Source organism: Vombatus ursinus, unplaced genomic scaffold (genome assembly GCF_900497805.2).
Source record: "Vombatus ursinus unplaced genomic scaffold, bare-nosed wombat genome assembly UNPS02015255.1, whole genome shotgun sequence".
Classification (NCBI taxonomy): domain Eukaryota; kingdom Metazoa; phylum Chordata; class Mammalia; order Diprotodontia; family Vombatidae; genus Vombatus; species Vombatus ursinus.
The window spans coordinates 30,007,171-30,079,259 of record NW_020955033.1 but is presented as its reverse complement, the minus strand read 5'-3'; the positions used below and the strand labels follow the sequence as shown (position 1 = coordinate 30,079,259).

Below are 72,089 nucleotides of genomic sequence, written 5' to 3'. Positions count from 1 at the left end.
AGGAGGAGGTGCGTAGGTGGGTGAGGGTAGTATGGGGTAAACCTCTCTAAGCTTAACAACAGATTAAGGGTAGGGGGGAAACTGTAGGAATTTGCTCCATTTTAAGCCAAGCAGGACTTTGCAAACAGTGAGGAGGTACATTAGGGAGAGGAACAATGGTTCTCCGCTTGTGCAGAGGTGAACCTGAAATGGGGGCAGGGAGAAAGTGAGTCATGGAAGGACTGTCATGCACAGTTGCAGAAGACTAGAGCCAGAGCAGCTGCAATTTATTTCTGGGTTATAGCCCAGTCAGTGCAGGCTGTGAACTAAACCGGAATGCAGGGGTTGCTAGCCTTGACAGCTAATTCTTTCATAGGTCTTTGTCTGGCACCATTTATATTTAAAGTTTGGACTGCAAAAAGCTTAAATCAAAAAATTTGATTTGATTTCTACTCGGCAGGTGAAGTACCAAGGGAGAGTCAGGAGGCAGTATGTGCCAGGCAAGTCAAAACACCAGAACCCCCTTGACCACTATTTCTCCTCAAACCCTGACGGAGACAGCTCAGGACCTTGAGCCCAAGTTGCCTTGAGAACAGTAGCTGTCCTCCAAACCATGAAACCTGCTTCCAGCTGGGCTCTCACTGCCATCACTTTAGGAAGAAACCTTCTTTATCGCCACCAGCAGTCACTATTGATCAACAACTCCCACCAACAGTCAGATAAACAGAAGACTGGGAGTGGCAGTAACCCAGACCAATCATCCTACTTCCAGCCCTGTTCTCACAGCATTCATGGGATGGGGGAGGGCCACTCCTGTGGAAAAGGGGGCAATTATCCCCACCAACCGCCAAAAACCTGGCAGCACAGGCAGTTAAGCCAGTCCAGCTAAAACAGCAAGATGCCCTGAGGGAAAGAAAGGTAACCGGCAGCAGGTAAATTAAACCACCACCAGTCAAATCACCATCACCACCTTGACTATCATCTCCACTGAGACTCTGATGGAGGCAGCCCAGTCCCAAGATCCTGGGAATAACAATGCTTCCAGTCTAGCATTTGCAGCCATCATCCTTGGAAGTAACCCTCGTGAAGATGTAGCCTGGCAACTCCTTCTGAAGGTGCTAACAGCCAAAACTCCTGAAGAATCAGAAAGGAAAGTTCTTGCCACCAAAGTCCTTGGCACCGTCTGTAACTGTCTGTAACACTGTAACTCAGATTCAACATTAGAAATTGATATGATTTTATCAGTGAAAATAACATTAAAGAAACATTAAAGAAAAGGCACTGCCATCTGCATTGCTGCCCTACTCTAAAGATCATGGGGACCTTTCAATTTGACTTGTAGCTAGAACCTGCCATTGGTATTGTCTCCCTCGTGAGAATGTGAGACTGTCTTGCTTTTCTATTTGTATCTCCAGTGATTGCCACAGTGATTTGCACATAGTAAGTGCTCAATAAATGCTTCATTCGTTCATACATTCATAGGTCTAACTGTCTTGGGAGGAGAAAGGTAGGAATGACTAAATAAAAAAGCAAAAACAAAACTTTGCATTTTGGGTAGAAAAAAAAAGGCTACAGAGCTAATTTGGAGGTGGACATTTCCCATTTGGATACTGCTTGTTGGATGGGTAGAGGGCCAGGCAACCAACAGATATTTATTGACTGCGGCAATAAATGCCTTGGCAAACTTAGAAACTTATACATGGAACTTACTTGCTTATCAAAGCAATTCACTCAAATACAAGTAACATTTATTAAGCACTTATTATGTCGAAGCCCCTACTGTGTTAGGCATGGGGATGGGAGGGACCTGTTGCCATAGGGAACTCCCAATGACAGGTAACTCTCTACCAAATCAGATTGAAGATCAATCTTAGAGAGCAGTCCGGGCACTAAGAGGTTAAGTGACTTGCCTGGACTCAAGTAGCTCTTACTTGACAGAGGTGGAATTTTTCTGTCTCCATTATGCATTGGGAACAAAAATACAAAAACAAAAAAGTCCCTGCCCTTGGAAGACTTACAGTCCATAGTGGGGCCAAAACATGCTGTCAGATAAGATGCCAACCTTGGAGGACTTAACTTTTCATGCTCCCAACTCCTTCCCTAAGGCCTATTGTGCCTCAGTTGTCTCCTACATCTTGGTCTAGGCTCCCAGGAGGCTCTACTTCACCCTCTGGACTTCTCACCAGCTGCCATGCAGCCTGATAGTACCCTTCAAATCCTTTCTTCCCCATTCTGTTTCTCCACTAACCTCCCCTGGTCAAAATAACCTGATCCTGGCCATCATTCTCTATGCATTTTGTTTCTCCCTATTAGAACATAAGCTCCTTGAAGGCAGGGAATGATTCCAGCTTTGTTTTTGCATTTCTAGCCTTAGTACATTGCTAAGTATAGAGAGAGTATTTGATGGGTTTTTTTTTCATTGATTCATCATTCATTCACGGTTAGCTTGGAAATGACACTAACCCCCAGATTTCCCCAGGCTCCTTCTTGCTGGGTTGGGGCTAGTTTGATCGCTCCTCTTGCATCTACTTTAGCAAGTCAGGGAAGCCACATGGCTACTATCTAGCTCTCAGTATCCTCAAGGGTAAGCCTTATATGTGAATACAGTATTTCCACAAACACTGTAACTCAGGAGCACCCGCCAGTATATTTTCCATGAATAATTCAGACTCAATTAACTTTAATACTCAATTAACTTTAACAAAAACATTTACTAAAAATGGAAAGCAAACAATATAATATTTAATAATATCCCATCCACAAATCTGTCACACTGACCCACCAATGCAGAGAGTAGGCATGTACCTAAAAGCCTAGGATAGTAAAACACACACGTAGGGAATGCAGGTGTCCGGAGCAGCTCACAATTCTGGAACTGTAGACTTGGCCGGGGGTGGGGGGGGGTGGGGGTGGGGAGCTTTTTCTGACTCAGAACCTGTCCATAAAAAGTCTTTGATGAGCCCAGCTTCTGTGGGGAACAGATGCTTCCACTGCTAGGCTGGGCTGACCTACCTTGTTCTTGACTTAACATCTTACTGGGAACCACATCTCAGTCGAACTAATCAATCTGCTGCACAGCTTCTCTGATTCACTGCTTCTTTCAAGTAGCTCCTCTGTTCAGATGAATTTACTCTTTGGTATCAATAGCGAAACATCACCTCCAGCTTCAAACTTAGCAGATGCCTTCAGCTAGACTAGTGTTATTTTTCTTTTAGGAAAAGGCAACACCTTTATCCTAAAGTTGGCAAAAGCTTCTCTAACTCTGCTCATACTCAGGCTTGTGTTCTTTACCTCTCAAGTGGAGATGCTGAAAATTATCTTCAGTCTTCTTAGCAGCAAATCATATTAGGGATCAGAGTATAAACACACATAATATCTCTCTTCCTTCTTTATATTTTTTGGTCAGGATTAGCATTAGAATACACTTTGAACTGAACCATCCAACAACATTGGAGAACTCAGAAAGAAAAATAGTTTAAATCTCTTTCTAATATTCATCTAAAATTTGTTCTTTCACCTCTATCCTGTTCCTTGTTCTAACTTCTTGGATCAGCAACTGAGTCCTTTTTTTTTTTTTTTTGCTTTTTGGTGAGGCAATCAGGGTTAAGTGACTTACCCAGGGTCACACAGCTAGTAAGTGTCAAGTACCTGAGGCTGGGTCCTTTCCACAAATGACCCCCCCTTAGTTTCTGGTTAGTAATCAAATTCTCACCTTCTGTTTACCAGGCAAATTATATTTGTCTTGTAATTGTAGAAGAGTTCTGGCATCCATATTTCCCCATTTGTTGACCTAAACATTCTCTGATTCTGCATCTACAATTCACTGATGCAGATTGTGTTCTGTTTGCTACAGGATTCTGTTATTGTTCAGTTATTCATTTGTGGCCCAGTAGACTGTAGTACACGAATACTGTCCAGGGGGTTTTCTTGGCAAAACACAGGAGTGGTTTGCCATTTCCTTCTCCAGTTGCATCTACTTTAGCAAGTCAGGAAAGCCACATGGCTACTATCTAGCTCTCAGTATCCTCAGGGGTAAGACTTATATGTGGATACAGTATTTCTACAAACCCTGTAACTCAGGAGCACCTGCCAGTATATTTTCCATTAATAATTCAGCATTCTTTCTAAGATTCCTTATGAATATTTCTCCAGTAGATTAAGGTAAACAGAGGTTAAGTGACCTGCCCAGGGTCACACAATTCACAGTTAGTGAGTGTCTGAGGCCAGATTTGAAACTCAGGTCTGACTTCAGACCCAGCACTGTCTCCCATGAGCTGCCTCCTTATTCTATCCTCCTCCATATGCAAATGAGCAACTGCTATTTCAGAACTGAGTCAGACAATTCAACTTGCTTCTTTTAGAACTCTAAGGCAGATCTATATGCCATACAAGTAAATTGTCAAGGCAGACTTAACTCAAACTCATTAACTCTCTCAGAACCTGAAAAAAGATTTATGCTGGATGAGTGAATTGTTGTGGGTTACTCCCTTACACATGTACACAAATTAGTATGCAAGGATAATTTAGGCTGGTGAGAGTGACAGTAACTGGGGGAGGGAGTAATCAGGGAAAGATAGCTATTCTGTTGGACCTCAAAGGAAGGTTAGGATTCTTAGAATCAGAGATGAGGAGGGAGTGCACATGGGATGGCAAATGCCCAGAGACTGGAGATTGAATGTTTAGTTTGGGAAACAACTAGCACTCCACTTTGGGTGGACACAGATTATTGAAAAAGGGAATTGTATGAAAGAAGGCTGGAAAAGCAGATGGGTGCTAGATTGTAGATGTCCTTAAATGCCAGGCTAAGAAGTTTATAATATATCCTTATAAGTAATAGAGAACCATGGAAAAATTTTGAGCAAGAGAGTAAAGTGGTCAGACCCATACCTTAGGAAGATATCACCAAATTTAGAGTTGGACAGGACCTTTGCAATCATTACCACCCTCTTTTTATATATGAGGCAACTAAGGTCCAGAGAGGTGTCCCAGGGTCGAAGATTCAATCTATAAACAAGCATTAAGCATTTGTGGTGTGACATCATCAAGGCATAAAGATGGGCTAGGCACATCCAACCAAAGAACAACCAAAGACATGGGGACGGCCAGAGTGATCCACTGGTAACTTCAGAACGTTATTAGGAAATCAGGAAGGGCACCACAAAGTTGGCTGGAGTCTCTATGGTGAGCTCTTGGAAGGATATAGACAAATCAGAGAGAATGAGCATTTGTATTATGTGATCTGCCATCTCCTGAAAGGAGGAGACTACAATTCCATTTTGAATATACTGTGTACCACACATCTTGCTAAGTGCTAAAGATAAAAGGCAAAAGCAAGACAATGCTTACCCTCAAGGAGTTTCCATTCTCATAGAGAAGAACAACATGTGTATAAGCGCTCAGAAGATTCAGAATAAACCTAGAGGAGACAGCAAACTAACCGTTGGGACTAGGAAAGATTTTCTGCAGAAAGTGACACTTGACCTGAGTCTTAGTAACAGAGTTAGAATTTGAACTCAGGTCTACTGACTCTAGTACTCTTCCTGCTTTATCACCTTTCCCGCCTATAAAAATACCTAGGGACACAGACACTCCACTGATCATAGAAACACTATTGGCCAGCTTGAATCCCACCTCCCACAGAGGTTCAAGTTCAGGGATGCAGGACCGTAGTTTTAATGAGGACTATGGTCAGCACATTCCATTAACTAGTTCGGGTTTAGGGGCAGATAGGTCAGCAGGTCCTAGGAAACCTGTTCTACATAACCTGTGAACAGACTAACATGGACGCTACAGAGGAAACTGGAGAAGTAATTGCCCTTGGAACTAAACAGTACTAGTGTCTATCTCTTTAAGCTGTGCTTCGCAAAGTGCATATGTTCATAGATGCACATGATAGTTACTGCATATTTGTATACCATTGATACATTTGCCTATTAGCTATGAATAATTCTTCTGTTTTTCTATTTTGGTCCCATGTGGACCTAGTCCAGTATCAGGGGCTTATTACAAAAGGGTCAGATCTCTCTTTTGTCTCATTGCCCCCACCTGGAGTTTATTCCATGAAAATCCCCAAATACAGTTTAGGTATAACTTTTTCCCCGAAAAATATAATTACAGGGTCCCCAGCTTCCATATAAGCTCTCAAGATTACAAAATTCAAATCAGGTAACAGACAGTTTTATTTTATACCATAGAAAATACAGAAGATGAAATGGACTCGCAGGAGCCCATACACAGATGCAGAAAACACACAAAGCAATCAAATAGCCTTTAAACTCCTCCCCAGAAAGTGATCATATTCTGGGACTACTGAACAAATAACATTACTTCCCATCAGACCTGAACTGCCTGAATCACTCACAGTGAGTAACAGGGAGGATGGCCAAATACAGGTCCCTTGCTTCCCCTAGTTACGGGTTCCTTCCTGTTTCCTCCAAGCCTGGGAAGCATGTGGATGATTTTCTTCCTTTTCTGAGAAGTAAGTACCCTGTTCAGTCTCTCTCCTTCCTTTAGAATGCTGGGTCTTCCATCTCTAGAACTTGGCAACTTTGGACCTTGGGAAGATCTTTGAGGCAATCCCTCAGGCTGGTATTTGTCAGTGAAATCCCACTAGGTGTTTGTCAGTGGGAAGGAGAAGTTTGAGAGAGGGGCTTAAAGAGGTGAATGAATCAAGTGAACATTTTTTAAGGATAATGGAAGTTCATGATGGCTAAGGAGGCTTATTTTGGCTCTTTCTCAGAAATGTATCCCAGATCACGGGAAGATGGATTTCACAAAGCTCAGACAGAAGATAGAGATGATTCCCTGGCCTAACTCAAAGGCAAAACAGCCTAAGAAGGAAAGGAAGCTCTAAAAAAATTCTGATAGTACAATAATAAATGATCCAGATGGGGACAAGTCAGAAGTATCTAACTGAGCCGGAGGTGACTCCCTAAGTATTCCAGGAGCCCAGATTTTAAAATGGCATATGTAGAAGATGAGATTAACAGCTTGTAACTAAGTGGAAAATGTAAGGGTGGTATGGATGGTAAATATCATCTCACAGATTGTTGTTGTTGTTCAGTCATGTCTGACTCTACGTGATCCCATGTACATTGTCAATGGGGTTTTCTCGGTAAAGATACTGGAATGGTTTGCCATTTCCTTCTTCATTGTGTCTCCATTTTACAGATGAGAAACTGAGGCAAATTGGGGTTGTGACTTGCCCAGGGTCACACAGCTATTAAGTGTCTGAGGCTGGATTTGAATTCAGATGTTCCATGACTCCAGGCCCAGCCTTCTATCCATCGTACCAGCTAGCTGCTCCCATATCACAGATACTTGCAGACAAAATGATCTGAGTTTTGTGAAAAAATAAAAAAAATTAAAAAAAAATAAAAAACCAAAACTAAATGACAAAAGGTATCTTCATGACAGTATTTGCCTCAGAGCCTTGGTGAAAGGCTCATGTGAAAGCCATGTCTCTTTCTATGTTTTGTATACCACTGGCACTGTTAAGTTTCCTGGTATAAAAATGGGGAAAGGATCCACATGTACAAAAATATTTATAGCAGCTCTTTCTGTGGTGGCAAAGAATTGGAAATTGAGGGAATGCCCATCAATTGGGGAATGACTGAACAAGTTGTGGTATATGAATGTAATGGAATACTATTGTGCTATAAGAAATGATGAGTAAGCAGACTTCAGAAAAACCTGGAAAGACTCATATGGACTGATGCTGAGTGAAGTGAGCAGAACCCAGGAGAAAGTTGTACACAGTAATAGCCACGTTGTGCCATGACTAACGTTGATAGACTTAGCCATTCTCAGCAATGCAAGGATCTAAGACATCTCCAAAAGTCTCATGATGGAAAATGCTATCCACATTCAAAGAAAGAACTATAGAGTTTGAATGCAGATCAAAGCATACTATTTGGTATTTTTTTTTCTTCTGCTTTGTTTTGTTTTCTCTTTCTTGTGGATCCTCCTATTGGTTCTAATTCTTCCTTACAACATCACTAATGTGAAAGTATGTTTAATAGGAATATATATGTATAGCTTATATCAGATAGCTTGCTATCTTGGGGAGAGAGGGGGAGAGGGAGGGGGAAAATTTAAAACTCGAAAACTTATGGAAGTGATAAATTTTGTTGATAAATCAAAATAAATTAATAAAAAAAAAGTTTCCTGGCATAAGTGTATGCAAGAGAGTTAATTCTCAGAAAGGCTCTTTGCTCAGGGGCAGGCCTCTTGCTGAGATAGCCCTGCATCTCCTTACTGGTATTTCCCATGATGGGGATGGCAGAGTTGGGGGGCAAAGGGAAGAGAGGAAGAAAATTGACCACAGAGTTAGGAAGAGCTTCATAGAAAGTAAATTCTCATAGTTCAAAGAGCAATGTGCCATAATTTACTTCAATGCTTAAGACTTTGAATAAGGAGACAAGTTTTGCTGAGAAATCTTGGTGTTTATGGAACACATAAGTTAGTTAATGGATCCTTGGAAAACTACTTCAAACCCAGTTGTGGTAAGGAGACAAGTTTTGCTGAGAAATCTTGGTGTTTATGGGATACATAAGTGAGTTAATGGATCCTTGGAAAGCTACTTCAAACCTAGTTGTGGACAGCCCGGCCAACTTGCCTATTTACAGAATTTCCCCAGAACCTGGAAGGAGCCCTATAAAAACAATTCACCAAATCCACTCCCCAATGAGCAGTAGGAGACTGATGGACTCATCTCAGCAGACTGAGCAACAGAGAATAACTGCCAACTTTTCAAACAGTACCCGGACCAAACAAGGCTTAGCAATAGATATTTCAAGTGAAGAAAGCTCAGTGACCCCACCACCAGTTCAAATAGAGGACCCTGAAGCATCCCCTTTCCCACCTAGAACTTCAAGTGTAGAGACCCCCAGGGGACATAGACACTCCACTGAACATAGAAACACTATTAGCCAGTCTGAACCCTGCCTGCTACACAAGTTCAGGTTCAGGGATGCAGGACCATAGTTCTATTGAGGAGTAGGGGCAGATAGATCAGCAGGTCCCAGGAGACCTAGTCTATACAACCTGTGATCAGACTAACACATGGATGCTACAGGGGAAACTGGAGAAGTAGCTGCCCTTGGAGTTAAACAGCATTAGTGTCTAACTCTATAAGTTGTGCCTTGCAAATTGCATATGTTCATAGATGCACATGATAATTACTGCATATTTGTGTACCATTGATACACTTGCCTATTAGCTATGAATAATTTGTCTATTTGAAAATATGCTTGCAAATATGTTTATGCTATCATTATGCAGACTTACTGATATTATTATCACATTGCTTTTAATGCATATTTGCATATTTGGACATGTACGTGATACATGCATGTAATATGTGTGTAATTTAGACTTGTAGTCTCTAGAGAGCTAGTTATATTTGGGACGATGTTTAACTTGGGGTGGGTGAGAAAGTAAGGGACAGGTACTTGAAATCAAAGGGGAACCCAGCTCTTAACAGGACAGACAGAAAAAGCATGGAGTTGGAAAATGGAAGCTATAAGAAGCTATATGGAAGGGGCAGCTAGGTGGCACAGTGGATAGAGCACTGGCTCTGGGGTCAGGAGGACCTGAGTTCAAATCTGACCTCAGACACATAACACTTACTAGTTGTGTGACTCTGGGCAAGTCAATTGCCTCACTAAAAAAAAAAAGAAAGAAAGAAAGAAAAAAGAAGCTATATGGAACTGAGAAAAAAGAAGCACAGACAGAGACAACCCAATAAAGGAACCAGAACAATGTGAGCAAAGTTGCTTGGGATGATACTGAAGGAGGTATGTTGCCAAACTCAACCCTCTTCCTGCCCTCCAACACACCCCAACGTAGTAATCCTACCTCTCTTTATACCCTCTGAGTTCCTTCCTGGGAGCCTGAAACCACTGGGAGCTTGTTTTGTTTTGTTTCTTTATTTAAAATATTTATTTTGTCATTATAAACAGTGTTAACCACTGGCAACTGCTAGTCAGGGTATAGGTACTGGGAATAGAGCTGGAAGGAAGCAACTGAAGGAAAGCATCCCTGGAGAAGAGAGAGGGACCGCTGGAGATGTTTTTCCTGAAGTACTATCTTTGGCTGGGGGCTCAGAACAAATGAAAAGATAAGAGAATTACAGCTCATTTGATACAACTTTCCAAAGTGGAGAAGGAATATTTATACCAGGAAACCCAACTGGGCAACAAGTCAGCAGTAGGGTGAAGGACAAATAGGAGTGGCAAAACAACCTTGGTCACCATACCATCCCTTTAAACTCTGCTAAGCATGAAAATACAGGATTTCATTCGTGTGGGTACTCCCTCCTTCAGTGAAAACTGCAATCCCTATATCATTTAGCAGAAGGTCAGCATGAGTTGCTGAGACCAAAAAAATGTCATTATCTAGTGGCTAGCCTTCTGGGGAGGAGCTTTTCCAAGCTTAGCTAAATGGGTCCTCCAACAATAGATTTGTTAAATATATTTTGTATTTACTTATCTGTGTGCTTGTCCTTGTGTCCTCTCTGCCCATTGAGAGCTATGTCTGCTCCTTGGTTTCAGGGTCTGTTTTGGTTTTTGCCTTTGTATCTCTAGTGCATTTTTTAAAAAAAATCTGCACTTGTGATTCCAGCCATATAAGGAGCTCCATCTGTGGGATTCTCTTCATCAGTGCAACTTGGCACCTGCTGTGCAATGTAGATAATAGAGAGTTGACTGTGGCACCAAGAAGTGCTCAGAGTCATACAGCCAACATATGTCAGAGGGGAGGCTTGAGCCCAGGTCTTTTGGACTCCACAGTTAAATTTCAAACCATTATTCCCTACTGCCCCACACATATAAAGCTGGTACATAGTAGGCACTTAGTAAATGCTTGTTGCATTTAGTTTAACTGAACTACTTAAAGTTTTTTCTGTTTATTAGAAACTGCCAGATCTTGTGCTCTCTTATTGTAGCTTTGTAGGCTATTTCTTCCCCCCTCCTCTTCTATCCCTAACACACTCTGTTTTCACAACAGAAGATAGAGGGGTTGAAGAGACACTCTTCCACTATGTATATCCTGACCTGGACCCTTCCTGCTGGAGGGGACTCAGAGAGACAACATTGCCTCAGACACTGGTCTCCTGGGCTTGCCCTGGCCACTTCTTGATTGCAGGACACCCCTCCTGCCTGCAGAGGACTCAGGATGAACTTACTGCCAGGTTCTAGTGGACAGAAATAACTCCATGTTTGATCACTCACCCATGTACCTCAGAGTTGCTCTGTACACAATGCTGGTTCAGTCATCTTCGTTTAGGCAAGAAATACAAGGTTTTCCTGATCATTATCATTTTAGGAAACTTTCATAATCCAAGTAAACACTGTTAGCAAACTTTCAAAATCACGATGCTCTTGTGATTGATAAGGGGGGGGGTGTGTGTGTGGAGAATGTCACTGTCCAGGCCACCTGCTAATTGACATTCCCTAAGATCTCTGAGTCACCCCATCCCTGTGAATCTGACCAGTATCAACAGTCAGATATAATGGCAAAGAGCTTTGGGCTCTCAATGAGGGCCACATCTCACCCATGCCTCACATACATACTCACCTATGGGACTGAAGGGCTAGGGAGCCACAAACTTTCATGTCTGTAAGTAATCAACTGCCTAACTTCTGACACTTTGAGTACTCATGTTCCTTCTTGACACCTCACCCACAATCTCAACCCTAACCCAGACCAAGCCCTATTTGGTCACTGTTTGGGCCCTGACTGCCAAATCACAATTGTTTCTGTTTCGGCCAGAAACCCTGAGCATCTTCCCCTCCCAGATCTTTTTTTAAAGAGGCCATTCTTTGCTTCATTTTTTTTTTAATAAGTCTTAATCACTGAATGGGTGCTGCCTCAGTCAAACTAAGACTTGCTCAAGACCTTAGCTTGAAAAGGGCAAGGTCCCCACTGCATCCCGGGCTATCTCCAGTTGTCCTGATCCATATCTGGCCACTGGACCCAGATGGTCTCTGGAGGAGAAAGTGAGGCTGGTGGCTTTGCACAGCCCTTCCTCACTTAAATCCAATTCACTTGCATGTCATGGCAACATCTCCCTGATGTCATGGTCCTCTTTGAGAAGGAAAGACAAACAGCAATAGAAACATATATACATATATATAATATGTGTGTATACATATACATATATAGATATATATGAAGAGGGAAGACAACATGCAAATAACTATGTACAAACAAGCTATATTCAGGAAAAATAGGAAATAATCAACAGAAGGAAAGCACTAGAATTAAGAGACATCAGAAAAGGCTTCCTAGAGAAGATATTATGCTGGGACTCGAAGGAAGTCAGGGGAACCAGGAGGCAGAAATTAAGAAGGAGAGCCAAATGCTCTCAGTAGGGAGATAGAGCACTTGTCTGAGGAGCAGAAAGAAAGTCAATGTCACTGGATCTCACAGCGTGGAAGGAGATGGGAGTGGAGAGATATATGGTATAAGAAGAATGGAAAGGTGTGTATGAGGGTGAGGCGGGGCAGGTTGTAAAGATCTTTGAGTGGCAAACAGAGGATTTCCTATTCAATCCTAGGAGTGAGAGGGAACTGCTAGAGTTTACTGAGTGGGAAGTGATGGAGGATGACCGGATCAGACCTGCAATTCACAAAGGTCGCTCTGATAGTTGAGTGGAAGATTTACTGGAAGGCAGAGACTTGTGGGCAGGCAGCCCAAGGAGTAGTAGGGATGGATTGACCAAGTGAGGGTTTTTTGAGGATGAGGCAGACCATGGGCATTTTTGTAAGTAGTGGGGAGACAGAGACAGATTGAAGATAAGTGAAAGTGGAGATGAATGGCAAGGCTGTAAGAAAGATTTTAGGGGGTTAGGCTTCCACATCAGGGTAAGAAATTCCAACATCTTGTGGATAGTCTCTCAACCAAACAGAAAGTACTCGAAAAAACAGCTAGTTCTTAAGAAAGAGCCCTAGGGGCTAAACCAGTTGCAACCAGCCTGATTCAAGGACAGGGCTTCAACTGGGCAAAGGCTTTTCTCCACTGCGCTTGCTTAATAAGCTTATTGAATATGAACTGACACACCCCAAGGGAGGAGATAGCTGCCATTTTTCAACATGGGACCCATGAAGTGGGCGGAGTTAGCAGAACATGGACAAACATGCAATGGGCTGTCCAGGGAGGGTGTAACTCAGATGAACCAGACCAATCAAGTATGGATCTTACCAATTGCTTAGAAGTTGCTTTTAACACTGAACTAGTGCCCACGTGCTACTAAAGTGTTGTACCCGCCTCTCTCAAGAGAAGCATAATAAATGATTCTTCACTCACTCTGCTCTTAGTTTCGTTTTTAACTAGAAGGCTTTATTTCTCTAAGGCCTTATTTCTAACAAGGCAATGTGCTGGAGAGACGGAATTGAGTGGGATCACTTGTGCATGCAGAGGAGTTTGTCTCCACAGTGATGAGAAAGGCTGTGTCATTATGTGAGGCGGGAGGGAAGCTGGAGATATTGACAGAAGGCATCTGGGTTGATGTGTGTTGAAGAAAGAAGAGGAAGCTCTCTGTAAATGGCCTCAATTTCTTCAGGGAGACATGAGGCAAAGTTCTCAGCTGAGAGGGTAGTGGTAGAAGAGGCTCGAGGAGGGATGAAAAGTTTCAGAAGAGCAGCTGTGGAGAGTGGGAAAGTGAGTCAGTTAGGTGTAAAAGGATTGCCTTGCTGCAGTGAGGACTCAGTTGAGGTTATGTAGCATGGTGCTCATTCTCACTAAGCGTGTGCCTGGGTGGCACAGTGCACAAAATTTATAAATCAATATGGGACACTGAAATTGGGGGCTGAAAGATCTCTGGCAGTACTTCCAAGCCTGCATTAGGCATTAAGTGTTTAGTTGGTAAGGGCACTTCTCTGGGAATCAAAAGAACTGGAAATTAGTCCTGGGTTGGCCACTAGTGCACTGTGACTTTGGATGTCTTATCTGTAAAATAAGGGGCTACACTTTCCTGACATGTAAAATGTGAGGGTTGAACTAGAGGCTCTCTAAATTCCCCTCCAGCTTTAAAATTGAATGTTATTATAAAACTGTGGCTCTCCAAGAACCTCTAGGCTGAGGTCATAGACTGGTGACCTTCACCAATCCCTTTCCTAGGGGTCTGACCTCTCTGTTTGCCCTGGGTTCATTCCTCTCAGGTTCCCCATCTCAGTTCTACTGTTGCCTGAGATTCCTGAGGAAAAGTTCAGTTTTTGGCTCAGTTCTAAGGGATCCCCTCCTGCCAGGGAGGAGAAAGTAACGAAGGCACCCAGGATACAAACATGAATCAGGTATGAAACAGGCAGTTTTATTCTCACATACAGAAAAGAAAAGGCTAAGTGATAAAAAAAAAAATCATAGAATGATTAAAATCCATTGGGGGGCTAATATTGAAGCCCAGTTTGGATATTTGCAAGTACTTCTCTGACAGAGCTGCTTCTTAGCAATTTTTATATTTCCCCTCCACTGAGTCCTGCTAATCAGTACCAAGCAGGCCCTTTGTTCAGCAGTTTCTCCCTCTCTCTGTGGATAATCCTTTCCCTCCTCTTGGCTAGTCTGTTTCTGTCACTATGTCCAATGCAACTGCTCCAGCAGCTGACTTTCCCAGGAAAGGGGAAAATGCCAGCTATCTTCTGAGATTTCACAAGGCCTTGCACCAAAGGAAAGAAAACACAATGAGGAAATCACTCCATCTCAACCCTTGTCTAGCAGGCCAGGAGCTCGAAGCCTGTGTGGGGGAATCAGCCTTATATCCGGGAGGCAGGCAGGAGGAGGAGGCCTGAGGGGTAGTGATTGTTCCTTTAGTATATACTGAAAGTTCTAGTTTTCAATCCAGTCTAATAAACATTAAGTACCTATTGTGTGCCAGGCACTGTGCTAAGCACTGGGGATAAGATCAATAAAAACACAGTCCCACTCACAAGGGTAATCTAGAAGAATAATCTAAAGGGAGACACAACAAATAAAGGGAGAAAAGGGAGGCGGAACTGCGGTTAACTGTTGTGGGGGCATTTTGTTCCATGGAGTTGAACTCAGGCAGAGCAATAGATGCAAAATGGAGAGAGCTGAGAGGATTCAGACTCTGTCTTCTATAAAGGAAGGCATTGGGAGTTTGGTACTCTGCCCTCCAGCCCCCAATCAGAGGGAAGAGGAGGTTGAGGGAGGGGGTATCAATCAAGGCTCGAGTAAGCAGCGTGATGGTGAGATTAGAAGTGATGAGTTTATCCCCGGAAGAGCATGTTGTTCAGTGGAATTGAAACTAGGCTGAGCAGATGCAAAGTAGAGTTTTGGCTTAGTAGCTTTTAAAAAGCTACTAAAAGCTTTGCAAAGTTCTTTACAAATATTATCTAATTTTATCCTCACAATAACCTGAGGTGATGGTGGGGGTGGGGAGAAGTGTAGGAGTTATTATTATCCCCATTTTGCAGATGAGGAAACTGAGGGTAAGTGACTTGTCCAGGGTCATACACCTAGCATCTGAGGCTAGATTTGAACTCACAGTTTCCTGGCTCCAAGTGTTCTTTTTATTGCACCACCAACAGGAAGCAGTTAAAGGATACCTGCACTTGCTCTAAATAGAGGCTACAACATGAATCCCCTAGAGAAGGTTACACTGTTTTATAAAACAAACCCCCAAGCTCTTGAACTTTTTAAAGCCCTTTCTGCTTTAGTTGGTAACTCCAGTTAACAGGTGTTTTATTTCTTGGCATGGTATTATGACACTTCATAGGGTCAGAGATCCAGAACTGGAAAGGACCTCAAGTGCCTGCTAGTTCAACTCCTTCATTTTGCAGAAGTTGAAGCTCAGAGGACAGAGGCCATATGTTCTACTGTAACACGGTGCCTCCTATGAGCAGTGGACAGAATGCCAGGCCTGGGGTCAGGAAGACTCATCTTTCTGAATTCAATTAGCCGTGTGACCCGGGGCAAGTCACTTAACCCTGTTTGCCTCAGTTTTCTCATCTGTAAAATGAGCTATTTAAGGAAATGGTGAACCACTCCAGTATCTTTGCCAAGAAAACCCCAAATGGGGTCACTGAGTCAGACATGACTGAACAACATTATCAGATCACAATATACAGTCAACTTCTGCCATTGATAATTTTTCTTAGAGCTCCAGATTGTGAAAATCATTGAGGCGGCCTGTACCATCCTTTGCTTCATCTAAGGAACAAATTAAACATTTTGAAGGCATAATATTGTCTGGAGTGATATGAGACCTTTCTGCAAAGGAATGGCCTCTAAATAAAGGGGTATGACTGAGATTGTATTAGGAATAATACTGCCACCCAGTGGCCTTCGCTTTGTAAAACTACCCAGTTTTATAGGTACCACCACCCTAGGAAGTGAGGTATAGAGGACATGGCAAGAGGGATATGTGGTTTACACCATTTGTTGCCGAGGACACTGTTGGGCTTCAGAGTAAGTGCTGGCATCTGATTAAATTCCAGACTCCTTCTCAAGGTATTTCCAAGATTAGTGGTGATGGTGTAGTGTAAATGGTTAGCTACTCTGCTTAGGTTCAACACCAACTTGACCTACTGGCTCCAGCATTTATTAGGGGTGTACATTATCCTTGAGCAAGACATTTAACCTCTACAGAACTGAGTTTTCTTTTTTTTAATGGAGATGATACCTGAACATCTCAAAGGGGTTTTGTGAGAATCAAAACAATTGCTGGTATCACTGTAGCTCCTTAAAGTTTACAAAATGCTTTCTCTCACTTGGGCCTCATAACTATCTAGTGCTAATAGAGGGATTATCACCCTGTTTTTACAGATGAGGAAACTGAAGCCAAGACTGTCTACTTACATAGCTACTGTCAAAAAGAAGGATTTGCATCCTGGACAGCTTTATTCCAAGTCTAGTACTCTATGCAATACACTGCCATGCTTCCAAACACAATGTGAAGTTTTGTAACTATAATTCTACACACATATTAGGCATTAAGAATCAATACCCTCATGAAAGTGATCAATGGAAACAAAGGGGGTGATTGCTCTGGGGATTCAACAGTACAAAGAGGCCTGTATGGTTGTCACAAAAGTGTCAGGGATTAAAATGAGAGGGAGAAGCACAGTACTAAAGCACCACTCCTACTCTCATGCCAGTAACATTACACACCTAAAATGCACAAGATTCTGTGGCAGGTAATGAATATACAGTGTTTGATTTTAATCAGCTTCCCCTCCTTCACACCTCCCCCCACACACTACTTATAAGGGCCATGAAGCAAACACAATAACAAAGCATTACAAGACAGATTGCTGTGTTTCTTTTTTAATTTTCAAATTAAATGTAAAATTTCACATTAACAGGTTTTGCTGAGTTTTTACATTTTGAGTTATCTTATATTTGACTCCAAGTTGCAGAGAGGGCAAGAGTGAAGTCACAACTGTGGGAGGAAGGTGACAGGGCAAACTGTTAACAGGAAGGCAAGGTGTTTCCCCTTTAAGTCAAGGGTAGCTAGAGGATTTTTTGTTTCCTTCTTAAACATTAATAGAATTAGAATTAGAATGTTACAGCGTGAGATTTTAAGAATCATCTAGTCAATTCACTTGACAGATGAAGAAACTGAGTCCCAGAGATGTGAAATGACTTCAAGTCACACAGCTAATTAAGTGGCAGTCTGGAACGTAAGCATTTAAGGAATGAAATCGATTATGGAACTAAAAGTGGTTTGCCGTTTAATAACAATAACTTTGTGAAAAGTATTACTCAATAATACTTGTCTATGCTATCCTCAGTTATGAGGATTAGTATATACAACAGTGATTTGTAAACAGTGAAACAATTGTAAGTTGATGTTAACAAAACAAAACTATGGCTGTAATAAAAAGAAGTAATAGCATTCTTAGGAGGAAGTAAAGATTGTAAAAAATGAACACATGGTAACTATCAAAAGTCCCCACTGTCATACGGTCACATCCTGTGACTCCCTTCCTCTGGATGGCTCTAACTTATCAATGCTCTATGTAGTTAAGATTGCCCTGTGCCTTGAGAGGTATTTGATATGTTCTTAGTAGGTTTGTGTCATGGACGTTGTGCATTTTTAACATCTGTACACATTTCTCTACAAATTACAAAAATGAGCATGTCAGATCCTATGACAATACTATTGTCTGGAATCCCATGCCTCTTCTGTTGGGCCGAATCAAAGTCTCTTCCTAAATCTTATGTGAATTGCCAAAGACACTCAGGTCTAAAAGCAGAACAGTGCTACAATATTATTGCCTAAGGCAATGGAAATGAGTGATGCCCCTTCCCTTGAACAAATGCAATTACTTCAATTTATCAGATGCAGTTGTATATAGTCCTAATTAAAACATAAAACAATCCCTTTGAGAAAGCTGAGCAGTACTGATTGAAGGTTCTTAAGGAAATGTTAACAAAATTTAATTCATTATATCACAAGGGTTATTTGGTGTAAAAATGTTAGTAATCAAATTCTTTGGTCTTGATTTTCCAGTTTTCCCCTTAAATAACATTATTTCAACTTACACTTTCAGCATTTTAAAAGCCACGTAAAAAGCAGCATACTTTTCTTGCCATAACCTGGCCAATATCATTTCTAATCATACACGGGATAATCTGCAGCTGCTTCAGCTCCCAGACATCTAGGAATAAATCAGTGGTGCCATACACAATGACCTATACATTCTTCACTTAAATTAGGATTGGCCATACTGGCCCTGAAAGAGCTCTCATTTCAGTGGATATGAATTTTAGTCATCTAGGGCTTGTGGGCAAATGGAGGATATTTTCCTCATGTTCTGGGATTAAACTTAAATGGTAAAATGCTAAGTAAAAAAAATCTTCTGAAAAATTTAACTAATTATGTAATTAATAATTTAAAATTCTGAACTTATTAAAAGCATGACAAAAGTCCAAGTAGATATAACAGTTTTTACTTCACATTAATGTTAAATAAAGTCCAGATATATACTATTGAAATACTCACATTGGCAAAGCAGCTTGACCATGTGATTTGAACCAAGTAAAGTTGAAAATCTCCCAAAAATAGTTCCAAAAATCCCCACACATCTGTTTAACTTGCCATGATATTTTACTTTGAATTGACATAATCTTTATTTCAAAATAGCATTTATATTATAAAAATGTAAAAATCCAGCAAAACCAGAAATATTGAGATTCTTTTTTTCTGGGCTTTCACATTCATTGATTTTTTTTTTTTCAATTCTCAAACTCTTTTCAAAACAATTTACATCATCCCCATTTCCAGTCTGATTACACAAACACATTATGGTAGAAGGGCCTAGAATAAATACATAAGAAAAGCCAAAGCTGTGAAGCTAAGTGTATGCAGCAGGTTCTATCAGGGAAAAAAAAGGAGTCTTAGGAATGGAATGATTCATAAGTGAAACAGGAATAACTGACAGATAGGAGATTCCTTTCAGTCATCTTTGTCTTTTGCTCCATGTTTAAGGATGCGTGTGAACTCAATATAATTGAAATTTCCCTTTTTGTCAATAGGCGCTTCTCTATACAGCTCATCTACTTCTTCATCTGTAAATCGGTCCCCCATTGTTGTCAGTAGTTCTCTCAGGTAATCTTCCTGAATGGTGCCTACAAAGAAGGAAAAATAGTGAGTTTGAGGGAGGAAGTTTTTTCCTCAATGTTCCTGCAACTTCAAGTTCTTTAGGGCATACGTCACAAAATAGTTCAAATACCTATAGGATCACTAAATCTGGAATTTCAGAGATTATCTAGTCCAGGGGTGAGGAACCTTCGGCCTCAAGGCCACAATGTGGCTCTTTATGTCCTCAAGTGCGGCCCTCTGACTGAATCCAAACTTCACAGAACAAATCCCCTTAATAAAAGGATTTGTTCTGTAAAACTTGGACTCAGTTAAAAGGCCGCATCCAAGGACCTAGAAGGCCACAGGTTGCCTCCAGTTCAGATAACTAAAAATAGAAACTGCAGATATAGGTACAAACAAGGCTGTCATCTACAAACAGAAAATGGAAAAACTGAAGCAAAGAATCACAGTTCTCCACTTTATTTTGAGCTTCTGAAGTTAATATCTCTCTACAGAAATAATTTTTCAATGATTTTTATTTTTCAATAATGTTTATCATTAATTTATCTGAAAATATACCATTTGGGTGATGATTAAACGAAATTATGATAAAATTATTTTAGTGTAATCATGGATTGTATTAAGATTAAAATTTCACTACTGATCTATAAGGAATCAATATGAAAATTGAGGGAAAAAATTCAACCACCAATGGACTGAACATTGGTCAAAGAACATGAACAAAGAGTTTTCAAGAGGGTACATTTATTGTAAACAATGCTGAAATATCTTCAACCACCTTACAGAGAAATGCAAACGGAAACAACTACTTTACTCCCATTAAATTGACAAAAAATAACTGATAGCAAAACTCAAAGCGGGTAGAGCTGTAAAGAAACAAGCATATGGAATTGCAAAAGTGGTACCAAATTTTTAGAGGACAATCTGATGGCATACAACAAGAGTCATAAAAATAATTACAGGTTTTAACTTGATACGCCCATCATTAGAATTATACTTTAATAGAGTTATTGTAAATGGGAAAAAAGTTTGCCAATACAAACATATCAGCACTATCTATAAGTACAAAGAACTGAAAATCAAAATATAAAATGATTGGTAAACAACTGGATAAAACTCTGGTATTTAGGGACACTAAAATGCCATTAAAATGATAAATATGCAGAATATAAATATTGCAAAGGTCTATGTGAAGGGATGAGAAGAGAAGAAAACAGAACCTACCAAACACTATGACTGTATAAAAAGAAAAGTATGTATATGGAGAGGTAAATTGGCTTAGTGCACTGGGCAACAGACCTGGGAGTCAAGGAGAATAGGATTCAAATCCCACCTCAATTACTGGCTTTGTGACTCCAAGCAAGCACTTTATGTCTGTATCTCAGTTTCCTCATCAGCAAAATGAGGGGGGTAATTGTTAGACTCAATGGCTTCTAAGGTACCTTTTAACCCCAAATCTATGATTTTCATATAAATATTGAGATGAACAAACAAACTGAAGGGGAGTCACAAATAATAAGCCTTTATGGATATACATGTAGAAATTTCTTTTTCTATATAGTGCCTGGCACATAGTAGGCACTTAAATGTGTGCTGAATTGTATTTTAAAATTGCAAATTGTGGTTCTTTGCTTTTGCTGTTATGTAAAGTTGAGTGCATCTTCCTCGACTGCTGCAGAGCTGGAGGACTATGGGTAATGGAATACTGCTACTCTGTCATACGTAGTAATGGATGAGGAAGAGAAGGAAAAGAGGGATATATTTGGAATTGAATATAATATAGCAGCAATAAAAAAAGCTTAGTAAATAATAAGACATTAAAGGCAATTATATACTATGATAGGAGTTTTCTTGGAAGCATAAAGTACAACAAAAGACCTAAGTATTCCAATAATCTGAAATGAAAGTTCTTAGTTCTTACAGGAAGTTAAGTTCTTAGTTTTTACAGGAACAAAAATACTATTTTCATCAGGCAATACTTCTCTTAATCTTGGACATTAGCTCGTGAATATTATATTTGTTTAAAATGTTATAATGAATTTTTAAAACTATAATATAAATTGTGTAAAAAAATTTTTTTAATTACTACAAATAAGATTTCACTTCTACTGCATTCTAGGCCATTTCAAAAAATATTTCCCTTTTAGGAGCAACTAATTTTATCATGGGCCTTTAAATTTGATTGACTGAAGTAGAAATTGTGTTAAAATCACCAAATAAAATATGGCAATAACTAACTCAAGTGATATACAATCTTCAGTATGAAAGGTCACTAATAGTGAAAGAGAAAAGTACCTGCCATGTAGATACACAGCAAAAATTTGCAGGTAAGTTGCTAAGGTAAGGAATATAGGCTACCATAGATGTAACAATAACAAAAAGAACAAAAGAAAAAAATATATTCAATTTAATGGATCAACATTTTCCTCTTCCATGAGAGATGAACTGTTAAAAAAAACTGTTAAACTGAAAACTATAAAACATTCAAAGAAACAGGAAACTGAAAATCAATCATTTGGGCGAGGAAGAGGGCTGCTTAGGAAGTTAGGGGAAAAACTGAATAATACCCTAAGTCTCTACAAAATGGGAGAGAAGGAAAAAAAAAAAAAGAATATCTGCTTTTAGAAGTAGTTTCCCAATGGAAAGAGCCAAAAGAATTAAGCTCAATGACACAAATCCTAGGGATTTGTTTGGCATTATAAAAGGAGCTGTTGGATTAGGAGATAAAACCATGAACGGAATGTTAATATGTTCAAGAGAACAAGAATTGTCTCAGCAGACTGTATTCAACAAAATCTCTACTCTCAAAACTCCTACCTAGTCAAGGGACTTGTTTATCTCATTTAGCAATAGTTGTATTTCCCTCCTCCCCTTAACTTTGCCAAGAAGTTTAGCAGTGATATATACCCAATGCTTTCACTTCCTCTCATATCTACACCTCTACTTACCTGCTTTTTTTTTTTTTGCTAATTGGCAAATCTAACACGCCCCTTTTCAGTCCTCATACTCCTTTACAGCCTTAACAACTCTTTCTGCAGCCTGTGACACAGTGAGTGCTACCATCTTTTATTTTCTGCTGCATCTTCTTCTCCTTCTTTAACCTTCAAAGACATCACATTCTTCCGGTGCTTTCCTAACTATTCTGCCTACATCCTGCGATGATACTTCTCATTCTCTTCTAAACTCCTTATCCAAGTTTTCCCCAGGAGTGGTCCTTGACCCTATGTGCTTTCCCTCTATGCTATCTCCCTTGCTAAGTCCATTCACTCCCATAGATTCAACTACCACCTTTTAAGCAGACAACTTCTAAACTTTTAAATTTGGTTCTGACCACTTCTCTAATGTACAGATCTCCATCTCCAGCTACCTACAGGCCATCTTCTTATGGATGTTCTACCTATTGTTGAGTCATTTTCCAGTCACTTTTGACTCTCTGTGACTCCATTTGGGGTTTTCTTGGCAAATATACTGGAGTGGTTTGCCAAGGGTCACACAGTTGGTAAGTGTCCAAGGGTGGATTTGAACTCATGAAGAGGAGACTTCTTGACAGATTTCTTCAAACCTGCTCTTTGATTATTATTATTATTATTAACTTCATTATTTTTGTTTATGGCCCCATTAATCCAGTTTCCTATCTTCATAACACTTAAGTTACCTTTGACCCTTCTTCCTCACCTTTTATGGTCAATCAGTTACTATCTCAATCAATCAATCAATAAACATTTATTAAATGTCTACCATGTGTTAGGCCCTTTACAAAGATAAAAATGAAAAATACTCAAGGAACATACATTTTATTGGGACAGACAACATGTGCATATACATATATATATATACATATATATATATAAAAGTATATGCAGAATACATACAAGTTACAGAGAAAGAGCAGTAACAGGGAATCAGGAAAGTCAACTATCTGTAGAAAATGGTGCTTGCACTATATCTTGAAATCTTCTGAGAGTCAGAGATAAGGAGAAAGTGAATTTCACATATAAGGGACAGCCAGGGCAAAGGCAGAAATAGTGTCAGTGGTCCTGGACGAGAGTACTGGAAAGGTACTAACATACAATGAACCTAAAATATAGGCTGTAGGCAAGTTGTGAAAGGTCTTTAAAGCCAAACAGACAAGATTTTATTTTAACCTAGGGACAACAGGGAACCCCTGGAGTGTATTAAGCGGGAGAGCAAAAGGTCGGATACCCTCCTAAGGAAAATCACTTTGGTAGCTTATGTGGAGAATGGACTGGACCAGAGGCCTCCACTAACATATCACAACTATTGTTCTTTCACCTTTCACTGTCACCACCCTGCTGTAAAATGCTAAAATGTAAAATACCAGCAGCCTGGTATCTTCCCACTACTTTTGCTAGGTTGAAGTAACTTTTAACTAAACTAGGTTTAGTAACTTTTGGGGCATAGCTCCAAATTGCTTTCCAGAATGCCTCTGCTCAAAAGTCTCCAGGGGCTCCCCAACAGTTACCAATTAAATGTCAAATTCCTTTCCCTAGAAATCAAAGCGCTCCACAATCTGGGAATGTAAGCTCCTTGAAGGCAAGACATGTTCATTTTCATCTTTATATCCCCAGCACAAAGCACAGTGCACAGAGTAGACAACAAATGTTTTTTGCCTAATTTCTAACCTAACTACATGGACTTTACACTCCATCCTAATAGGGCTCTACTCCAGAATATACTCTACACTTTCCTATCAATTTTTCACATTGCTCCAAATGCCTGGAATGTCGATCTTTATCAAGTAAATTATTACCTATCCTGTGAAGCCTATCTCAAATTTCATTACCTCCAAGAAACGTCAGGCCTCACAGAGCACTCTGGTTTGCAATTCTTTAATGCATTTATGATCTATTATGTCTGTCTATTATACTCTGTTTGTATCCTATTCCCTTACTAGACCATAAGTCCCAAGAAGGCAGGTATTCTGTCTTATCTAAGCTTAGTATTTTCTTCTGCGTCTAGCTCAGTACTCTGCACACAGTATGCCTCTTAGGTATCAGAGCAGATCAAGGCCAGACACATCACATTCCACCCAGCCACTAAAGAAGAGCAGTCCAGGTAACTCTAAAACATACATCCAGGCAGAGGTGGGGGGGGGGGGGGCAATTACAATTCACGTACGACACACAGCTAGTGGAGTTATGAATTGGGCCAGCCTTTTTGGAAAGCAATTTGGAACTACGCTAAACTGTGTACATCCTTTGACCCAGCAACGCCACTGCTGGGCCTATATGTCAAAGAGATAAAGAAGAAAGGACCCATATATACAAAAATATTTATAGCAGCATTTTTGGTAGTAGGTAAGAACTGTAATCCAAAAGAGTGCCCATCAAATGGGAAATGGCCAAACAAATCATAGTATATGAATCATGGAATATTACTGTGTATTTGAAAGAGATATGTGAAGAAAGGATGAGACAGTTTCAGTGAAACTTGGGAAGACTCGTAATGACAGCACCGAAGTGAGCAAAACAAGAACAATTTATATAATAACAACAGCATTGTAAAAAACAAACAACTCTGAAAGCCATAAAAATTCTGATCAACATAAAGACCAACCATGATTGCAGAGAAGCAATGATGAGGCATGTTATTTATCTCTCCTGATAAACAAGGTGATGGATTCAGGATGCAACAGAGACATAGTTTTTATTATACATGGCACAAGAGGGAATTTCTTTTGCTTGACTAAGGACAAAGTCTTTGTTTTTCTTTTAGAGGGAAGTAATGCAGGGGGCAACAAAATAACTTTTTAAATTAAAAAATTGAAATTTAAAATTATATTTCATATCAGTCAATCAATAAATATTTATTAAGCACCCACTATGTGCCAGGCACTGTGCCAAGCACTGGGGATACACAGAAAGGCAAAAGATAGCCCTTGTTCTCAAGAAACTCACAGTCTAACTGGGGAGATAACAGGTAAACAACTATGTATAAACAAGCTATATACAGGATAAATATGAAATAATTAATAGATGGAAGGCAGCAGAATTCAGAGGCATGAGGAAAAAGCTTCCTATAGAAGGTAGAATTTTAGCTGGGAATTGAAGTAATCCAGAGAAGGCAGGAAGGTGGAGATGATGAGGGAGAGAATTCCAAGACAGTCAATGAAAATGCCCCGAGTTGGGAGATAAGTGACTTTTTCACTGGATCAAAGAATGTGTGGAGATGTAAGATATAAGGAGACTGAGAAAGGGGGACAGGTTATGAAGGGCTTGAATGCCAAACGAGCTTTTACATTTGATCCTGGAGGTGACTGGGGGTGAATGGAAGGTTACTGCTGGGGTGGGGAGTGGGGGTGAGGGTGACACGATAAGACACATGCTTTAGAAAGATCCCTTTGACAGCTGAGTGGAGAGTGGAGTGGAGTGAGGAGAGACGTGTGGCAGGGGGATAAATCAGTCAGCTATTGCCATAGTCCAAGCACAATTTGAAGAGGACTTGCACCAGGGTGGTGCGAGTGTAAGAGGAGAGAAGCGGACATATTCAAGAGATACCACAAAGATAAAATCAATAGGATGTGGCAACAGATTGGATATGGGAAGGGGAGGGGGTGAAAGATAGCGAGGAACAAAAGATGACACCTCGGTTTTTGAGCCTGGGTGACTAGTGGTACCCTCAACAGTAATAAGCAAGTTAGGAAGGGGCAGGTTTGGGGAGGAAATATAATGGATTCAGTTTTAGACGTGTTGAGTTTAACATTCCCACGGAGCCTCCAGATCAAGATGTCCAATATGCAGCTGGAGATACGAGACTGGATGTTAGCAGAAAGGTTAGGGCTGGATAGATTTGAGAATCATCAGCACTGAGATGACAACTGATAGGATCACCACATAAAAAAGGACAGAATGGAAGAGGACCCAGGACAGAGACGGTGGGGTGACAGACGGTTAGTGGGTGTGACAGGGAGGAAGATCCAGCAAAGCAGACGGAAGGAGCAATCAGGTAGGAGGAAAACTTCTACCCCACGGCTAGCAAACTTGCACCAGATGTTACTCTTCTTATCCCTACATTACTTAATCACAGCAGCCTAAGAATAAACTACCTCCAAACCCTGTTACTCTTTCTTTTATCCTCACTCTCAATGCCACATTACTCATACCCTACTTTAACTCTACTCACCCTCCACTGTGTCCAATGGAATTCCTGTTCCATAATGAACAAACTTCCCTTCATTCTGGATCCTTCCTCCCTCATATGCCTTCCATTTAACGGGATCTGATACCTGCTTTCTTCCAGATGGTGTGTCCCTGGCCATTCGTCAGTACTGTCATTACCTTCACTCACCACCTTACCAGAGCAAGGTAATTCTTTTATTATTTCCTATTTCCCTCTCTCACTACTCAGAGAAGCTATTCCAAACCTCCTCTTCTCTTTTCAGTGTCCCACATCTCCCCATCCTCCTAACATTTTCAGCAAATGAACTTGTTTTTAACTTAACAAAGGAAACTGGCATTCAACTTGAGTACCTTCTTCTTTATTTTTTACCCCAGACTCTTTCTCTTCCTTTTCTCAAGCCTTTGATAATGAGGTGGCCCTTTTTTTTTGCCACAGTCAACCGTCTACATGGTCCTTTGATCTCAACTCCTTTCATTTTCTCTAGAAGAATGACAATCACCCCCCTTTTTCTCTAATCTGATTCTTTACCTGCTGCCTTTAAACATGCCCAAGTCTTCCCCATCCTTAAAAAAAGAAAACCAAAACTATGATCCTGTATCTTCTCCCCTTCTCTGCCAGACTCCTAGAAAAAACTTGTTTACACTTGCTAACTCACTCCACCACCTCTCCTCTCCCTCTCTTCTAATCTCTCTGGAATCTAGCTTCTAACCTCATGCAACTTAAACTTTTCTCTCTGAAGTTACCAACAATCTCTTACGTCCTAAATCTGATGATCTTTTCTCAGCCATACTTCCTGTCCTGTCTATTTCCCATCTGGTTTTTTATCATCATGTACCTCACCTCCCTGCTCAATAAAATGGCTTCATATTACTTCCGGGGTAAAAGTAAAAATCCTGTTTGGCACTTTAAGCTCTTCATTTGGCCCTTTTCTGCATTTCCAGTCTTGTTACCCCTCACTCTCCTCTATCCTCTCTACAATCCAACCACACGGACCTTCTTGCTGTTCCTCAAAACACAACTTGCATCTCCTCCCTCCATCCATGCCTTTTCACTGGCTGCTCCCCATGCCTGCAATTTCCTCCCTCCTCACAAAGGCCTTCTGGCTTCCTTTAAGACTCAGTTTAAGTCTCATCTTCTGCAGGAAGCCTTTTCCAGTCCTGTCCCTCCACCCCCTACCCACTCCCATAATGCCTTCTGAAACTACCTTCCATTTACTCTATATTTACCTCATATGAACCTAATTATTTATATGTTGTTTTCCCCATTAGAATGCAAGCTCAAGGGCAGGTACTGTTTTACCTTTCATCTTATCCTTAGCACTTAACATAGTGCCCGGCTCACATCAAGTGTACTTAATAAATGCTGTGTGACTGCTGACTGAACACTCTGTCCTGGAGCCTCCTCTTCTCAATCTATACTCTCATTCTTGGTGATCTCATTAGTTATTGTGGGTTTAATGATCATCTCTATACAAATGACTCACAGAACTCTCTCTCTCCATATTCGTTATCTATATCTATCTACCTATACACACACAGACACAGACACAGACACACACAGACACACACACACACACACACACACACACACACACACACACCATACAACCCTGAGCTCCAGTCCTTCATGACCAACTACCTATTGGACAGATAAAGATATTAAAAAAAAAACTCCCCTTCAAACCCACTTCTGAACTTTCCTATTTTGTCAAGGAAACTACCATCCTTCCAGTCACTTAGATGATAACCACTGTGCCAACCTCAACTCCTCACTCTCAATCACCTCATATATCCAATCAGTTGTCAAATCTTGCCAATTTGACTTTCATATCTCTCAAATTCATCCCCCTTTTGCCATTTCACAGGACTACACCTTGGTACAGGCCTTACTCATCTGATACCTAGACTCCTGTAACTCCCTGTAATATAATGTAAGTGTCTCTGCTTCAAGTCTCTCCCCTCTCCAATCCATCTTCCACATAGCTATCAAAGTGATATTCCTAAAACAAAAGTCTAACTACGTCAATTCTCTGCTTGCTAAACTCCAGTTTTTCCCTATTATCTTTCAAAGTCCTTCCCCGCTGGCTCCAACCCATCCTTATAATCTATGTAATACTCCTCTTTAGATACTCTATGGTCCAACCAAACAAGCCTTTCACAACATTTGTTCTCCTACCTCTGTAATTTTATACTAGTTGTCCCTCTGCCTGAACTACATACTCTCCCCGTATCTACTTCTCAGAATCCCTTGCTTCCTTTAAAATTCAGCTTAAACACTACCTTCTTTATGAGGCTTTTTCCTCTGTAAAATTACCTCATATTTATTTTTGCATATACTTATATCTTCCGTGACAATATGTAAGCTCTTTGAGAGACTTTCATTTTTACTTTGTGTATCCCTAGCACTTAGCAAAGTGCACAGGACATAGAAGGGCTTATTAAATGACCTGCCTAAAAATTACATAACAGATCTGGGCCTGAAGAAGATAAAAAATAAAGAGGAGAGTGGTTGAGATATAATGGCATGAGCAAAGGCATACTGGAGACAGCAGAAGTTACATTTAGTTGAGAGGGGAATACAACTAAAAATATGGGCAAGCATGGACCAGACTCATAAAGTTTTCTCAATTCAACAATTCTGTTTTATACTAAATAGGACCTTATGGAACTTTTAATAAGGAATTCATTAAGGTCTCTTCTGATCCCTCCGTGTCTCATCAGTGACTCTGGGTTCTCAAAGGCTATGCCAGAAAAATGATAATTTTTAGCAGTTCCTTCTAAACTTGAAAGGCTTCCAGTATGGGCCAACTGACTATCTGTCTACAGTCCAAAGACCACTCAATCAATTAACAATCAACAAGCATTCATTAAGCACCTACTACGTTCCAGGTACTGTGCTAGGTAGCTAGGGATACAAAAACAAAAATGAAACAGTCCTGGACCTCAAGGCACTTATGTTCTATAGGTTAAGGCAACATATACAAATGAGTATATAGAAACCATGGGGGACAGCCAATTAAAGGCAAGGAAATGTAATGTTGTGTGTAAAGAACATCAAAAAGGCCAGTCTGACTAGATCATAGAGTACATGATAGGAAGGAAAGTATATTAAAGCTGGAAAGGTAGTTTAGGCTTATCTTGTTTAGTTATTAATGCTTAACAGAAGAGTTTTAATTGATCCTAGAAATAATAGAGAGCCACTGGACTTTACTGAGTAGAGGAGTGACATAGTGAGACCTGTGCTTTAGGAATATCACTTTGGTAGCTATGTAGATGATGGAGTGGGAAGAACCAAGAGAAAGAGAGATCTATTAGGAAGCTACTGCAATAGTACAGGTCTGAGGTGAGGAGGGTCTGCACTACGGTGGTGTCCATGTGAGGAGAAGCTGAATACAAAGAGATGTCGCAGAAACAGGAATGACAAGATGTGGTGAGCGACTAGCTACATGGGATAAAAGAGACTGTGGAGTTAGGATGGCTCTAAAGTTGTAAACTTAAATGATTAAAAAGATGGTGGTGTTTACTACTGAAATAAGGAAATTCAGAAAAGGGGGTGAATTTGAGGAGAAAGACAGTTCTTTTTTAGATACATCTGAGATGCCTATGGGATATCTAGTTTGAAATGTCCACTAGGGAGCTGGTGATGAGGGACTGGAGCTCAGGGGAGAAGATAGGGTTGGATATACAGGGTATTCCAAAAGTCTTATTGCAATTTTAAGCTATTAATGCTTGGACCATCCTTTATAGTTCTGTGAGTCATTTGCACAGAGAAAACAATGACACCTATGGGAGCTAATGAGGTCAACAGGAGGTAGAATTAGATAAAGCATCAGGAGAAACTAATGTCATCAATCAGAGGCTCATCACCAGACTAGCATCAGGGTAGTGATTTTTTTCTGGGGCACCATTAACTCTCACAGATTATATACTAAATTATAAGAGGGGTTATACTTTGTATTGGTAGAAGTTGTACATATATCAATAAAATAACAGATGTGGATATGAGCATAAGAATTAAAAATATCCTTTTTGACAAGTTTCACAAAGCCAAATAAAGATTTTAATTCCTGATGTCAGCTATTTGAGAAGGTCACTTCTGCAACCAGAACCTTCAGTTTTACCGTGGTTGAAGGTTTAGGTAAACTTCACATTAACAGTTAGCTAGACACATCTTAATTTTGCAGCTGATTTGAAAACTATGTGATATTATTTCATGATTACCACCCACCTGTTGCTTCTTCATCAAAGCAAGCAAAAGCATTTCGAATCACATCTTCTGGATCTGTTCCATTTAATTTCTCACCAAACATAGTAAGAAACATGGTGAAGTTTATTGGACCTAGAGCCTCACTCATCATAGCATCTAGGTATGCATCAGTTGGATTCTTCCCTAAAAGAATTCACATGAAAAAAATTTAAAGTTGGTAACTATGATGCAGTTATTTCTAGTATGATAATAATCATTACCTTACTATATATTAAATTATTATTCAATATGCAATATTGTAATATTAAAGCTTAGAAAGCAGATTTAACCAAAAGTTACTTTGAGTAAAAAACAACAATGGTAACCACCAACATGAGAGCATGTTTAAATCTAGTATTGCTGTACACTCATTTGCATATGGGAAGTGAAGTAGTAGGAAAAGACTTGGTTTGAGGATCAGAAAATTTGGGTTCCAGTCAGGTCTATCACTGACTGACCATTTGACCTTGGAAAGTCACAAATCTCTCTCTCTAGATAAGTTCCTTCATCTCTAAATTAGGGAGAATATTAGTGGCACAATTTACCTCATAAAGTTTTGTGAAGATCAAGTGAGATGATGTATATTTAAGTGTTTTGTAATCATAAAATATTATATAAATATAAGTTACTATCATTATTTTAAACATTTAGTCTCTACCTTGCAAATGGATTGTTTTCCAAGTCTGCTAATAAATCAATGATTAGAAAACACATTTTCTCAGGCAAAAAGATTAAAAGTATTGTTTAGATTCTTAGTTTTGCCCATAAAAGGGTCTGAATTACACTATCATATTTTAGTTTCTTATTATATCTATGAGAAAATGAATTCTGAGTTCCAACTGGAAACTATCTCTTCAAGCCACATAGTTTTGAGGAAACTTTCCTGCTCTGGCTCTGGAGGTAAAAGGATCTCCTACATTGACTGCCACTTGAGACAGAAAAAGTGATTTGGTTCTCACAATGTTCAAAACCTGAGGACTCATTTTGCAACTGGAGGGTTACTGGTGATCTTAGAGAAAGCAGTTTAGATAGAGTGGAACAGAAAGAAGCCATTATCACAAGGGGTTAAGGATTACATGGGTAGTAAGGAAATGAAGGCTTTGAGTGTAGATTACTTTTTCTAGAAATTTGGCAGTAAAAAAGAGAAATATGAGAGGGTAACAGGTCTGAAGGTTTGAGGAGTTTTTTAAAATGGGGAGACAAGCATTTTTATAGAAGAGAAGTAGGCAATAGAGAGGTAGAAACGAAAGTTTTGAGGCAAAGAAGGGACGACTGATGAACGAATAAAGTGTTAGGTGTTTATTACATGCAAAGTACTGTGCTAAGTGCTAGCGATACCAACAGAAAAGACAGGTTGTAAAGAGCTCACATTCTAATGGAGGAGACAACATATATGGAAAGAAATTAGGCCTCAGAGTGCCGAAACAAAATAGATGGTAATATATCTTTTAAAATATCTTTCTCATTGATAAAAATCATCAGTTTCTGATGTCTAACCATTTGATAGTGCCAAGAATTTTCTTTTCTGGGTCTTCAATAAATGTAGTCATAGTACTACCTGCAGGAGCAGGTAGTTGCAAGGCTACATCTTTTCTGTAAGGGTTGGATTCCAGGATGATGCATTGTGGGTAGTGGGCTAGAAGAAAGCATACATGTGCTTTTCCAAAGGCTCCTGGGTTGAGGGTCCTGGGCTTCCCAGATAAAGGCTGTAAGGGTGGGTGGCTGGGAGCAGAACCAGCGACCTACTGTGTCCTGCTATTTCCAGATCTCTATGCCTATCTGCACATCCACTAATGGCAACTGGCCAGCCGATGCCACTGGACCCTCAATGATGGTTTTGGAACTGAGCTCGAAGCAGGTTAGGTGGTTGGGGCGGGGGACGGACAACATCAATCTCAAGGCTCTTAGGTTCAGGGTTCTGTGCAGTCTCCATCAAGGTTTGGGAGGAGAAAATGATCAATCGTGGTTTGACTTGTGTGGCACATATTGCCTCCTATCTCTCCCTTTGAGCGCCAGCAAAGCTGGCTTAGCTACCCCGTGGGTGGCAGGTAGTTGGCATATGGTGGGGATGGCTGACCATGGGCATTATTTAGACCAGTGATATCCAAGCTTTTTTGATTGCATATCTCTATCGGGAAAAAGTTTTTTTTTCTTCAGCAAATATCTCTAATTATAAATATGTATTACTATGACACTTACTCCTTCCAGTCTAAACAAAAATAAAAAGGAGGCTCTCTCCCATAGGTCACTACTACCTTAGGGTACAGAACCCACCCTCCAAGTCACCCTGTGACTGATCATATATCTCTTGGGTCATGCCACAGTCTCCATTTATGGACATCAAAGTGCTCAGACTAAGTGTGGAAGTAAATGAAACCAGAAAATGATTTAAAAGGTTCACAATGTGCTACAATTGTATGACATAAATCAGGGTCACCTGAAAAGTTTCCTGAGTCTGCCCTAGTCTTAAACTCTTTAAGAAATAAACCAGGCATTTTTTTTTTTAAAGAGGTCAACCTTGGAAATGCAGGCTTACCCCTTAATTCTCCTCAGCACCTCTTCTCTGAATTAAGACATCTAAAACAATTTTCCAGCCATTTAGAATGCAAAAAATTATTACATTGAACTAGGCCTAATCTATGAACATTGACCATTACGTTTGTTTAAAAACAAAAAACAAACAAAAAACCCAGAATGTACTAATGTAAGGCTCTTAAGAGATTAGAGTTAAGTTATTTACATGATCCCCTTGATGTCTGTCTGTATGTTTATTTTCTATTGTAAAATTCATTAGACATACAGAATACAGGATTAGCTATAGAGTCCAGAATAATATATCCTGGTTTCTTGTTTTAGTGCTCTGCCACATTGCTAGCTCCAAGCTATAGAAGTATTCTCTTTGTCCTTCAAAAAATTAGATCTTGTCTTGTTCTCCTGGCACAAACCCAGGATTCTGATCTAAATTGCTCTTCCAGGCAGCCTGACATTCCTAGCTAGCTGTTCTATCTTTCTGTTAGACTCTGCCTTGCTCCCAGAAACTGCACCCTGCCTCCCAGCCTGGCCAGATCTGCCAACCTGATTGGGCTTAAACCTGCCCATATGATGAAACCAGTAACTGAATCATAAAGCCCTAGGATTAGTATCAAACTCCAGTCTTGCTAATAATTCCCTTATACAAATCCTGACCCTTTGTTGCCTAGTCTCTGACTAGGTACTAGAATAACTAGATCCTGCTTGATTTCTTGCTTTTATTAAGGTAGGGTACCAACCTACTACTCTGCCTTAATTTAATCCCTTCAAGGGGCAGCTAGATGGTGCAGTGGATAGAGCACTGGCCCTAAAATCAGGAGGACCCGAGTTCAAATCCGGCCACAGACTAAACACTTGACATTTACTGGCTGTGTGACCTTGGGCAAGTCACTTAACTCCAACTGCCTAAAAAAAAAATTTAGTCCCTTCTATGTAGGTCAGGGACTCAACTTTGGGTCTGTGAATTTTTTTTAATTAAGTACTATAATAACTGTATTTTAATATGTTTCCTTTACAATCCTACATATTTTATTTTATATATTTAAAAACATTATTCTGAGAAGGTGTCCAGAGGCTTCAATCAGATTGTAAAAGGGGTCTATGACACAAAAAAAGCTTGAGAACCTCTGATCCCTAGGTGAACTCCTGTTCTTGGCCTTTTCACATTTGCCCTGCACTCTTGCTGCTCAAGTTTAGGTATGAAGTAATTCTTATTTCCACATCTAGAAATCTTTTTACATTAGTCTTAAGCCAGGTTCAACTTCTCAAATAGCTGTTAGCTCCTAATCAATTAATTCAATCCTTTCCCCTACGAACTTAGAGTTACTTGCTTTGATTGCTTTTCCTTGTTCTGTTTCACTAGAAAGCACTAGACTCTGAATTCTACTCCTGGCTCTGATATTATCCACTCAATCTTAGATCTAAGTCATTTAATTTTTTTCTCGATTCCATTTCATCATCTTTAAAATGAGAAGGTTGGACTTAATGACTTCTGAGGTCCATTCCAACTCAAAGATTCTATATTTCTATGTTCTCTAGTGCCTCTTATTGCTCTATTCTCAGTTAGACTATCACAAATTAGCAATTACATTTAACCTGATTAAGGGGAGTACTCTTGTGATCTCCCTGATTCACAAAATAATTTTTTTCAGGAAAAAAAAATGAGACCCTGAAATTTACCCAAGGAAGCAAGCATATCATGCAAATCTTCTTTGTCGATGAAACCATCTCTGTTCTGATCAATCATGTTAAAAGCCTCCTTGAATTCTTGAATCTGTGACTGGTCAAACATAGCAAATACGTTGGAAGTTGCTCGTTGAGGACGCTTCTTTGTGGTCTTCTTTGCCTTTTTGCTCGACATGTTGGATAGTGGATTCTAGAAGAGAAAGAAAAATTTATTGACTAAAACAAAATTTATGGCATCTAAAATTAGTGAGCAGAAAAACCTCATTGAAGAGTTGCTACTTACATTGGGTAAAGGTAATCGCAAAATAAACCCTACTTGCAAGATGAAAATAAAGTAACTCCAAAGAAACATATATAGTTTAAGATTAAGAAATAGATGTTTTCATTCTTTCTCCTTTTAACTTATGTTGGATAAACTTTTAATAAGTATGAAATCATTTCAAAAAATTCAGTAAAATCCCATTACAATTTTTTATATAGATTTGATTATATCATAGGTCACACTCTAGAGGCAGCATGTTCTAGAAGAAAGTATGTATATCTAACAAGATCTATGACCTTCCGAATTTCCCCATTAGCACCAAGGGCACTACCAACCTCCCAATTACTTATGCTAACAACCTCAGTGTCATGCTCAACTCCTTAACTCTTACTCACCCCACATATACAATCTGTTGCAAATCTTTTCATTTCTACCTTCACAACATCCCTCACATATGTTCGCTTCTTTCCCCTCATATAGCCACAACCTTAGTTCATGCCCTCATCACCACTTATTTATACTGCAAATGCTTTTTAATTGGTCTTCCTGTCTCAACCCTCTCCAATCCAACCCATCCTCCAAACAGCTGCCAAGGTGGTTTTCCTTGTGTTGGTCTGAAGCTCTAGTGAGCTTCAGGGGTTTCCTATTACCAACCAGGCCCTTTCCTATATTTTATTTTATTCTCACTCCTACAAGGCATTCCATGATCCAGCTATACTGCCCTACTTGCAATTCCTTCATTTCTCTTTTCCTTGTCTTTGCACTGGTTGTATTCTATGCTTAAAATGCTCTGTTCCCTCACCTAAACCTTTAAGATTCAATTCAAAACCTACCTTTTGTGGGCCTCTCCTCGTCTCCCCAGATGCTAATGACTCCCATTTCAGATTACTGTTCCATCTACTCTGTATATATCTTGTCTATACCTTGTTACCCACATGTTGTTTCCCCAATTAGAATGTATGCTCCATGAGGGCAGAGACTATTGTTTGCCTTTCTTTCTATCCCCAGAACTTAGTACAGGACTACCACATAGTAAACGCTTACAGCTATCACTGGGCAAACCACTTACCTTCTTTGGGCCTATCTCCTCATCTGTGAAACAGAGGCTTTATTATATATCCAGGAGAGCAGGGACATTGCCTCATTTAAACCCTGCCTCTCCTTGCCCCTGCACAAATGCCTAGCATTCACAGCAGTAATATACTCCCAAGGCCCCAACCAGCTCTAAAAACTTATCACTCCTATGAAAATTTGATATATTGTAACTTAATTAAAAAAACAACCCTGTAAACAAAGGTTTTCCATTCTTTTCAATTAAATGATCTAAAAACTATAGACTATAAACAACTTCTTAATGATAATGTTGTGGAATAATAACAATGTCACAACAGTTTTTTATCACATGTAATCATTACAGCTGAGGTGAGATGAGAGTCACTTGATTTAATTTATGGTATAACAGGGCAGAGAGGTAACCTGGTCCAGTGGATAGAGAGGCTGCCTCAAACCCAGGAAGACTTAGGTTCAAATACTGCCTGTGACACAAACTAGCTGCGTTAGCCCCAGATAACTCACTTCACCTTCCGGCAAGGGGCACCTAGGTGACTTGGTGGATTAAGTAACTGGCCTGGAGTCAGAAACATTCATCTTCATGAGTTCAAATCTGGCCTCAGACACTAGCTGTGGGACCCTAGACAGGCTACTTCACCCTGTTTGTCTCAGTTTCCTCACCTGTAAAATAAGCTACAAAAGAAAACAGTAAACCAGTCCAGGATCTTTGCCAAGAAAACCCCAAATGGGATTATGGAGAGTTGGACAACTGAACAACTCTAGCAAGTCTCTAAGAGTATAAAGTGCTGATTTACATAGCTAGAGGAGTTTCCTCACCTGGGAGTCCTCTACAACAATGAAATGACATGACAAGTCCAGTTCCCATTCCCATAACAGAGCTTCACTTTATCTCCCCAAATCTGAGATGATTAAATGGAGGAAAAGAATGGCTAGTTTTCTTTTAATGAGGGTATATTCCCGCAAATTACAATCATAACTTTTAGAAATATAATCAAATAATTTACATTGAATGTTATTAAATTAGAAGATATAAAAAATATGACAAGAAAAGGAAACGGGCTAGTCAGGTAAAGTAAGAAGGATAACAAATGGATAGCCCAAAAGTTGTACTGGTCAAAAGATCTAGAAGGCGGCTTCTACCACACTGGGTAGAGCTGAGTTCTGCTCCTGACTCTGCCACTATTTAGGTGACCTTGAGCAAGTCATTTAATTTTTTTTCTGGATTCCATTTCATCATTCTTTTAAATGAAGAATTTGGACTTACTGACTTCTAAAGTCCAAGATTCTATTTCTTTTTTTTTTGATGAGTTATTTTTTTAATGAATTATTTTTAGTTTTCAACATTCACTTCCACAAGATTTTGAGTTCCAAATTTTCTCCCCATGTCTCCCCTCCCCCAACCCAAGATGGCACACATTCTAAATACGCCTTCCCCCAATATGCCCTCCCTTCTATCACCCCCCCCATTCCCTTCCCTTTCTATTTTCCTGTAGGGCAGGATAGGTTTCTATACCCCTTTACCTTTATCTCTTATTTCCCAGTTGCATGTAAAAACAATTTTTAACATTCATTCTTAAAACTTTGAGTTCCAAATTCTCTCCTATCCTCCTTCCCCACCCACCCTCATTGGGAAGGTAAGCAATTCAACACAGGCTACACATGTGTAGTCATGCAAAACACCTCCAGTCCTGTTAAGAAAGACTAACTATATTTCCCTCCATCCTATCCCACCCCATTTATTCTATTCTCTCCTTTGACCCTGTCCCTCCTCAAAAGTGTTTGCTTCTGACTACCCCTCCCCCAATCTGCCCTCCTTTCTATCATTCCCCTCCTCTTTTCCCCTTCCCCCCTATTTTCCTGTAGGGTAAGATAGATTTCCATACCCAACTGAGTGTGCATGTTATTCCCTCCTTAAGCCAAATCTGATGACAGCAAGATTCACTCATTCCCTCTCACCTCCCCTTTTCCCCTCCACTGTAAAAGCTTTTTCTTGCCTTTTATGTGAGATAATTTATCCCATTCTACCTCTTCCTTTCTCCTTCTCCTACCACAATCCTCTCTCACCCATTAATTTTATTTTTTAGATATCATCCCTTCATATTCAACTTACCCTGTGCACTCTGTCTATATATATATCTATATATGTATATATATGTATATATATATATCTATCTATATATAGAGACAGAGATATATATATAGATATATAGATATATATATGTATATTCCCTCCAACTACCCTACTACTGACAAAGGTCTCATGAGTTACAAATATCATCTTTCCATGTATGAATATAAAGAGTTCAACTTTAATAAGTCCCTTATGATTTCTCTTTCCTGTTTACCTTTCCATGTTTCTCTTGAGTTTTGTATTTGAAAGTCAAATTTTCTATTCAGCTCTGGTCTTTTCTGGTTTTTGGTTGTTTTTTATTTTTTTTGTGGCAGGGGGGCCGGGCTAGACAATGGGGTTAAGTGACTTGCCCAGGGTCACACAGTTAGTGAGTGTTATGTGTCTGAGGCTGGATTTGAACTCAGGTCCTCCTGACTGCAGGGCCAGTGCTCTATCCACTGTGCCACCCAGCTACCCCCTTTTTTTTTGTTTGTTTTTTTTCAGCTCTGGTCCTTTCATCAAGAATTCTTGAAAGTCCTCTATTTCATTGAATTTCCATTTCCTCCCCTGAAGGATTATACTCAGTTTTGCTGGGTAGGTAATTCTTGGTTTTAATCCTAGCTCCTTTCACCTCTGGAATGTCATATTCCAAACCCTCTGATCCCTTAATGCAGAAGCTGCTAAATCTTGTATTATCCTGATTGTGTTTCCACAATACTTGGATTTTTTCTTTCTGGATGCTTGCAATATTTTCTCCTTGACCTGAGAACTCTGGAATTTGGTTACAATATTCCTAGGAGTTTATCTTTAGGGGTCTCTCTCAGGAGGTGATTGGCGGATTCTTTCCATTTCTATTTTGCCCTCTGGTTCTAGAATATCAGGGCAGTTTTCCTTGATAATTTCTTGAAAGGTGATGTCTAGGCTCTGTTTTTGATCATGGCTTTCAGATAATACAATAATTATTAAGTTATCTCTCTTGGATCTATTTTCCAGGTCTGTTGTTTTTCCAATGAGATATTTAACACTGTCTTCTATTTTTTATTCTTTTGGTTTTGTTTTATAATTTCTTGATTTCTCATAGAGTCATTAGCTTCCATTGCCTCCATTCTAATTTTTAAGGAATTATTTTCTTCAGTGACTTTTTGGATCTCCTTTTCCATTTGGCTAATTCTGCTTTTTAAGGCATTCTTCTTCTCATTGGCTTTTTGGACCTCTTTTGCCATTTGGGTTAGGCTATTTTTTAAGATGTTATTTTCTTCAGTATTTTTGGGGGTCTCCTTTAGCAAGCTGTTGACTCATTTTTCATGATTTTCTTGCATCACTGTCATTCCTCTTCCCAGTTTTTCTTCTTTTCTTTTCTCTTGCTTTTCAAAATCCTTTTTGAGCTTTTCCATGGCCTGAGACCAAGTCATATTTTTCTTGGAGGCTTTGGATGTAGGAGTTTTGTTGTCTTTTGGTTGCACGTTTTGATCTTCTTTGTCACCAAAGTAAGATTGTATAGTCTGAGTCTTTTGCCTCTGTTTGCTCATGTTCCCAGCCAATTACTTAACTTCTTAACTCTTTGCTATGGTAGGGCTCTGCTTCCATGTGTACTGTCCCAACCTTCAGGGGGTTCGTGCAACTGTTTCCAGAGATAATTCTAGGGACTTGTAAATTTTCAGTTCTTTCAAGGTGGTATGATCATAAAGGTTCACTCCTTTCCTGGCCTGTGCTCTGGTGGATGAGTGACCACAAGCACTCTTTTCTGCCTTGGCACTGTGAGGATTCCCTCTCCACTGCCACCAGAAGCATCTCCTTGCCAGTGCTCCTCCTTGCCCCAGGACCACCACCCCAGACTGTGCCCCAGATCCAAGCATAGGCAAAGCAAGAGAATACTGCCTCAGCACTAACAAAGAGATCCCTGCAATCCCCCTCTGATCAGCCACTCGTTCCCCTCACTGTCTGTGGGCCGAGAACTCCAGAAGCAACTGCTGCTGCTGTGGCTGTCGCCCTAGGGCTATGCTAGTGCCAGGGCTGGACTGCGCTCCTCTCTCACCCAGGTCCAACAGACCTTTTCCACTGATATTCTAAGTTGTCTTTGGCATTTGTGGGTTGTGAAGTCTGGAAACCACCACAGTTTCCCGTGTTTCAGTCCCCTAAGGCCTGTTCCAGGTTTCCTCTAGCCCCATCTTTGCCTGTACAATCCATGCTGAACTGCGCTCCTCTCCCAGACCAGTGCAACAGATTTTTCCTATCAACCATCCAGGTTGTCTTGGGCTGGAAATTTGTTTCACTGTCTTTTTGTGTGTTCTGCTGCTCTAGAATTTGTTTGGAGTAATTTTTTAATAGGTATTTGGAGGGGTTTGGGGGAGAGCTCAAGCAAGTCACTTTACTCTGCCATCTTGACTCTGCTCCCAAAGATTCTATTTCTATGTTCTCTAGCACCTCTTATTGTTCTTTCTGTTCTCAGTATGGGTATCACAAATTAACAATTACACTTATCTACATTTAACATGAATCTAGAGGTATTCCTATAACTCCTCCAGATTCACACAATGGATACATAACCTATAATTACAGAAGGATATGAGCAAGAGCTACATAGGATCAGAAGGTATAGACAGCTTTCTATTTGTTACCAGGATTAAAAACATTGATGAGATCAAAGATCCACTGAAACAATGAAGAAGTATGCTTTTAAAGTACATATATAGGAGAACCAAGAAAAGTTCATTAGTCAGTCTTTAGATAAGGTATTGTTTTCCAGGTCAGAAATTGATAATGTGATTAATATCCTTATTTCCTTTGGGGGGAGGGGGGAACTAAGTTCTATCTTTTCAGTTTCGTCTTAGATAAAGAATTTCCCCTAAATGTTTTAAAACATCAAATTAAATAAAATTTGATAAGTTTTACTACAAAATTATCAGGGATATTTATGTTATTACCTGAAAAATGGGAAAGTATTCTGTCAAAGACCAGAAAGAATTTGAGACTAATATTTTCCAATCAAATATATTAAAGATAATAAGAAAAATCAGGTTGAACAGCATTTTAATTAGTCCGAAAGACCCTTTATAATTCAGGGATTTTAACTGGAGTCAAGAAAGACTTATATAAGAAGCAAATCCAACAGCCTCTTAACTTCTTTTATTGTACTCCTGCTTGGTCACCAGTTCTATACCTTTATATAGATGTTTCTCCCAGGCCCTTTGAATTTTAAGAAAAAAAATCCTACCAATAAAATGGTATGCTAATATTGGAATAACTGTATACCACTTAATTCAGGGTGAAGGTAACCAAAGAGATTTCAAATAATGTACAAAGACCAGGTGCAGAAGGAGAATCATATGATATGTTCTTTTGGTAATACTAATCAGGTTGCCACATTTTTTGCTAGTTTTAACCATGAATTCTAGACCTAGTCTAACATTCTTTAAAAAGTATGGCAGTTTGGTATACATTTTTAATCCACTGGAATATCAAACTGCACACTTTAACATTTATTAAGTGGCCTGCTCTGTATTCATGCAGCTCCACTGCAGAGGCAACATATTCTTTTAGAATCAATAATTGTCAAATAGTTGATTGTAAGCCGAATCTAGCTTGTATGACTCTATGGTCCCTGGGAAAGATGAATGAAAAATAAACTATGCCAATGCTTCTTTATCCTAACCTCCCCTTGTTGGGAATGATTCTTAAGTTATTAAGGCCCTACAATCATCTGGCAAGCAATTCTGGTGCTTCCATGCAAAGCATGGAAGTCACTTAGTTAAGACTGTCAGCTAGTTAAACATTCAGTCTACTTTGATTTTTAGGTCAGTGGAATTACAGGGCAGCTACATGGCTCAGAGTCTGATAGAGCACCAGGGCTGGAGTCAGAAAGATTTCTCTTTGTGAGTTCATGTACAGCCTCAGACACCTGCTAGCTGTGTTGACCCTAGGCAAGTCACTTAACCCTGTTTGCCTCAGTTTCCTCATCTGTAAAATGAGGTAGAGAAGGAAACGGAAAACCATGCCAGTATCTCTGCCAATGAAATCCTAAATGAGGTCACAAAGAGTTGGATACAACTGAACAAAGGAACTGCTTGCACTCTATTAACACTAGTGGGTAAAACTAGATACAAGATATTTTGTTTCCTTGCGAAGTAACAACTGGCTTACCGTGGAAAGCAATTCTCCTCTTATAACTCAGATTTCTTGGAGTCATTTTTGATTCCTCCCCTCTTTATCACTTCCTACAAATTTTCAACCCATCCTATAGCTTATTATTTCACAATGTGTCTTAAATTTATTATACCCTTTCCTTCCTTGTACCTGATTGCTGGTGAATGATTCTGCCTTCCTTTGCTGGCTCTCCCCATCTGCAATAAATGGGTTTCTCCCAAAGAAGATGCTTTCCTTTCCGGGTTTTCCTGATACTGCTTTATCCTGGTGTTCCTCCAGACCATTCCTTCTTATCTCTTCTGCTGATTCATCATCAAAGTCTTGCATGCTATAAGTAGGTGTCTCCCAGGGCTATGTCCTAAGGCCCTTTATCTTTCTACACTTCCCCCTTGGTGATCTCATCAGTTCCACAGCCAGGCCTCATTTCTCTCCAGAACTCCAGTCCCAAACATCAACTACCTTGCTGAGATGCTCCATAGGCAGAACTCATTATCTTTCCCCCAATCCAATCCTCTTCCTAATTCCATTTCTGTCCAGTTGCCCAAGTTTGAAACCTCAGATTCATCCTCAATACCTTCCCTTCCCTCAACCTTTACATCCAATCAGCTGTCAAGTGTTGTCAATTCAACTTCTTTAACATTTCTCCTGTCTATTCACTTTCTCCTCCTCAGTTCAAGGCCTTATCACATCTCACCTATACTACAACAGCCTCCTAACTGGTCTAACTCAGAGGTTCCCAAAGTGGGTGATACTGTCCCTGGGGGGCACTGGAACAATGGGGGGGGGCAGAGCAGTGGTAGCAGCTTCAGTTACAATTAAGGGGCACTGAATAAAAATAAGGGGGCAGTGGAAGCATAAGGAAAGAAGATAAGAAAATTTTGAAAAACCATTCGTATGTTTCATCTGTTGTGTAACAGAGTAGAGTCCTAGTGATAACATTATTTTCCAAATAAACACACAAAATGCAAATTATAACCAATGAAGTCCGAAGACAGGTCTTAAGCCAGTTTACAATACGATACTACACACTTACATGATGCAATACTGTGTTCAAATCAAAATTTCAATGGAGGAAAAATTACATTTACAATAAATTATTAAATTTAAGATGTATCATCTTTTTAAAAAATATATATTTTTGAAATGATGCAAATTTAAAAAAAAAACATTAAAGGGTTAAAGATTTCCAGGGAGGTGATGAGTATATTTTTTTTTAAAGGGGGCAGCAGGCCAAATAAGTTTGGGAACCTCTGGTCTACTACTTCCAGTCTTTCCCCTTTGCAATCCATCCTAAACACAGTGTCAAACTGATATTCCTAAAGCACAGGTTTGGCTATATCACTGACTCCGCATTGCCCAAAGGATAAAACACAAACTCTTTTGCCGAGTAATTACATATTCTTCATAATAAGGCTCCAATCTAACTTTCCAAATTGGGTTCATATTACTCTCCCTCTCATAATTCATATCTTGCTGTAGCCTGTACATGATATTCTATCTCTAACTTCTATACTTTTGCACAGGTTGTCCTTCATTAGTAGAATACTCTTCTTCCTTACCTCCACCTTTGGAATATTTGGTCACTTTCAAGGCTCAGCTAAATACTGCTTACTCCTGCTCCACCAATTTACCACTCAGGAATTTACTTTGTTCAAAATTTTCATTTATTTATAGCATACATTTGTATCCCCCCAGTGCAATGTAAGCTCCTTAAAGAAAAGATATGTTTAGTTTGTGTCTTTTAATTCTAAGCACCTACACAGCACATTATTTTTCGCCTCTTCTTCTCTTTTATCTCCAAAAAACAAAAACAAAACTCTGCTTCTCTTTACAACTATTTCATTTATGATCAAGGTAGTACAATTCTTTCAGCACCTAGCACAGTGTCTTGTTTGAGTGTAGATGTTTAATAAATGCTTGTTTAATTAAATTGAAAGCTCTTTTCTTGGTCTTTTGTTCTTGAATGGTCCAATTTAATTCAAATATTACCCATGTTTTATGTGCTTTGCACATGTAAGTAAGATCTGGGGTGGAAATAAACTCCTATGTGCCAGGCACTATGTTAGTTGCTGAAAGAACAGTGATATCCTGAAAGAAATGAGATAGTTGTAAAAAGATGGTTTGCTTTTTTTTTTTTAGCAGAGAGGAGTTGGGAATGAGGTGGGGAGAGAAATGACTTGGAAAATCAATTATTTTAAACATGATAAATCCAAGGCAACAATGGCACATAGGATCATAGAACTAAAATATGAAAAAGACCTTTGAGAACATCCACATCAATTTCTTAATTTTGTAAAGGAAACAAATGAAGCCAGAAAAGTGAAATGCCTGCTCAAAGGCAAACAGCATAGGGAACAGAAAAAAGAATTTAAACCCAGGTTCTCTTAACTCCAAAATCTAGTGCTTTTTCCATGACCTCACACTGTCTCTCATTTAAGTGAAGGTGGTTTGTAAACATGGGATATGAGCTCAGATCAGCATAGACATGACAGCTGACTCCATTTAAGAGAATGAGGTTTTCTAGACAGCAACATAATAGAGTTAAGAGGAATAATGCCCTCACCTAAAACTTTGAATACGGGAGAAATTGAGGAAAAGAATGAATGTCAGTTTTCCTGTCAATTCTTTGAAATGTTTCCCACATATTCCCCATTTCTCTTCATTTCCACTCCTTACTACAGTAGTCAAGACCAATGTTTTCGCTACATTTTAAAAGTTACCAGCAGATGATCACATTGAGTAATAAACTATGAACACTTCACACAAACAGAATTTAGTGTTATAATCAAATAAAACTTATAACAAAGCAAACCTAACACCTTTAATCATATATAATTGTTCTTGGATCTCACAATAATTAGTCATTTATCCTAAATGATCGGCCTTGACCACGTAACTCCCCTATTCAATAAACTCCAGTGGTTCTCTATTGCCTAAAGGATCAAATACAAACTCCTCTGTCTTTTAAAGTTCTTTATAATTTACTGAATAGAAGGTAGTTAGGGAGGAAGGGCATCAGGAGTTGAAAAAATCAAGAAAGGTTTTCCCAGAAGTGATGTCTGAATTGATCTTTAAGGAAATTAAGGATTAGAAGAGACAGAAATGAGAAATGAGTATATTCCAGTCCTGGAGGACAGCCACTGAAAAGGCATAGAGATGGGCATTTTGTGACTCAGTAACAGCTATTTTATTCAGGCAAAATTGTGAAGAGATGGATGACCCAAGGGACAAAAAGCATGATCATTACATTGCATTACAGAGCTAAAGGAGAGACTCCAACTAACGACAGTGGCAAACCTTAAAGCACTATAAAACATCTGTCAGCTATTATTTTACTTTAGATTGGATCCTAGCCTCTAAGAATGGGGGGCGGTTCATTAGGGAAGGGAAGAGGAGGGCAAAGGGAGAAAGGTGGTTCCACATTAAATTGTAACTAAGAGGCACTGCTATTTTCCCCAATAATTCCTACAACTGACACCGTTCCCATCTTGGAAACACATTTACACCAAAGTTTAAACTACTGGGAGAAAGTATAGAAAAAAGAGGCTGAGATGACTAAAATTTTGTTTACTTCGCAATTTTGCCTGGGATTGAAAAGCTGTCCACCTACTTTTCCTCGACAATCAAAAGCTATTCAACTTGCTGAAATATTTGAGGGCCCTAAAATTCTTTACATGACTACAAGCAAGTTGCTTAAGTGTCAGATGCCTCACCAGTAAAACAAGAGGGCTGCACTAGACAAACTACAATACAGCACAGGAACCTAGAGCCACGGCAACTTACTTTGCTATTTGGTAGCTGGGTAATGTTGCAAAAGTCATTTCACTCTATGTCCCAGTTTCCTTATGTATAAAATGGGGGTGGGGTGGACTAGGTTCTTAAATTTTACACTCTAAGTTCTATAATTACAGCAAACTGATCTTTATCTCTCCCCTCCCTCCAATACCTCCTACATAAATGCTGCCAGACTAACCATCTTAAAACAGGCTTTTCTCATGCTTCTCCAATGTTCAACAATTTACAATGGCCCCTTAAAGCTTTCTATATCACATTTAAAACTCCTGTAATCCAGCTTTAAAAAAACTTCCATAAACTAGTCACATCCTACCCAATCTTATTTACTCCTTTTCTTCCAAGTCCAAACCCTCTGTTAGTCAGACTCGTGTCTTCATCTTTTTGACTATTCTTCTATTTTACATCTATCATTTTTATACACAAAAATGTAAATATTTTATATTTATTATTTTTTCTTGCCCTCCCTTGCCTCCGGCCAAGATATTGTTTCTTTGGGATTCCTATCCCTCCATATACCTCTTCTCACGATTCCAAACCCTAGGGTACATACACAGTGATGCTCAATGAATACTTCCTTGGACTCAGTTACGCGCACCTGAAGCTGCAACTCAGCCGCTGGACCTAGCCATCCGTTCTGCACTTACAAGCCGGGGATGGCGGGCTCAGAGGCAGGGTGTCCGGGGCGGCACCCCGGAGGCTCCGAGGCTGGGCATCCCCGGGGCTCCGAGGCTGGGCACCCCGGAGCGCCGAGGCTAGGTATCCCCGGGGGCTCCGAGGCTGGGCATCCCGGGGCGCCGAGGCTGGGTGGGCATCCCCGGGGGCTGCGAGGCTGGGCGGGCATCCCCGGGGGCTGCGAGGCTGGGCATCCTAGTCTCTCTACTTTCTCTCATTCCAATCCCCCGCCCAGCCCCACCCTGCCCCACCCGGCCAAGGTTTCCAGGGTGGGTCCGAGGGCAGCAGCCCTCTCTCCATCCCAGCCAGGACTCGGCTACCCCTCCCATCCCATCCATCTCCCCCACCGCACCCAACCCCCCAGGACCGAGACGGAGTCCCCCAGGGAAGCCCACCAGGAGCAGGGGGACCACAGACAGCAGGCCCCCACTCCCTGCCTCCGCCTCTCCGGGAAAGACCCGCACCGACCCTGACCCTCAACTCTGCCTCAGTCACTCGGGAAAAGACTCCCGGCCCGTCCCCCGCGCCCCCCGCCCGGCCGCCTTCCCTCCCCCACAACGGCCGCCGGCTGCAGCGGGGGGCGGGGTCCGCCCGGAAGCTGCGCCGGGAGCTCGGGAACCGAGAGGCGGCAGATGTCACGCTCCAATGGCGCGGGCGCCACTCACCTGCTGCCACAGAGAACCAAGAGAAATTCAGGGCTTTCCCCTCTGCGTTAGACCAGAGCCGCCCGGCGCCCGAGTGACAGCGACCAGCGCCCCCACTGCACGGGAAAAGCGCTTCGGCGTCCGGACTCCGCCGCTTCCGGAAGTGACCGCGTCCAAGTCGGAGCGAACGCGGGGTTGAGGAAAGTTGTCTCTGCGCCCCCGGGCAAGTGGTTAAACTAGGGAACGCTTCTACACCGAAGAGAGGAGAAGACCTTCTTCTGTGCTGTTTGGCCACTCCCTCGGCGCATTTTCTCACTTTAGATGTGGCAGGTGTCATTCTTACTCTCTGGACAACCACCCCCTCGGTTCCGCAAGGTGGTAGATTCCAGCGGCTGTTCCGCATTCCAAACTGCCAGGGCTTGGCACTGATTCTGATCCGGAAAGAGGGAAGGGGCGATGCGGAGCCGGGTTGGGCCGGGCCGGGCCGGGCCGGCGCGGAATTTGGACCCCGGGCAGGGCGGGGCCCGAGCGGCCGGGAATTCTGTAAACTGGGTCCAGTGGGAATGGAGGGAGAAAACGAAGGCCTGCCCTGGCGTTAGGCGCCGGTAGTGGCGCCTTCCTCCACCTGCTCTGGCCGCAGAAGCCGGCTGGCTGGTATTGCCACAGGGAAGGTAAGAGTCCGAGCTGCCCGCCGAGACAGCTACCGCTTGGGACACTGGCCGTGCGCGGACGCCTTCACCCGCTGGCACCAGCTGCCCTCCTCTGGTTTCCTTTAGTTGTCTTACCTTCGTAAAAATAGCAAATAGTATGCTTCGATCTGCATTCAAATTCCATGGATCTTTCTTTGGATGTGGACAGCATTTTCCATCATGAGGCCTTCGGAGATGTCTTAGATCCCTGTGTTGCTGGGAAGGGTTAAGTCTATCAATATTAGTCATCGCACAACATGGCTGTTACTGTGTACAACATTCTCCTGGTTCTGCTCACTTCACTCAGCATCAGATCATACAAATCTTTCCAGGTTTTTCTGAAGTCAGCCTGTTCATCATTTCTTATAGCACAATAGTATTCCATCACATTCATATACCACAACTTGTTCAGCCATTCCCCAATGGATGGGCATCCTCTCAATTTCCAATTCTTTGCCACCACAAAAAGAGCTGCTATGAATATTTTTGTACATGTGGGTCCTTTTCCCATTTGTATGATCTCTCTGGGATATAGCCCTAGAAGTGCTATTGCTGGGTCAAAGGGTATGCACATTTTTATAGCCCTTTGGGCATAGTTCCAAATTGCTCTCCAAAATGGCTGGATCATTTTACAACTCCACCAACACTTCATTAGTGTTCCAGTTTTCTCACATCTTCTCCAACATTTATCATTTTCCTGTTTTGTCATGTTGGCCAATATGATAGGTGTGATGTGGTACCTCAGGGTTGTTTTGATTTGCATCTCTCTAATCAATAGTGATTTAGAGCATTTTTTCATATGACTGTAGATAGCTTTAATTTCTTCATCTGAGAACTGCCTGTTCATATCCTTTGACCATTTATCAATTGGGGAATGGCTTGTATTCTTATAAATTTGACTTAATTCTCTATATATTTTAGAAATGAAGCCCTTATCAGAGAGACTGGTTATAAAAATTCTTTCCCAATTTTCTACCTTCCTTCTAATCTTAGTTGCATTGGCTTTGTTTGTGCCCTGGCGTGTGGAGGACCCTTCTTCCTGAATTCAAATCTGGCCTCAGACACTAGCTATGTGACTCTGGGTAACCTTGTTTGCCTCAGTTTCCTCATCTGCAAAATGAGCTGGAAAAGGAGATATCAAACCACTCCAGTATCTTTGTCAAGAAAACTCCAAATTGGGTCATGAAGAATTGGACACGGCTGAAAAATGTCTCAACAACAACAAATTTGGAGTTGGGATTGTTTCATTCTTTGTATTTGTATCCCTTGCACCTAGCACAGTGCCTGGCACGTAGTAGGCTTCCCAGAGGAGATGGAACCTGCAGAGAACCTTGAGAGAGGATAAGGGAAAGGGTAATAGAATGGGGACAGATTAATTTTTTTAAAAAGGCTAATGGCACCCAGGAACTATAAGAACACAATTACAAAACACTGTCCACACAAATAAAGTCAGATCTAAATAACTGGAAAAACATCAGTTGCTCATGGGCAGGCTGAGCTCATATAATAAAAATGACAATTCTACCTAAGCTAATTTACTTCTTCCGTGGCATACCAATTAAACTACCAAAAAATTATTTTATAGAATTAGAAAAAAATAATAACAAGATTCATTTGAAAGAACAAAAGGTCCAGAATATCAAGGGAACTAATGAAAAGAAATGCAGGGGAAGGTGGCCTAGCCATTCCAGATCTTAAATTGTATTATAAAGCAGCAATCATCAAAACTGCTTGGTACTGACTAAGAAATAGAGTGGTGGATCACTGGAATAGGTTAGGTATGAAAAACACAGTAGTCAATGACTATAGTAATCTATTATTTGATAAACCCAAAGACCCCAGCTTCTGGGATAAGAACCCACTCTTTGAAAAAAACTGCTGGGAAAACTGGAAAAGAGTATGGCAGAAACTAGGCATTGATCAAAATCTCACACCATATACCAAAATAAAGTCAAAATGGGTTCATGATTTAGATATAAAGGCTGATACTATAAGCAGACTGGGAGAGCAAAGAATAGTTTACCTATCAGATTTATGGAGAACAGAAGAATTCATGACCAAACAGGAGATAGAGAACATTATAAAAAGCAAAATGGATAATTTTGATTACATTAAATTGAGTAATTGATAAGTGGCAGAGCAGGAATTTCAAACTGGCTTGAAGTACTCCAAGTTTAGCTCTCTTTCCACTGTGCTACATATATGCAGAGAGAAGTAAACAAAGTAGTATCTGGGATGCTGACAACCTGGGACATCAGGAAAGGACTTGATTAGGAGGTGGCACATCAGCTAGGCTATGAATGGAAATAGGGACTGCAAGAAGCAGAGGTAAGGGAGAACATTCCAGCAAGCTACCATATATAGTTACCAGTATACAAATGCATTTGGTCAACAAACATTAATGCTTACTGTGTGCCAGGCACTTAGCTGAGAGCTGAGGATACGAGATCATAGACTGAAACAACCCCTACTGGAAATGAGCTTACATTCTAATGGGGTCATGGAAAGGGTCAGCCTATGCAAGGATAAGAAAGTGGGAATGGCTGCCAGTTTGGTTGGAGTGTAGAATGCAAGAGGAAGTAATGTAAAATCATCCTGGAAAGATCAGTTGGAATCAGGTTATGAAAGGCTTTAAACGTCAAATAAAGAAGTTGGTATTTTATCCTAGAGATTATTGGGTGCCATTACAGATTCTTGAACAGAATAGGCAAAGAGGTGGTGAGGGCCTGACCTAGGGTGATGGTGGAAAGGGATGGATGGGAGAGATGTGGAGGTAGACTTGGCTGATGATTTGATAATGGAGTTGAGAGAGAATCAAGAGTTAAGGAGTTTCCAGACCTGTGATTAGAAGGCTACTAGTGCCCTCAACATAGAGAAGTTTGGAAAAGGAGTGAGCTTAGGATGAAAAATTAGTACTGTTTTGGATATGAATTGGAGATGCCTAGGGGACATCTGGGTAGAGACATCCAGCAAGTGCTTGGTGATTCTGATTTGGGATGGAAGTTCAAGAAAGAGGTGAGATTGGATATGAAATTTTGAGTCATCTGTATGGAGGTGATAGTTGAACTCATAGGAGCTGATGAACTCACTGAAAGAGGGTAAGAAGAAAAGAGGTGAGAGCCCAGGACAAAGAGTTGGAATACACCCACACAGAAGGGTTGGGTCATGGCTCATATTATAATAAAGGAGACCGAAAAATAATCACATGGGTAGGAGAAACAGGAAACTGCAGTCATGAAAATCCCTGGAGGAGAGAGTGGTCTCTTCAGGAGAAAATGAATGGTCAATTATGTCAAATACTGTGGAGAGGGCAAGAAGAATAAAGACTGAGGAAGTGTTGGATCTAGTAGCTAAGAATTGAAGAGAACAGCTTTAGTCACATGGTAGGGACCTGAGAATCCGCCTTCTCAATTTGATGTTGATTGGCCCCTTGAAGTGATTCACATTATTCCAATACTGGGGGTGTGTGTGTGTGTGTGACACTTTGAGTTCAGGTAGTGTGAACTCAAGGACTGCCACAATATGTGAATTTGAGCTGTCATAATTTGTGTCCCCAGGACCAATAGTCACACTCATTTGTGGCTCCAACTCTGGAACTGTGTCACTAAAAGCCATTTTTCGAACTGGTTCCAGTAGAAACCTGGACAGAATCCATAGAACCTGATATGCAACAATAATTGGGGCACTTAATTCTCAGGCTACCTCCTGGGGAGAAAGCTGCTCTTAGCATCACTGGGATTCTGCCTTAAGGGGGTGGCTTGGTATTACTCCAATTGCCTCTAGGTGTTACCTATAGTAGTCGTGGACATTATGTGGCTTGGTATAGCACCACTTGGTTCAGGGACAGATTCAGTTGCAGAACTGGGACATTAACTTGCTTCTGTCCGGACTGGGCTTCATTGAGGCTGAGAAAATATGATTCTTTCTGAGGCTATGCAGAAAGCTGAATTCTTTGCTACTGCAGTACCCTAGGTCAGCAGCTCCTTTGGATTTGGAAATGGCAAAATTAATAAGCAGAAGACCAGAAATCAGTCTTGTCATAGCAGAGAATCTACAGGTTATGGTAGGGAGGGAGAGAGGTTGCTGCACAGAAGAATTTTGGTTACTTTTTTTGTGGGGGAAAAAAAAACATTAACTGAAAGCATGTGAGGCTTGCAAGTAACCTTTATTGAATCTGAGAAAAAGCTCTCAGTAAGTGTAGAGGGACAGGCTACCTTCTTGGGAATGTGCCAGATGTTCATCTCTGCTATTTTAATATCTAGAACTTAGAGTAAATGGGGTAGGAAGAAGTGCCTGGCAAGATATATTAGTCAGGAGTTCAAAGCACCTGAAGATCAGAGGAGAGCCTGGATATTAGCTTGAAAGCTGACACAGAGAAAGAGGAACTAGTTAAGGGAGAAGGGCACCTCTTCCATTATCACTATCGAAGGTAAATGAACAATTTAAGGAAATTTTTAAATTTTAATTTTAAATAAATTAAAAATAATTTTTGTTATTCTGTACATTTTTTTTTCTGCATACAAAGAATAGAACAAAGGGGATTGCATATTAAACTGAATCTCTACCAAAACAACTTTTTTTCAAAGAATATAATGGATTTAACAAGTTAGTTTCAAAATTGTCCTGCCTATTTGTCTCCTTAGGAACCTGCTTTTGTTATTTTTAAAAAAATGTTTCATCATTATTTGCTTGTCTCTTCACCTCTAGCCCCCTCTTACAATTAAAAAAACAAAAAGCAACAAAAACAAAAAAACCTCCCTTTTGTCAAATAACCTTAGGAAGCAAAACTATTCCACACATCCAGAAGTGCTCCTCATTCTGGATCAGTAGAATGCTTCATTGTTGTTCCTTTGAAAAAATTGGCCATCGAGTTCTTTTATCTTACAAAATTGTTTTTATTTACAATGATGTCATGGCATGTGGGTTGTTCTTTGCTAGCAGAGCTCTCTGCTCATTTTCATTCTGCATCAGTTCATACAATTCCTGTTTCTCTGAATCCATCCCTTTTATTGTTTTTTTTTGCAGCATAATATTCTATTAACATTAATCTATCCCAATTTATTTGGCCATTCTGACTTTGCAGTTTATTTTTAGTGAGGAGGCAGTTAGGTGGCTCAGTGGATAGAGTACTGAGCCTGAAGTCAAGAAGACCTGAGTTCAAATGTAGCCTCAGACATTCACTAAGCTGTGTGACCCTGGGCAAATCACTGAACCTCTGTTTGCCTTAATCCACTGGAGAAGTAAATGGCAAACCACTCCAGTATCTTTGCCAAGAAAACCTCCTGGACAATATGATGCACAGGGTCATGAAGAGTCTGACTCAACTAAACAACTATTCTTAGTGATTTGGAGTGCTGTTTTTTTTTCATGTGGTTATTGATAGCTTGGGTTCCTACCCCAGAGAACTGCCTGTTCATATCTACTGACCATTTAGGGAAGTGAACTAGGATGAATTTATGAGTCCATAAATGAGTATGTAAGGGTTAATGAAGATGTGTGAGGAATATGTCAAAAATGAGTCTTATGATTTGTGTTAAAGCTTTTCCACTTCTCATCTTCCATAACATATTTAACATCATTGCTCATTTGACACTCTTCCCAGATTTCTTTTCAAGATGACAAAAGCCCTACCACAGCTGACTCCGTTTTTCATTTTATCTTCCTCTCCTTCCCTCTTCCCACCCACATCCCGTTTGTCGTCTTTCCAAATTTGTCAGATTCCATAGCTTTTTTCCTTTTCTGTGTAGAGAACTCATTGGATTTTACTTCCTCCTAGGCCCCCACTCAAAACTTCATCTCTTTTGTGGTGGTTGTTCAGTTGTGTCCTGACCCTTTGTGACCTCGTTTGCCATTTTCTTGGCTTAGATAATGAAGCAGTTCATAATTTCCTTCTTCAATTTATTTGAATTCAAGTCTTCCTGACCCCTGAGGCCGTGGGTCAGCTAGGTGCCACAATTTTGGAGGACCTGAATTCAAATTTGGCCTCAGACAGTTCTAGCTGGGCAAATCACTTAACCTTGTTTGCCTCAGTTCCTCATCTGTAAAATGAGCTGGAGAAGGAAATGGCAAACCACTCTACAGTATCTTTGCCAAGAAAACCCCAAATGGGGTCACAGAGTCAGAAATGACTGAAACAACTCAACTTCCTGATTTGGCCAGTACTCAATCCACTGAACCACTTGGCTGGCTTTCATCTCCTTAATCCCACATAATTTCTGGTGTCAAGGACTCATCAGGCTACTTATTAGGCAAAAGTTGATCCCTATACAGAATCTAAGCTGTTTTACTTGTAGCCAGGCACGTGAGGCTGATACCCTAAAGGTTCATTATGTTGGGTGCTTCATTAGACTAAGAAAGCTTGTCTCTTCCAATGGAATTTTTTTTAAGCTGATGCTGATTTTCCACTGGAGATTGTTACTAAAGAAGGTTTGGAATCTACCATGGAAGCTGTTGGTTGTCAGTCAAATTGATTTCTCTGTAGTGATTGTAGTTGCTAAATTTGGAGCTGCTGTTTCATTCAGTGAGCACTGTTGCTAAACCTAAGGTTTAGTTCTTTAATGGAGAATGCTTTCTGAAATGGAGACCACTGATGGAGGCAAAGGAGCTTTTGCTATAGACAGTCGTAGATAAAGCTGGCATACATCCCAACCCTCCCACCCCTCCTTATAGAGACTAATACTGATGTTAAGTCTTTCAGATTTACCGAAACAGGTAAGCCACTGGTTTGGTAAGGGGGGACATTTTTTTTTTCATATGATTATCATTCTTAACATCCTCCACTTAAACACACTTTATTGGCTGTGGATTTTATGAGCAGAGAATTCAAGGAATGTTTAAGCATCAAACTTCTACTAAGCAGAATACTGAGTATACAGATAATGACAGCAGAATCTTGCAAATTAGTCCCTCTTGCCAGTCCTTCAGCTCCCTGCTTTGCACAACCCTGAGTGATCACTAAGGGATGGTGATATGACTCAAAACTATGCATCTGTAATCTAAAGAAATTATGAATGAGTTTGTCCCAATATGATTAAGTCTCATCTAGAATTCCATGGTTTTAATCCAACTTCTGCTTGATATAATTTGGTTATTAAAAAGGATTCCACTTATATTCAAATTAAGTGCAAAACAAGGATACTGAGGCAAGTAAAGGACCCTACTTCCATCAAAGACTAGAATAGATAGAAAAAAAAGCCTTTTCACACATGATCTTGAGCCTGTGAGGTTGGAATGGTATTTTTCTTGTTTTGGGGAGGGAAGACTGGAACTCCCTATTTTTATTTTAATGGGCTAGAAGTGTAGCAGCTACTCACGGGAATTAATCATTGGCATGAAAGTGTTAACCAGCTGTTTTTTATGACCTGGGCTAGTTCACTCCTCCTTAGGCATCCTGACATGCTGCCAGAGGGCTCACCACATTGGCAATGAACATAATGGGACCACCTAATCCACTGCCACCCTAGCGTAGCTCAGAACTTCCAGCTCAAAGGATCCACCTATCTTAGCACTCCTTCAGGAGTAAGGATTACAGGAGTGCACCACAACACCCAGGCCCATTTCTTCTAATTGATAAATTTATTTCATGATTTCAAAAGTTTAAAACAAAACTTAGGAGCAGACACAGACTTGTTTGCTTCAAACTCACTGGCTTTAAAGAATCCTCATTTTATCAAAGTACAAATATTTGTGCTTAAATAGAACACACCTGTGTTATATATGTAACATGCCAAATTCAATTATGAAGCAATATCTCTAAGAACAAATTATGGTTTACGCAACACTTATACAGGACTATGCTATAACTTGAAATACGGTAGAGCTAAAAAACTTTTATATACCTTTTTCCTAAGGGATATGTATTTTGCTCAGTGCTGTAGAGATGAAGAAGAGACCATGTAAGGCCTAGGATTCATTATATAATTCAGTGCAAAGTGTTGTGCAATATTAGATAAAATGTAATACACCTTTAAAGGCTTTCCATTCAAATGGCAGATACTTCAATAAAGATATATATGGAAATTCCTCTTAAGAAATCTAACAGCCACAAACCATAATTAAAAAAAAAGACAAAATTCCAATTTTAAGGCACTTAGATTCATCCTCTATTGAGATAATTTTATGAATTTAGGCAACTATTCTGACAAAAATTTACAAATTTGGAATTAAACATGGAATAATCTTGTTTTATGAACTTAAGCAGGGCTCAAATGTTCAAAATACATAATGGAAGGCATAGCTCGGTTAGGATTAAAGCTACCCAAGCACTACAAATTAACAATGCAAATGTAAATCAGAAATTAGAAGAGAGCAAAGGAAACCTCATACAAATAAGGTTATGGCACTTATGGCACTCATTTAACTTTTGGTTCAACAGTTAGTTATTCAGTGTCTGGGACGCTAAGAGGCACTGGGAATACAAAGATGGTGGCGGTAGACAGAAAGTTAGAGATGGAGGCAAAACAAGTAGGTAACTCTCATTTTTTCTACAGTTTACTTTATCTGCATATTTTGTGGAAGCAGTGAATAGTACTAAATAAATGCCCAAGCTGCCATCAGCTGATTAGTTTTTGTTGAGCTAAAGGTTTTGAACAAGAACTACATCTCAGAAATATTTTTAATCTGGCACAAGAATAAAGAATAGAGGAGTTAACACCTCTTCCAGAGGAAGAAATTTCTGATTCATGCATAAGCTATAACTAAGTATTTGGCCGCTGAGATTTTAACACACTAGATTTTTTTATTTTCAGAAATTACTTAAATACACCTAATATCTGTATTTAGTGGAAATACTTTGTTTACAACCTTTATTTTAAAAGTATTTATTACAAAAAGTGTAAAAAAAATCCAGCTAAACCAGAAATTTGAGATTTTTTTTCCCCTTAGGCTTTCACAAGTCAATGATAATTTCTCCAATTCTATTTTACTTCAGTTTTAAAAAGTGATAACCGCCACCCCCTTTTCCAGTCTGATTACAGAGGTGCAAGTATACCCCAAATGGTTTGGAATAAATACATGAGAGGCAAAAGCTATAAAGCTGAGTACATGCAAACAGTATCAGAAAGTCTCAGAAATAAACAAAGTGAAAATAACAACTGTTGGCATGAATTTGACATTTCCTTTCAGTCATCTTTGTCTTTTGCTCCATGTTTAAGGATGCGTGTGAACTCAATATAATTGAAATTTCCCTTTTTGTCAATAGGTGCTTCTCTATACAGCTCATCTACTTCTTCATCTGTGAACCTGTCTCCCATTGTTGTCAGCAATTCTCTTAAGTAATCTTCCTGAATGGTGCCTATGAAATACAAGACAAAAAGATTAGGGGGGGTGGAGGATGGGAAAAAGCTATTCTGAGAATCTTTTAACACGCAAAATGTCTATGAGTAATGAGCATGTCTTACTAAACACAAAAAGATACATACTTCTGGAATTGTATTTCTAGAAATTTAAGACACCTTCACCATCCATCAAAAACGGTCAAATTGTGTGAGGTTTGTGGTACTTAGAAGACTTAAGAGCTGCCTGACATTTCTGTTTCCAGTGTCCTCCAATTTTACTAACCTATTTCTGTAGGCATGCTCTAAACTTCTCATTCTTTGGCTAAATGGGGAAGGTGAAAATTAACACGAGTCAATGAACAGTGAGGATAATCCAAAAAATAATTTTTAAAAATGGCTTTGAAATGATAAAATTTGAAGGCAGGTTATTTTGCTTAAGTGACCCTAAAAGTCAGAAGCCACATGGGCTGAGTGTGGGTAAGGAGGCCAAGAAATATGTTAGGAAAAATGGTTAAAAAATTTCCACTGAAAATTGAGTTCCCTATAATTACACATAAAGAATTCAAGATAGTAAAAATTGAAGGGTTTTCATATCATCAAAATGAAAACCAGAGTTCATATAGTGATAACTATTTTTGCTATTAATAATAAAAGCCACCACCAGTTTAAATTGCTCTCCTAAGAACACACTTTTTGTCTGGTGGTCAATAGTTAGCAAGCACACTTTTGTCCTCTTAATGCCACTACAATATGGTGTGTTCCTCTTCTTTTGCTTCTTATACATGGGGATGCCAATAACTGCTTTATAATTTTTAAAATAAGAGGGCTAGATTTACTGTAGAAACAGAGGATGTGTCAGAATTTAGAGCACTTTATATTGTCTTGCCATAATTACTGGGAAATAGATAGTCATTCAAGAAATACCCACTGAAAAGTTAATTCTACAAAAGGATTACAATGTAGACTTCCGTACAGCTATCTTAAAAGGCGTCTCTTACCTGTAGCTTCTTCATCAAAGCAAGCAAAAGCATTTCTGATGACATCTTCTGGATCTGTTCCATTTAGCTTTTCCCCAAACATTGTGAGGAACATAGTAAAATTTATAGGACCTGGAGCTTCATTCATCATGGCATCTAGGTATTCATCAGTTGGATTCTTCCCTATAATGATGTCCACATTTAAAAAGAATTAACTCACATTTATGAAGCCCTTTCAAATAAAATATAAATCTTACTTTTTAAAAACAATACTGGTTATTTCCCCCCATCTTTGGCTTTAAAATGCCAAAAATTTTTAATAGTTGGTATTCTCAGTGTACTGAACATTTGATTATAAGTCTAGACATGAGTTGAATCTCAGCTTTTTATTAAATACCTCAAATCTCTTACCTTGAGTTTATTCAGTCTTCCTAGCCATCCTCAAGTTGAATCTCTGCATTTATTACATTTTAATTTATAGTTTATGTATATCTTATCCTCCTACTAATATGTAAATTCCTTGACAGTAAGACTGTGTCATTTTTTATCTTTGTACTCCTAGCATCTAGTATGGAACATTTATTGAACACTAAAACTAGGTAGGTGCTTAATAATTATAAACCGTATATCTCAAATAAGGTAATAAGCTAGTGGCGAGGTCCATCTTAAAATTTTGCTAATAATCTTACCTCCATCATGAGGTTCTAGAGAACAGTTCCAAAAGCTGCTTTTGGTTGTTCCAAGCTTCTAAGACCTGGTTTGACCCTCAGTGGCTACTACTGTACTGCAATCGTTTTAGTATTTTAAAACTTATTATACAAAACATTCTAAGATACTCTATAATGTGTGTATGTAAAACAGTTAAAAAAAAATAATCCATGGTTACCTAAGGAAGCGAGCATATCATGTAAATCTTCTTTGTCAATAAAACCATCCCGGTTCTGATCAATCATATTGAAGGCCTCTTTGAATTCCTGTATCTGTGATTGATCAAACATAGCAAATACATTTGAAGTTGCACGCTGAGGGCGCTTCTTGGTGGTCTTTGTCTTTGCCCTTTTGCTTGACATGTTGACTGTTACGTCCTAGCGAGGAAAAAGAAATTAAAAACACAAGAACACAACCTAAATTAAAAGAATTTAAAAGTTGAGCCACTTTACTGGTAAATTGATCAAGACTCAAATGAATCTGTGATCTCATTGATTTTGATTTCTTCCAGTGATAAAGATCGCAACCCATCTATACCTATCCATTCTGTGACTCTTGTCCATGTTCTCTCATAAATTGGGAAGGTCGGGAAAGGATAAGGAGGAAGACCTTCTTAACAGAGGAGTACATGAATAGCTTATCTGTAATCCTTCACCACATAACCTGTCCATCTTTTTAAAATTTATATGTATTATCATACATTCTCTTACATAAGTGAATAAGTACCTGTTGGCTGCAGAACTAAATAGGAGGGTTAGCAGGCTGGATTATTTTCAGGTTATTGCAAAGCCCCTTTAATCACTTGGAACTGGGGGGTGGGGGAAGGAGGAGGGAGTTGGACTAGATGGCCTTTGGTCCCTTCCAGTTCTAAATTTATGTTCCTATGACCTTTTTTTTATCATTACTATTCTACAAATCATGGAAAGGGAAATGAAGAAGCACCTGGTGGGTTGGTGTGAACAGGTTACAACATATGACAAATGAAGAACTTCCAAAAAGTAAAGGATATGAAGAATATACCGTTATATTCATGCCTCGATTAGCAAGATATCTTTATCTGAAGTCACTATCACTAGGGCCCTTTTCTTCTACAACCCATACACTTATTATTTAGTTATGCATTTGTGCTGAGGGAGAAACCAGAATTCATACTGTTGAGACCAGTCACCCTTAATATTTAAGAAAGTTTTTTTGATGACTAATAAGGAAATGTTTTACATAATTATATATCTATACCTTATATCTGATTGCTTACTGTCTCAGGAAGGAGAGAGGGAACGGAGGGACAGAATTTGGAACCGAAAACTTTAAATAAAAATGGTAAAGAATTGAAAAAAAAAATTGGGGTGTTTTGTTTTGTTTTTTGACTGGGCTTCTAGGTAGGTTCCAAAAGACCTGGGCTTTATAATTCACAAACACCAAAGTGATAAATTCAAAGCTGACATCAAACTGATGAGACATGCACAGCACTACTGTGGACTTTTAACAGAAATGACATTCCAATTTCCTTAATTAAAAAACAAAAAAAACCCCCACCAAACATTTAACAAGCCACCAGAGTGAAAAACTCAACAAATAAACTGTACAATGGCTGTAAAGAAATGTACCTAACTACTAGGGCATCAATGCCAGTTTTACACTTTAAAAGTTAAACTTTCATGGGACACAGGGTAGTAGTAATGTTAATTATTATAAGGTGTTCTTCCCATCTCTTCAGAGACTTTTCTTCTCTTTCTTTAATATAGCTGCTGCTTTATAGGGCAGGAAGAAAGATAAGGGTATAGAGTAGCTGTGAAATACAATTATAGGAATAGATTTTTCACCCAGTACTTCCTACTGCCAAATACCCTTAAGCCTGAATTGCCAATGGACTTTAACTTGTAGTACAGGAAATCACTCATAATAGCTAGGTAGTTGATTTTTTAAAAAATAAAACAAATACACACATGGTAAAATAAATTTTATACAAATTATCAATAAAGATAGATATGAAAATAATTACCAATCTTAACTGAAACACACTGAAATATTACAACTAAAATTTAAGTGTCCAGGAATAAAACAAACAGTTTGATCTTTGGCAACAAAAGCAATAATTCCTTTAAAATATTCTGCCTCTCAAAGAACCTAAAACTGGCTTATATAGTTATTACAAGCCCCACAACCATTTAACAATAAAATATTTTACTGTACCATGGCTGAGCTGAGATCCGGCTAGTAATCTGCAAAAGCTGTGGCTAAAAAGAATGGGACTCTGTAATGAGTTATATTCTTCTAGCTACATCTACAAATAGCCACTACTGATTTCATCCACTGACCAGTATAACAATTTTAAAACTTACGTTCCATATACAACATTCATCTATGACACTGAAAAACACTATCCTCTGTACTAAAAATAAATCCCTGGACTCCAAAGAATGAACTATCACCTAGATCTCTGTGCCATAAATTTCTTTCTATAAATGAAGTGTTTAGCATAGCAATGAAAAATTTTTATTTATTATATTAGCTTTGAACAGATGGCTCCCATGACTGACTCATCAATTCTTTCTCTTTTTGGTTACTTACATTCCCTATTACAGTTTCATCACTAAATTCATAAAAGTATAACCCTCACTGTTTTCTTAGATTCTCATTTCAGAGTCTTAACATAAAAATGTCATAAAACAAAATACCACACATACCAGGGGTCAATGTTGTGGTAAAGTATGGTATTTGCCATGACAGACTGAAAAGCTAAGTGCAAATTTATCCATTACTCATCATCCCCAGACCTCTAGTTGTCCTAATCTGTTCAAATTTATCTATAATTGAAGTTGTAGCTTCAGCCAGTACTTGTTCTTACTTTTTACACCCCTCTGTACTGAAGCAATATTATCTATCTTAATTTTGCTTATTTGAAACCTTAAGGGGTACCTCCAATTTCAAATATTCCAAGATTTGTCTGTATATTTAATCCACAACCATCATGCTTTTTAGGGTATGCACAGCATTCTTTCTAGACCAAGGATGGGGAACCTGCGGCCTTGAGGCCACACGTGGCCTTCCAGGTCTTCGGTGTGCAGCCTTTTGACTAAGTCCAAGTTTTACAGAACAAATCCTTTTATTAAGGGATGTAGCTATGAGGCTTAAGGTTTCCCCACTCCAGTTCTAGACCAAAAAGTGTTGCGATACCGGTTTTTTCAAGTTCCTGAATTTAGTTCTCCTGCCGCTATATATAATCTAATACCAGCCCACAGAGGTGAGCAGCACATTTCATTAGGGTATGCATCCAAGAGATTTCATTTGTATTTTCTAAGAGAAATGTCTATGAAATATTCAATCACAAAGGATACTAGTTTTATTCAAACAAAATCCTAAAACTTAACTAAGCTTAATTTTAAAAAACCTTTAAAATTTTTAAAAATGTTATCAATTTTTTGGAGACATTAAATTAACTAGAGTGTTTTTAGACATACATTGCTCCTCTTCTGGCATAAGGGTTACCTCCACATAATGAGATACTGAAGTGGAGCTTAAAAGTGAGGGAATGTACCACAGGTAATGTCAGACTTTTTCTATATTTGGTTAGTTTTCCTGAACTGTTCAATTTCCTTCCCTCTTTTTCTTTCTTGTTAAAAGAGATTGCTATCTGAGGTTTGAAGGAGAGAAGTATTGGGAAATTTGGTGTTGTAAAAACACAAAGTATCAATATAATAGCTAATATTTACATAGCACTTACTATGTTACCAGACACTGTGATAAACACTTTACAATTATTATTTCATTTGATCCTCACAACAATCCTGGAAGGTAGGTGCTATTATTACCCATTTTACAGATGAGGAAACAGGTTAAATGACTTGCCCAGGCACTTTATTCATTGTGCCACCTACCTATCTGTTTTAAAACTAAAAATTATTTTAAAATAACTATGAAAATGATGAAAAACTAAAAGACTCTTCTCAAAATTGAGTGATCTGTGTGTAAGTTTAGATGTGAACAAATTTGGTGGAATACAACTTGCTACCTGTTGATAATGAAATAGTAATTTTTTACTTTATTCCTCTATTTTAGTCTGCTACTCCAAGGACAAGTGATAAAGAAACTTAAGTAGTTTGAAAACTATCAAAAACTGAGCAAGTTTCACATGAAAAGGCTTTTTTTGACCTCCCATAGAATCCTCATTCACATACTATATATAATTAACAAATGTAAGGCATGGTCTTAGAATCAAGAAATTTATTGAACGGCTATTGAAACAAAGGTGTAAATTTGGATGTAATTATAAAAGAATACTATTTTTTGCATTACTTTATAATCATGCCAATTATGTGAAAAATTTAAAGGTGACAAAAACACAAGAGATATCACAGGGGAGTACATGCTTTATGGTCAAATGAATGGTACTTAGTTTAGGAGAGAGAGAGAAGTCACCTTGAACCAGAAAAGCTTTATGGTTATAGAGGCTTCAATTGGTTCTTAATTGGGAAAAAAATATTTCAGAGTTGGAAGAGACAGTACTTTCTGTCTATTGTAGTATAGTGAAAAGTTCTTGGTCCTAGTTCCAGCTCTACTACAAACTAGCTATTTAGACTTTCATGAAGTCACTTAACCTCTTTGAATACAATCTCTTCTATGGGGGTAGATTGCTAAAGTCTCTTTCCTGCTCTAAAATACTTTTAGCTAATGCTTGACTATATCCAATAACTAATAATTTCACACAGCAGAATGCTTACTATGTTGTCCAAGTATAGCCAGGAACTTCTTTCCTGTGTAGACCTGAAAGGTTAGCAAGGATTTCTACTGGTGTAGTACAAGAGAATAAATTCTCTCCTTGTCATATTAGGACAGAATTGTATGGCTAAGCCAAAATTTTAAAAATTCAGAAAAAGCTATCTGTACCTGAATTGGAATGTATTTTTTATGCTCACATGCAAATAAGTACACTTGATACTGAAATTCAAAACACAGCTTCAGAACTTTTTGGAGCGCCAAGCAAAAATTAAAGAAAAAACTCTGCCATCATATTTATCAAAAAACATTTTTCTCTAAAGATACTCGAGGGGTGTTCACATATGAAGGTGGAAAAAAAAAGGAGATGGCTGGCAAGGACTGTTTTCCTTCACTGCCTTTAATTTGTTGTGCCTTGCCATGTTTAGTCTCCCCATGCCAATCAGAGCCCCATATTTACCTTCAACAAAGTAAAAGGCTCCTAAATGCCTCTTACATCAAGTTGAAAAGCTGAGATCAGTTGCCTTTCCCCCCATCCCTCTGGATTTCATTTTTAAATCCAGTCTATATTCTCTGGGATCTTCCTGCCGTTCGGTCATAGGCATAACTCTCTGCAAGTTAAGCTAATTAAACTTTTCAACAAGCAAGTATAAATTTGGCTACAGAAAGTTATTAATAATAGTAACATTTATATAGCACTACGAGCTAGACAGTGTGCTAATCATTATCTCATCTGATATTCGTCAGACTCCTTTTTAGGTAAGTCCTATTACCATTCTCATTTTACAGATGAGGAACCCGAAACAAACAGGTGAAGTGACTTGCCCAGGGTCACACAGCCATTAAGTGTCTGAGAATGTTATCCACTATGCCACCTAGCCTCCCCATCATTTGTAAACATAGCTTTAAAGGCCTCACATAATCTGCAAGCATTCCTTTTCTGGTGGGATAGGATAGGGGGAAGTTCAACAAACCACAGCTATAATACAAAGGACTGCTTGCGTATTAGCCATACTTTGGCTTAAAAGTTATGAATAATGAAAGGCTAATAAAAATAAACAGAAAATTGAATAATAACAGCTAATATCTAAATAGTGCTTATTATGCGCCAAAAGCCTTTACACTCATTTGATCCTCATAACCCTGGGAGGTAACTGCTATTATTATGCCCTTTTCACAGGTGAGGAAAGTGAGGCAAAAAGAGGTCAAGTGACTTGCTTAGGGTCACGCAGTTCTCAAGCTAGTATTTGAACTGAGGTGTTCTTGACTCCAAGCCCAGTGCTCTAACCACTGTACCACCCAGCATCCCCAAATGGTTAATTTTGAACATTTTAAAAGAGTTTTTATGGAGACATTCTAGGTTAGGTATAACTAGAAACAGTGAGATTAAGGGAATCTTTACAAGCTTTCCCCCTTACCCAGGGGCTTCCAAATTGCCCTCAGGGATGTTAATGAAAATATATCAATCTCCAGGTAATCCATAGAGCACAGGCTGATTTAAAATGAGTTCAAGAGAGACTGAGAAAAGGTAACTTATCTGAGTTTTCAAATCTGACATGAGAAAACTGGGAGTCACTAAGATAAAAACTTTTTAAAAAGGCTGGCATTGTGTAGTAAGAACACTGGCTCTGAAGGAGGACTTGTGCCTGAATCAAAGCTCTTGCATGTGAAACTCCTGGGCAAGTCAACAAACCTCTCTGAAGTTTTCATCTATAAAATGAGGGATCTGGACTCGATCTCTAATCTCTAAATCCTAAAGGTATCATGACATTATTAAGAATGTTAGAGAATCCAGAGTCTAACAAGCTACAGGGCATCTTCCTGAACTACTCAAGTAATCACAGGCCATTTCATCCCTAAAGAATTAAGTCACCTTTTTCATCAGCTTGCCACAAGTAACCACAGAACTATGAAGTGATTACAAACTGCAATATATAAATGGAAAATGGCCTACTTAAAATTATATTTTCTATAGCTAGCATTATTTTGCCAAGGTACAAAATGCATTTTCCTAAAGCCAAAGTTGTAGCATTAAAAAAAAAAACCCACCAGTGTTTCTTTTGCTACACCCTGATAATTATTATGATTGTACACAAAATCTAGAAGTTGGATAACTTTAAAAAAAATTTATATGCTAGAAAACAAGAAACTTTATTTTGTGCAGTAACAAAGTGCTAAACATATTTTGAGACAGTTTATTTTTAGATCTGTAACGTTTCAAACTAGTCTACATATGTTCTTACTTTATTGCTGACTAGTTTTCCAATTTGGCTGTGCTAATATTTTTTTTCAGTCCCATTTTCCAAAAGTTAAATACCTGCTTGGTTTCCAACAGTGCTACTCTATTTTAACTTCCTGTTTTCAAAGCAGGGTTAGTTTGACTGCCACACCCCACCAGTGGTTAAGTTTATCTAAAGTAGTTTGGTTGCAATTTGCAGAACTGGGACTGTTCCTGAAGCAAAAGGCATTAATCTTCAACACTACCTTTAAAAAGTTAAGTTTGCTAAATGTGCCCACGTCCAGCATTTTTTTTTAAAATAAATCTCACCTAGACTAGTAACTTTAAGAATAATCTCCATTCTCTTGCAGTTTTACCCCGTTCCTTGTGCATTTAAGAGATGAGAAAAAGAAACCAAGTCGCTCGTGTGTATCCCCTTCTAGGTTCCTGCAAATAAGCTATTTAAAAAACGTACCTAACAACCAGCTTAATTTTTTAAAGCAAACAATTTAGCCTATAACAAACATTTGTTGAATATTGGATCTGTCGGAAATCCCAGACACAACCGTAAGATTTTTAAACTGCTCTCTACAAGCTCAAAAAGTCGTACTGAGTCACAATCTACAGAATGCCCTCAATTACTATGTCCCAAAAAGCAAGCCAACTATAGAATGGGCTCCGGAACTTAAGGCAAAACTTCCCAAAGTGGAATAATTATTGAGGGTTCTTAACCTTTTTTGTTTCAAGAACCACCTCCCTCTCGCCCTCTGCCGCTTTGGCCCAAGAACCCTTCCTCAGAATGTGTGTAAATGCACAAAATACAGTACTCAAAATTTCAAGTGAAAACAAGTACACTGAAATGCAATTAGCAAAAGTGTTGTTAAAAGTTCCCAGACGGGTACAGAACCTCCCAGTTCATGCACAGGTCTGCGGCCCAGAAGGAGCTCGGGCCGGCCACCGCAAGGAGGCCCGTGGGGTCAGCCCCGGAGACCCCCTCCTACCATTCACTCCCTCAGGGCTGAGCCCCCTCAGAACCAAGTCTGGATTGGGGCGAGCTGAGCCTCGCTTCCAGCTGCAATCTTCCCAGATGAAGGTGCCGGGCGGGGTTCTAGGACAACCCCTTCCCCGGACCCCGCGGGGTCAGAGTTGGGGGAGGGGCGGGGTAGCCCTGCCGACCCTCCAGGCGTCGTCCCTCTAGGAAGGGCTCTGGCGGGACGCAGGTGCTACCGGCGTCGCGAGCACCACTCACCTGCGGCGGCTGAGAACTCAAGAATGGCGGCGACAAACGACAACGCGCCCCGCAACAAGGCTGGAGATGAGGGAGGAGACGGCGGCTACTCGGCGTTACAATCCACTCAGCTCACTACTGCCCAGGAATCAGCCGCGAGCCCCGGCACTTCCGGCGCCGACGCACAAACCGGAAGGAACTTCGGGCTGGGCTCCATTTTCTGCCGAATAGTGGGGCCCTTCTAATGAGAAAAGGAGGGGAAGGATAGACAGCATCAAGCTATAAAGACAACAAGTGGATTGAGGAAAAGTAATAAGCATGACACAGTATGCAGAGCAATGAATGACGGTGCTTGGTGATATTACTTTTAAGTGAAATTCTTTGGTTCCTCGGGGTTAGCCGTCATAATTTAGTTCTTCTCCTCCCCTAGTTGTTTGGAAAGATGGTCGACTCTGGCCCCAGGCATTGGCCTTACCTCACATTCCAAAGCTCAACAAAGGGCAGGGCCACGCAGTCTATGTCCTTGTAGGGAAGTAGAAGAGAATGTTTGCATAGAGATACACGTGATCCTCTAAGTCTCGTTCTATTACCTCATAGGTGGTCTTGCGCAGGCGCAGAGCTGCCTTTCTTTCTCTCTCCCTCTCTCCCCCCCCCACACCCACCCACCTTTAATCCTCTTAGTGCCGAACTGCCTGGGGCAGAAAAGTGCTTGGACGTCAGGATTGTGTGTCAGACTTGTTTACTCTGTCTCCAGTTAGTTCATCTATGTAAATAAAACCTTTACCAACCTTAAAACACTATTGTACTAAAAGTACTAGTAGTACTTTATCAACTAATTACTAATCATAGTTTACTTCTCTCTTTCCCTAGAAAAGGAAGAGGTATCACGACAAGGGGAGTTTTCATGAATAATTTAATTTCCCTTTAGCTTTTGGTTCTCGTTGCTTTTAGAAAGCTAGGGTCTTCTCCTTTACAAGGAGGAAATGCTGTCCCCCAGCTGGCAGGTGGAGGCTGTCACCTTCCAACCCCCTCCCTCCACGCTTCCCCCAAAACTCCAAAACGTCCCACCTACATCCTCTGAGTCACCCTGGACCTCCCGTATAAATGACGTCAGGGTTGCTTCCAGGAAACAGGATCCCCTTCCATTAGTCGGTCGGTTTAACGACCTTAGGTCGCTTCCAACTCCGAGTTTTCTTCCAACTCTGAAGAGTTGGGGTTTGCCTTAGGCTCACACAGTTGAGTGTGGGAGTTTGGATTTGAACTTAGGTCTTGACGAAGTGCTTTTTCTCACCACACCAAGCTGCATTTCTGTCAAGAACAACATTAAACGGGTTGAACCTGATTTTTATCATTGTGCATCTATCAGCTTTTCCAGAGGTCAGGGAACATAGCTCAGGCTAAGGTCTGAAGCAGGGCTGAGGCATAACCGAGAATTCTGTCTTGTCTTAGCTTTTCTCTGTGCCTTTTCACAGGCTGACCCCCAAGCCTAAGATGCACTCCCTCCTCACCTCCAGGCTCCTGGCTTTCCCAAGCCTAGCGTCTTTAAAAACAAAGCTCAAATTTCTTCTCCAAGGTGGGTTTCCCAGTCACCTCCCTTCTTCTAGATTACTGCCAATTTGCCCGGTATATATCTTGAATGTACATAGTTGTTTGCTTCTTGTCTCCCCTCCAAATAGAATGTGAGCTTCTTGATGGCTGACTCTTTTTTGTCTTTCTTTGTGTCCCTAGCATTTTGCACGGTGCCTAGCATGTAGTAAGCGTTTAATAAATGCTCGCTGTCAAGAAAGTGAACGAATCCAAGGCATTATGCTAGATGCCAGAGGGAAAAATACACCTTCTTCCCAGAACCTTCTTCCAAGAAGTTTTCTTTCTAAATGTTCTGATATTAAATTGTAATACTTAAAGTCAGGCCAAAATCAAAAGGAAGGAAGCAAATGCCATTCCCTGACTATCCTGTAGTGATTGCAATCACACCATAATTTGGGGATCTTGAGAAATGACGGATAAACTGAAGATGTTTGTCCTTATTCTCAGAGAGATCTTGAAGAGGATCAGGAAGGTGATGCTATGACTTGCAAGTGAATTAGATTTAAGTGAGAGAGGGCTATGCAAAGTCACTAGCCTCACTTTCTCCTCCAGAGTCATCTGGGTCCAGTGGCAAGATATAGATCTGATTTGTTCTGAACTTATGTACAATCCTTCCCTCATCTTGATTATTTAGAAACATTTTGTGTAAATGTATTAAAATTAATAAGCAAGATACTCTTTCTGAATGATATAGTGTTAACATCCTATTAATAATTAACTTGTTTTAAGCCAAGAGGCAATATAATAGTTGCTAAGGTCCAATGGTTCCCTCTTCTTTGGCTTTAGGAAGTTTATCACAATTACAATTGCTCCAACCTTGGAACAGGAAGTTAGGATTAGAAATTCCTAACATTTAGGATGAGGTTGGACTCTCTTAATGTACATTTATAATGAATCTCTAGTTAACCCTTCACCTCTTTTTGACTGAGGGACCACTGAGGTTGAAATGAAATGAAATAACAAATTATGTTATAGTAGTTGTGTTAAACAGGTCATAGAATACAAAGTCAGGGAAGAGCAGAGCTTTTCTTGAGACATGCCTTAAACCTTGAATGAGTAGATACATTGGTACTTTAAGGGGGGAGACAAGAAAAGGCTTCCTGCTGAAGGTAGGACTTGAGTGCGGAAGGAAGCTAGGAAAACCAACAGGATGAGAGGAAGGAGCATTTCAGGGTTAAAGGACAGTCAGTGAAAAGGGATAGAGCTTTGTTTTGTGATTTTCTCAGAGTAGAGTGGGGGTGAGAGGCAGGGGGAAGGTTAGTATAACAAAGAGATGTTGATCTTTTTAGGCAACCCCTAAAATCAGACCTGATTCATATGAGTCCAGAGGGTCAAGGCTTATATAAAGTTGATAAGTAAAGCAAATAAGCTATGTTGAAGGATATCATGTCTCTCAATTGATAAAGCATTTACTAATTATCTACTTTGTTATAGGTTTTTTACCAGGTGCTGAGGATACAATGACAAAAATGAAATATGGGAAACAATATGTGCCCAGATAAGTAGATATGAACTACACAGAAATTAAGCAGTCATCCTGGGAGGGCAGATACTAACAGTGGGAAGCATTAGGAAAGAGGACAGCTGCATTCCCACAGTGCTTCAGGTTAAGAGATTTACTTCTTGGAAAGAGTTCTGCATAGAGATGGAATGTAAGTAAGAAGCTTAGGGGTGTTTCTGAGGCAAGATGTTTATTCTAGCCAAGAGAGGAAGCAAGAAATTGGGACTAAGGGTTCCCTCCTCAGAGGAGAAGATGGTACCACACTAGAAGTATATCCATCTATTCCCTTAAATATTACAGGGAATACGATTGGGTTCCATCTAACTTCTGATCACTTGGTCATTTTGGAGCTAAGGGGGACCCTAAACTCTATATCCAAGGCTTACCCCTTTTCAACCTAATACCAGTTTCATAATGAATACACATAGAAAATAGCAAAGAAATCCATTTATCCAAATAGTAGCAAAATCAGAGAAGGTATAAATAGGAGAATATATACTAGACAATACAGAATCAAGGACCTCTCCCATTGGAAGCAAGATAGCTCAGCACAAGAGAGAGGATTCTGAATCTCACCAAAGGGGAAACTCCCAAGCCTTTAGAGAAGCAAGCTGGAAATAGGTATATGATGGAGACTGCCTGCTCTTCTCATAGCTTCCTAGATTCTTTTCCTTCAATAACCTCAAGTGGAATTGGCTTCTTTTGCCTTTTCTCTTGAAGCTGGAAGCCAACTCAATGCTCAAAGGAAACTGAGAAACTGAGGAGTCCCAAAGGAGGACTGGCCCTGAAGAGTTCTGAAAGGGGACACAAAGGGAACTCTTACTTGGAGGGTCCCAAAAGATACTATTGAAGGTTCATGCAGGGCAGCTTCTTGTGATGTATGGAAAGTTTGAGAGACATAATTTCTGGGTAATTAATCATTTTATTAATTATAGCTAGCAAATAGTTAATAAAAGGATGGTCATTTGGCCTTCTCCCCTAAACCAAAGGCCCTTCCTGGAGGTCTCTTGACTCTTATATATCCTTGGAAGAGTGGGTGTTCCCAAGAGGTGGCAATCAACTCTGATTGGTTAACAATTCATGAGGGAAGGAATATTATAATGAGAAGTAGACCTATTCTAATGAGGGGCTGGGGGACTTGACTGTGATCACTCAGTCTTGGACAAAGAGACTTATCTCTACCCAGACCACCCTCACCTAGAGCAGTCCAGACAAAGGGGATCCATCTCCACTCAGATCTGTCTGATTAAAACACAATGGGCCAGAATTCACCTAGGCTACAATCCCTTTAATTTTTGATCAGTTCTAAGCTTTCCCAACTGGGTAAGTCTCCCCCAAGATTTCATCTCA

General features: G+C 39.7%; 2 protein-coding genes across 2 annotated transcripts; both read right to left on the bottom strand.

Moving 5' to 3' along the window:
* Nucleotides 1-18,874: 18,874 nt before the first annotated feature.
* On the bottom strand, nucleotides 18,875-47,998 carry LOC114031845 (myosin regulatory light chain 12B-like). The gene is made up of 4 exons (XM_027847008.1): nucleotides 47,862-47,998; nucleotides 35,138-35,333; nucleotides 30,911-31,072; nucleotides 18,875-19,569 (listed from the first exon to the last, which is right to left on the bottom strand). Exons 2-4 carry the CDS (start codon nucleotides 35,316-35,318, stop codon nucleotides 19,397-19,399), a joined length of 516 nt encoding a protein of 171 aa, XP_027702809.1. The 5' UTR covers nucleotides 35,319-35,333; nucleotides 47,862-47,998; the 3' UTR covers nucleotides 18,875-19,396.
* An 8,087-nt stretch (nucleotides 47,999-56,085) lies between these two features.
* Nucleotides 56,086-67,838, bottom strand: LOC114031852 (myosin regulatory light polypeptide 9). The gene is made up of 4 exons (XM_027847018.1): nucleotides 67,673-67,838; nucleotides 59,668-59,866; nucleotides 58,803-58,964; nucleotides 56,086-57,821 (listed from the first exon to the last, which is right to left on the bottom strand). The coding sequence occupies exons 2-4, from the start codon at nucleotides 59,849-59,851 to the stop codon at nucleotides 57,649-57,651; spliced, it is 519 nt and encodes a 172-aa protein (XP_027702819.1). The 5' UTR covers nucleotides 59,852-59,866; nucleotides 67,673-67,838; the 3' UTR covers nucleotides 56,086-57,648.
* Between the last annotated feature and the right edge of the window lie 4,251 nt (nucleotides 67,839-72,089).

Excerpts from the sequence above, each read along its gene's own strand:
- LOC114031845 (XM_027847008.1), bottom strand. The coding sequence starts at position 35,318 with ATGTCGAGCAAAAAGGCAAAGAAGACCACAAAGAAGCGTCCTCAACGA. Across the intron at positions 31,073-35,137 it reads TGATATGCTTGCTTCCTTGG|GGAAGAATCCAACTGATGCA; the intron begins GTAAATTTCAGG and ends GAATTCTTTTAG. Across the intron at positions 19,570-30,910 it reads CTTTGATGAAGAAGCAACAG|GCACCATTCAGGAAGATTAC; the intron begins GTGGGTGGTAAT and ends CCTTCTTTGTAG.
- LOC114031852 (XM_027847018.1), bottom strand. The coding sequence starts at position 59,851 with ATGTCAAGCAAAAGGGCAAAGACAAAGACCACCAAGAAGCGCCCTCAG. Across the intron at positions 58,965-59,667 it reads TGATATGCTCGCTTCCTTAG|GGAAGAATCCAACTGATGAA; the intron begins GTAACCATGGAT and ends ACATCATTATAG. Across the intron at positions 57,822-58,802 it reads CTTTGATGAAGAAGCTACAG|GCACCATTCAGGAAGATTAC; the intron begins GTAAGAGACGCC and ends TGTATTTCATAG.